The sequence below is a fragment of the Oncorhynchus keta genome, chromosome 1 (assembly GCF_023373465.1).
Source record: "Oncorhynchus keta strain PuntledgeMale-10-30-2019 chromosome 1, Oket_V2, whole genome shotgun sequence".
Lineage (NCBI taxonomy): Eukaryota > Metazoa > Chordata > Actinopteri > Salmoniformes > Salmonidae > Oncorhynchus > Oncorhynchus keta.
In genome coordinates, this window is record NC_068421.1 from 19392415 (window position 1) to 19464503 (window position 72089).

Sequence of the window (72089 nt, forward strand, 5' to 3'; positions counted from 1 at the left end):
GCCGGCAATTATAAGCTTTCATCTTTAAAAGCTATGCTTGTAAAGTTTTAATCAGGCCTTGCATATTTAACTAGACCCTACCCACAGGAGGTGAGTTAGATCAGTTGAACAAATTGTAATAAGTTATCTCAGTGGGCTTTCATCGGCCCTCACTACAATCGCATCTGCTGAGAAATGCAACTTTGAATTGAGAACATAAATCCCGAACTATTTATTTCTCCACTTCTACACCCTCCCCTTTCTGAAATGCGCTGGTCCTTCCACGGTGACATCCTCCAATCAGATCTCTTTCTGCGTCCAGTAGAGCGAAAAGGGAGGTGGAAACTCGGCCTTGTGTATAAAGTCAGTTTTCGGATTTTTATACTAATGCAACCTGCAACGATTCTGCTAGCCAAGGCCAAGTGAGTAGGCTAGAGCTACACGAAGAACGCGGGGCGACCCCTTGCTGGTGTATGGATTTCACTGGCGTGTGACAACGAGGGGGGAACCTCCACCAGCGGAGCGTAAAAGCCAATGCTGCTGCCGCCACCTCGTAGCCCAAGCAGACGTGCGCTGTCCAGCCGCGGTGGTGCTGAAACACCAGCATCGATCCTTCCCTCAGTGACGTAGGGAGAGAGGGGTTCGGTTAGGCTACAAACAGGTAGAAAAATGTTGTAATAGTAAAACTGCACAAAGACTACACAGAAGCCATGATGAAAATGCAGAACTTGCAAGCAAGCAAAGCAGTAACAAGAAGCAAGTGAAAACGGGGACGAACGTGCTGGACTTTTCCCCGCCCTCGGCGTCACTCGAGGGGTCTGAGCAACACGCGGTATCCTTGCGGAACCCAGAGAAGACTCCCGGGAGAGAGAGACTTCAGATCTATAAGGTACGCTCAGGTCGTTTTTGCAGAAAGAAAACGGGTGTGGGTTAGGCTACTCGTCTAAGAAGCGAAAATGGGCTGTGTTGGTTCCAAAACGCCAGTTGGTAAGAGTTATTCAATTTTGTTGTGATCCTAAAAGCACGTCCCAGACAGCCTGATTTGTGCATACATCGAATTGTGTAAATTGGGCTGCTTGTGAAGTGTTGTGCACGGAAAATATAAGAGGTGCAATGAGTCGTTTGTGTATTGAACTAGACTGTAACCCTTGCTTTCATCTTTGAGATTAGAGATTTCTAGATTGACCAGAAATATGTTGACAATATTCAATCAGTTGAGAATAGGGAGGGACGGGAGCTTTCTTTTGGAGAAGCTGCAGCAGATGAGGATGGAGTGCTAGCATCAAGATGCCGCGAGAGCTGATCTCATATATTTTTGTTGGGCGCGCGAGGCAGGAGAGAGTGAAGTGCTTTTTCTGCTGTTAAAGGATGCGGAGCTGAAGGTTTTATGTTTGAATGACAAGACTCTTCCGGCCGGCACCATGGTTTTGACCGCATTGACCCAGTTTAGCTGGAAGGTAAGACAGCATATTGCTCTTATCTACGCTTTCTGTCGTGATGTTATCTGGGCTATTACAAGAGCTATTCTTACAGACATGGATTTATAGCCGCCATTCAGCATAACATCGTTGAATTGACTAAAGCTGTAATTAGTCATTTTTAAGAAATAGGGGGCTACCCTCGTTCGGAAACGCATAATTTGAATAAAATATATCACTGTGTTGGGACATAGGCTACATAGCCCACAGACTGATTTGCTATTTCCGATTGACGAGCTTCCTCGGTTGACACCGCAGTTGTCATGTTCTCCCGCTGGTTGTTTACAATATTCTGCCAGTCTGTCGGTCTCAGTCCGCCTAGTCGATGAAGCTCTACGTGCCTTCCCGTCTCCTCTTCAATGGTGTTTCCCACCGAACGATCCCTCGCTCCGTCCTGGGAATTAATTTGATGCGGCCTTGTAGAAGCGATAAATCACACGCTCTCCCCACATCCATCCATCAGTGCAAACAACCATGTAATCGCACACACAGCAAACGAAATACAATCTTTTTTAGCAATATAAACAAACCTGTGATGATCTATTTGATATGCATATAAATCTGGAAGACAGGCCCCCTAATTGCTTATCAATTATTTGCTCCTTCAGACCCTTGATAATGACTTGTAGGCTAATGTGCTTCCATCGCCAGAACGCCTATCAGCACTTGTCAGGACTGTGACATGTCAATGTAATCATATTGCTGTCCATACTACTGACTTAGATGGGCTGCTTCAAGCGTTCTGTCTTTGTAGCGTTCTGTGTCGTGCATGGCTGTCAGTGTCACCCCAGTAATAGCCTACAGAGTCCTGTCGTTGTTGTAGGCTACAAGACAAGACCCAGTTGTTTGCCCATTATAACTCTATGTAGATGACATCACCACGCAGCTCGCCTTGACATAATTATGTTGATTTCCTCTTAAGTCTTTCAGTGAGCCCGGAAGACAGGACGCGCACAGCCATGATCTATGTATTGTTTCCACGACAACGACAGAAAGCAAGACACCTAAAGCGTTATAGACACTTGCTCTTCAAGCAGATACATGTACATTTAAAATACACTGATATCTAAGGTTAGGTGGATAAAAAAGCATACATGAACTATAAAGGATATAGCATAGAGCAAATAAAAAAATGATGCAAATATGACGGATGTCCGCGAGCCTTTCATTTCCTGGTGATCCGCTCTCTTTTGATACACGCGGCCGCATAGACACGGTTGCACAACCTGAAGTCGTTAGCCCTTCAATTTGCCGATTGTAAGAAGACAATCGACAAAAATCCTACGCTATGCCTATAGGATTACAACGCCCCCCCGTAGTTTTCTCTAGGCTACATAGGCTTTTGAATCTGTTTTTATTTTATTTCGTCCTATTTTTTTTACAGATTGGTCCTCATTGCATTTCTCTGTGGACCAGGGACTTTATGGAATCATCGAGGTTGCCATGAGACACGATCACATATGGGATGCGGTATTGCCTTTGATTCATTTGTTTATTTAAGGTCTTATCATTAGGCTACATTAGGCCTACATGTTGTTTGTGTTGTGGGGCTACTACTGTGATTTAAAAAAAGGTCATAACCTGATCCATTTGTCATTCCAGAGGCAAGTGAAAATCATTGTTTACATGGCAGATATTAGACATCTAAATATTGCCATTTAGCTCGGCGGTAGTGCGGGTTGTAGGCTTTTTGTGTTTATGGGTTTGCTAATTCTCACCTACACGATCTCAGCATCAAGTCGATTCCGTCGTCATAGAAACGGTTAATGAGGTGTGTGTCTCTCTGTGTGTGATCCAGGGGGGTAACAGAGTGGGCATTACATGTCTCGTCTACCCCAAAGCAATCTGTATGTGTGAGTGTTGGAAATCAACACACATCAAAAGGGAGCCACCGGGTCAAATGACAAACCAACACCTTCCAAGCCCCTTCCATGAATCTAATTTACCAAACAGCGCGTGGATCCATCACCTCTCCGAACAATACTTTAATTAGCGAGCGAGCCATGGATTCCAAGATACAAAACACCCCGAGGCATTTGATCCCAACACATCCAATTAAATGGCAGATATTGAATCCTCCTGGCGCGAGCAACTTGAGCTCGTAAGTGATGAGGCCAGATATATTGGGCGTAATATCAGAGATGGGTGCGGCGACTAATCGAGCGAAGAAGAGTTCTTTTCACATGCTGTAACTAGAAACGGTTCTCTTGAGAGGAGAGCAAAGGAGAAGTTATCCTTTGACATTATAGACCCACTCTGATTACTGAAAGGAAATATCCAGTACAGACTGAGGTTTTTGTAATCAACTGATACTAAATGGCACTTGTCATTCATTATTGGCACTTGCATGGTTGATTATCTAGTCATGTTGCACTCATCCCCACAAGCCTATCCATTGAAAACAGCGATCACACTGCACTGGAGACTAGAAGCTGTCCAAGTGCTGAAACACCTATAGGGCATTTCCATGCTTAAGTTTTGCAATCTTGGTCCATCCTTCAGAGATAAGTTTAACAAATAGAATTAAATACAATATTTATCATTTATGTATTGAACGACTGGTGGAAACGATTACCGAAGGAGTACCGCCATTGTGCCAAGTGATGACGTAAGCGTCTAAGAAACAACAAGGCCAATTCGATCTATTTAGTTTTTGAAAGTTTTCCCACGTGCAAAAAAAAAACAAAAGCACGCGCACTGTATATTTCTAAGGATAATTGAAGTAAATACTATTTTTCGAAATTATTATTTTTAAAGAAATATAGTAGGTCTATTTCTCTGAATTGTTATTCAATTAAGTTTTTCGCGGTGCCAATTCCAGCCCGAGGGAGCTGGTTGAAGGGATGGTGGCATTTGAGCTCGCTCGAGCACGACGTGCCCATAGTCTTTTTTTTATCTTCCATTTGGGCCTATTGGTTAGTGCCTTGGCACTCATTCATAATGGAGGGCGGTTGAAATGCATGCAGCCAGGTATAGGGGTGTTTGGGTTGAACATAAAATGTGTATTTTGTCATAAAGAGATGGCAATTATATCTGCTTTATTTGCTTAGCAGGGATTGGCACTGGCCCCCTCTAACCTACACTGACCTCCTTGTAGCTTAGTCTGTGTTGCTTGCATGATGTGGCATGATGTGGCATGACTGCAAAGTGGATGTGCACGAGGACAGTCCCCTCCCATAGCCTCCCGTGGTATCTCACTTCAAGTGGACCCTGTCGTTTTCATTACTATTTTAAATCGGTTTTAACTGGGGTTAATAGTTGGCCTATTCTAAGGAACACTGCATTGAGATACCACATAGGGCCCGCAGATCATTCTAAACGCTACGGCTGGGTTAGCCCCCGCAGTGGATGCTTAGTCCCTCTCGAGGCAGGGTTGGCATGGTGATTTGCCGTTTACCTACGTTCTCTCCTTTCGACAGTGGCGGTCGACAGTCCTATGTTGCGCGTGGACTGGAGCGAAGCAAACTCTGTGTCTGACCTGGCGCTCTTGGGGAACACGCGGACCTGCTTGGCTCGCAGACACATTCGCCACGCGCCCCTAGAGACACTGGACCACTACGAGGTGCTGATTCTCAGTTTCACCCTTTTTTTTGTCTCGGTCCGCAGTTACTTGACACTTCAGCGTCCCCTGGCCCTGCCGCCCAGCTACAGCTATCATACACTGTGTATTCATGCGCGACCCTCTATCACAGGAGATGTTTTCACTGGAGGAATGCTTATTGATTAGGCATATACTGTTTACTCGATAATGCGCTGCATGAGGTGGAACATCATTTTCATCTCTGTTATAATGGGTGCGTTTACATCATATTCCATCAGACTAAAGCAGCACTTCTGAACGGAACATTTGTATCACCAATATGCTTATATGTTTTAACTACAGTAGCCTATTCGGAATAGAACTACAATTAGATAAACCCTAGTGTTGCTCGTTTATGTGTATATTTTGTCTAATGCAATGGGATCGCCGATAATAGACCGAAAGGGCACCCAAATAATCACAGCTGCCTAGCTCTGAATTGAGTTATCTTCGAAGTCAGTAGTAATTCGCGATGTGAAGCAGAAAATTATTTTCTCAACCTTTTCTGGTTTAATAATTACCTAATTAACTAAGCCGTCCAAGTCGTTAACGAGTGATTCCGCTTTGGGTTTCTTCATTTTGGTTTTCATTAAATGTTCACCAGTTAGTTTTCTAATTATTATATGAAGTCATTCAAAGTAATTAGCAATTAATTTTTAATTCAGCTTTCAAATGGGAATCTCAGTGGCACTGAAAGTAATGCCTTTTTGCCTTGGCCTAAATGCAATTAAACAGCTCTACTAAGGAGATTTGGACGGTTGGGTCGGCAGCGGCTCCGCGGCCAACGCTGCAGTCTCATTTACTGTGTAGGCTCAGCACTTCTGACTGACTGCCTGGCTTTTCTGACTGACTGCCTGGCTTTGTACCCGGAGGTTGGTCGCAGTGCCACGTTGACATTGGGTTGACTTGATTGTTCCTTTCGGAGTAGCTCTCTGTCACGATTTATAAATATTATTACTGAATGGCACAATTGTATAATGATTAGGCTATATCTAAAAAAATTCAGCTATAGGCCTATCCAGAGGTGGAAACAATTCTGCAATGAACCGGCTCACAGATTGTATATGCCTATTTAATTGTGTCCATATTATCTCTCGCTATTGACAGTCTTCTGCAGGCTATGGAGAAGTAAATAGAAGTTAGAAGGTTGCTGGAATAATTCACTCAAAGCTAATAATGAATCCGTCTAATCTCATCGATCAGTGCACACCATTTAGACGTCGCAATGAGCCAGCGCGTGGCTGCAGGAACGAGGAGATGATTAGCACCGCCAAAACATTCCCCTCTCGTCTCTCCTATTTTCATGGCTCTATTGAATATCTCGGAGCTGGGATAGAACGGCAAGGGCCATTATGCGTGTTTTCCGCTTGGTGACCCTTCAGGCACTGTCGCAGATCGGTGCATGCATACCGGTTGCCAGACTGATGCTCCGCGAGTGCACGTGTGTCGGCTCGTCCTCTCTCCACGTTCAACAAGCTATATAGACGACGCATCTGTTTGTAGACCAGACAGTGTCGCCTCTGAAACCTATAGAAAGCATTTGAGGCTTTGGGCTTCCAGAGGAACATATGAACGTATAGCTAGATTAAGACAATGAGTAAAATACAAAGGGTTGCAGCAGAAATTAAACGGTATTGTGGCTATCCGTGGTGCATGTGACGTAATCTATAGCAATTGTCCTTTGGTAGAAAGTTGATTAACGGAAAACCGTTTTCGAAGCACATGCATAGGGTCACGAGGAGGCGAGGACACCACATAAGCATTGGTGTGGCATGTTAGATAAGAAGGAATCGATGTTCATCCTATGTTCCATGGAGAAGCTGCTCTTCTGCGAGAAAATAAGGGGCGTTGTCACGGATGAAGGAACACTGGTATGACATTTCACTGATGTCAATGATTTTGTAGCTAAGGATGCTTTCTTGCATGCAATATTTGCGTGTGTGTATGTGGGTGTATTTGTGCGTGCAGCCAGTCTGCGCGCGTGCGTTTGTTTTTGTTATATCATGTTACAGCATAGCCTACTTGCGGAAATGCCTCATATTCAGCGTATTCAATTCAAAGGAACTGGAGCAGAGCTGCCCAGTGCTGGAAAGCCTGTGGTAGGGCATTGCTGTGTCTCCCTGTCGCTATATTCACGTCACTCTGGCACCTGGTGTTTTGCAACCTATTCCTCTTCACCCGTCTGTGTTGGGATGAATGCCGCCGAGTAGGGGAGAGTGGGTGAAGAGGTAGAGTGGGTGACGGTGGTGTAAACTGTAGTGGCTCCCGGGGTCTTGTGAAACGCGATGGCATGCCATACATATCTCTCAGATTGTCTTCAGTGATCTGGGAGCTCGTCTTTCTCGTTCTCTCTCCTTTGCGGCGCTCAATAGTGGTTGATATAATCGCCAGCGCGTGAACATCTGAGCTCGCGGGGCCGCTGCCTCAGGTCTGTTTCTAAAATTGTCAGTATTTAGAGCGCTCCAAGAACTGTCATTGTGTTCTGCTTCTGTTGCTAATGATTCTACCGTCATGAATTAGCAATGCACAAGCTTGCCATGGGATCAGCTAGCTGTCGACATAAACACGCGGACCAAGCGTGGCTATAAAAAGCGATGGCGAACAAAAGCGCGTGTCAACACCAGATGCAAAGTCTGTGGTGTGACTTTACAGGACGAGCAGACCATCAGTAGCGGTGCGTGGGTAAAATCACTTGGGAAGCCAAGCCAGTAAAAAAAGCCATATTGCAATCTATGTGTTGTGATAATAGCATTGCTTTTTCTATAACCTTTAAGTTTATATGCCTTGAGACCGTGATATATAGGCCTAAAGCTGAGACAGGATGACACAGTGGCAGAATAAATTCAACCACACCTTTGTTCCATTACAAAACGGGAGAGCAACCTCTGTCTGGTGAAGCCCACAAAGCATATTGCATGTAATGGTTACATGACCTACAGCGTAGTCAAGCAAGTTAATGTTTCCGACATTTTCGGACTACTAAACAACTATTGATTTAGAACCACTGAGAGTTATCGCAAGTCACAAAGAAAACAGGAGCTGCCTCCACTTCAACTTTTTCAACAGCACCATTTCGTCTTCAACATTTCAATCAAATCACCTATGCTTAGTCTAATACAGTGACAACTAAAATATACCAAAAAGTATTTAGTCCAATCAATGTAAGCTAAGTATGACTAACTTCCTTTCATATGCAACGTTAGCTAGTTAATATTAGTCATCTACATCTAGCTACACACCCATGGCTAATATAGGAAAGGGACAATTATTTATAGCCAGCCAGCCACCGGAGGAGAACACAATAACATGTAACAATTTAAGTTGTTTCTGTTAATGACATATTTCTCTTGATGTGCTGTGATAGGAGTGACACCAAATCCATACTGGCTTCCCTTTATATATTTTTTTGGTGCGCCAGGACCATTCACAGTTGAGTTCACTCAGTTTAGCTCCATGTGGATTGGCTATTATTTTATTATTATTTTCATCAAGGGAGGCCAAATGCTCTCTGGATTGCATCCCATGCATTCAGTGCTACAGGCGGCAACCATGTTAATGGCCAGACAGCATCAGATACTGTAGATGGCCTAGTCATGGAGACAGAGGGGTGCTGTTTCGCTCACCCGGATGATTTCTCTGGTGAAATACATTCAGCGTCTTGCGAATTGAAGGGAAATTATGAAAACACATGGAGACAAAATATACATTATTTAATCTTTGTACCTTTTTATCTTGGTTCATTTTTTGGGGAAGCCTGACTTCCCTTGGCATCCCTGAATATATGCCACTGCAGACCATACCACGGGAGTAGCATAATATCTACATTTCATAGTTATTATACCCATTCCTAAAGCATTTAATCCCTCTGTGCTGAGTGACTACTGCCCCGTCGCCTTGACATCCTTAGTAATGAAATGCAGTGAGAAAATGATGAAAAGTCATATTCTCAGCGTCACCATTTCAATATCAGCCCAGCAGAGGAGTTGATGATGCCATTCTTACTCTCCTCAACATGGTCTACAGACATCTAGAGGGTGCCAAATCCCATGTCAGGCTTTTGTGGCTGCTGGATTTCCTGAGCCAACGGTCACAGCGTGCCAAAATAGGTCCCCACGTGTCGGACATACGCAACACCAACACAGGCTCTCCTCAGGGATGTGTTTTGTCCCCACTCCTGTACATCTTGTACACTAATAGTTGTACTAGTTCCCATCCTGACAGACACCTCGTTAAGTTCTCTGCTGACACTGCCTTGATCAGCCTGTTGCATGATGAAGAGGAACACCATGGCCCGGTCCTAGATGACTTTGTAGAGTGGTGTGACGAATCACACTTGGTCCTCAATGCCAATAAGACCAAAGAGATGTGCATAGACTTCAGGAAGTGTACAACACCTACCTCTGCAACATCTATCAGAGGTCAGGACATAGAGATTGTAGAGGAATACAAATATCTTGGTGTCCTCTTGGACAATACGTTTCAGTGGAGTAAATGTACAGACCTGATCGACAAAAAGAGTCAAGAGACTGTACTTTCTCAAAATCATGGGATCTTTTCATGTTAATTGTACTATACGGACTCTGTTTTACAAATGTTTCATTGAGAGTATTTTAACTTTTTGTATTGTTTGTTAGTTTGGCAATGCCACTGTCAGCCAGAGAAATATGCTGAGAATAATTATCACCACAGCAAGCAAGGTACTGGGAGTCAAACAGACAAGCCTGGATGAGATCTTTAAGCCACCCCCTGTATCCAGACTTTGAACTACTCCCCTCTGGGCGCAGGTATAGGGCATCCCTCGGCAGGAAAAACACAACTAGACAGTCACTTGTGCCAGGTGTGATATCCCTCCTAAATAGCTTGGGCTCATGTTCCTATCCACCCAGTAAGATCAGCAGGCTAATGTTCCTATCCACCCAGTAAGGCCAGCAGGCTAATGTTCCTATCCACCCAGTAAGATCAGCAGGCTAATGTACCTATCCACCCAGTAAGGCCAGCAGGCTAATGTTCCTATCCACCCAGTAAGGCCAGCAGGCTAATGTTCCTATCCACCCAGTAAGGCCAGCAGGCTAATGTTCCTATCCACCCAGTAAGGCCAGCAGGCTAATGTTCCTATCCACCCAGTAAGGCCAGCAGGCTAATGTTGCTATCCACCCAGTAAGGCCAGCAGGCTAATGTTCCTATCCACCCAGTAAGGTCAAAGGATGGACAGACCAGACCAAGGGAGTAGAGTAGAGAAGATGGACAGACCAGATCAAGGGAGTAGAGTAGAGAGGATGGACAGACCAGACCAGACCAAGGGGGTAGAGTAGAGAGGATGGACAGACCAGATCAGACCAAGGGGGTAGAGTAGAGTGGATGGACCGACCAGTTCAAGGGGGTAGAGTAGAGAGGATGGACAGACCAGTTCAAGGGGGTAGAGTAGAGAGGATGGACAGACCAGACCAAGGGGGTAGAGTAGAGTGGATGGACAGACCAGTTCAAGCGGGTAGAGTAGAGAGGATGGACAGACCAGTTCAAGGGGGTAGAGTAGAGAGGATGGACAGACCAGACCAGACCAAGGGGGTAGAGTAGAGTGGATGGACAGACCAGTTCAAGGGGGTAGAGTAGAGAGTATGGACAGACCAGTTCAAGGGGGTAGAGTAGAGAGGATGGACAGACCAGACCAGACCAAGGGGGTAGAGTGGATGGACAGACCAGTTCAAGGGGGTAGAGTAGAGTGGAAGGACAGACCAGACCAGACCAAGGGGGTAGAGTGGATGGACAGACCAGTTCAAGGGGGTAGAGTAGAGTGGAAGGACAGACCAGACCAAGGGGGTAGAGTAGAGTGGATGGACAGACCAGTTCAAGGGGGTAGAGTAGAGTGGAAGGACAGACCAGACCAAGGGGGTAGAGTAGAGAGGATGGACAGACCAGACCAGGGGGTAGAGTAGAGTGGATGGACAGACCAGTTCAAGGGGGTAGAGTAGAGTGGAAGGACAGACCAGACCAAGGGGGTAGAGTAGAGTGGACGGACAGACCAGTTCAAGGGGGTAGAGTAGAGAGGATGGACAGACCAGACCAGACCAAGGGGGTAGAGTAGAGTGGATGGACCGACCAGTTCAAGGGGGTAGAGTAGAGTGGATGGACAGACCAGTTCAAGGGGGTAGAGTAGAGAGAATGGACAGACCAGACCAGTTCAAGGGGGTAGAGTAGAGAGGATGGACAGACCAGTTCAAGGGGGTAGAGTAGAGAGGATGGACAGACCAGTTCAAGGGGGTAGAGTAGAGAGGATGGACAGACCAGACCAGACCAAGGGGGTAGAGTGGATGGACAGACCAGTTCAAGGGGGTAGAGTAGAGTGGAAGGACAGACCAGACCAAGGGGGTAGAGTAGAGTGGATGGACAGACCAGTTCAAGGGGGTAGAGTAGAGTGGATGGACAGACCAGTTCAAGGGGGTAGAGTGGAAGGACAGACCAGACCAAGGGGGTAGAGTAGAGTGGAAGGACAGACCAGACCAAGGGGGTAGAGTAGAGTGGATGGACAGACCAGACCAAGGGGGTAGAGTATAGAGTGGATGGACAAACCAGACCAAGGGGGTAGAGTAGAGTGGATGGACAGACCAGTTCAAGGGGGTAGAGTAGAGTGGAAGGACAGACCAGACCAAGGGGGTATAGTAGAGTGGATGGACAGACCAGACCAAGGGGGTAGAGTAGAGTAGAGTAGAGTGGATGGACAGACCAGACCAAGGGGGTAGAGTAGAGAGGATGGACAGACCAGACCAAGGGGGTAGAGTAGAGAGGATGGACAGACCAGACCAGACCAAGCAGGTAGAGTAGAGAGGATGGACAGACCAGACCAGACCAAGCGGGTAGAGTAGAGAGGATGGACAGACCAGACCAAGGGGGTAGAGTAGAGAGGATGGACAGACCAGACCAGACCAAGGGGGTAGAGTAGAGAGGATGGACAGACCAGACCAGACAAAGGGGGTAGAGTAGAGAGGATGGACAGACCAGACCAAGGGGGTAGAGTAGAGAGGATGGACAGACCAGACCAAGGGGGTAGAGTAGAGAGGATGGACAGACCAGACCAAGGGGGTAGAGTAGAGAGGATGGACAGACCAGACCAAGGGGGTAGAGTAGAGAGGATGGACAGACCAGAACAAGGGGTAGAGTAGAGAGGATGGACAGACCAGACCAAGGGGGTAGAGTAGAGAGGATGGACAGACCAGACCAAGGGGGTAGAGTAGAGAGGATGGACAGACCAGACCAAGGGGGTAGAGTAGAGAGGATGGACAGACCAGACCAAGGGGGTAGAGTAGAGAGGATGGACAGACCAGACCAAGGGGGTAGAGTAGAGAGGATGGACAGACCAGACCAAGGGGGTAGAGTAGAGAGGATGGACAGACCAGACCAAGGGGGTAGAGTAGAGAGGATGGACAGACCAGACCAAGGGGGTAGAGTAGAGAGGATGGACAGACCAGACCAAGGGGGTAGAGTAGAGCGTAGGGGGGTTGTTCTATATTGTCGTCATAATAATCTTGTAATGGCCCTTCATATCTTTCATGCAGTGTGCATGTGAGTGTAAAAGCAATGCAAACAGAGGTATTTTCTCTGCCTTGAAAACATGAGTGCTCTTTTAGATCAGTTTGAAAGGATTTCTTGGTAGTCATAGCATGTACAGTATATCTGTATAATAGCCTCCACTGCTTGTCATCATTAATGTAGTGTATGAGTCATCCTTTACTGATGGTTGTTTTTTCCTTCACAGGTAAATGTTGAAGACACCGTTGAAATGTTACCAAAATCGAGAAGAGCACTTACCATTCAAGAGATTGCGGCGTTAGCCAGATCTTCATTACATGGTAAATACGAGATTGTGTGTGTGTGTGCGCACACACACACAAAACAAATCCTGCATGCTATACTCTTTACACTTTACATGTATGTGACCTTTGCCCTCTATTCTTTGAAATCTAGGCATCTCCCAGGCGATGAAGGACCATGTGACACGGCCCACAGGCATGGCCCAGGGCAGGGTGGCCCACCTGATAGAGTGGAAGGGCTGGTGTAAGCCCACTGACACCCCCGCAGCTCTTGAGTCTGACTTCAACAACTACTCTGACCTCACCGAGGGAGAACAGGAGGCCCGCTTCGCTGCAGGTCAGTAGGCCTACTCAGTTTATCATTACAATCATTTAGTTTTACTTTAACAGGTAAGTTGACTTAGAATGTTTCTCTTTCCCTCCTTTTTTTGTCACCTTCTTTCTATGCCACTCTTTTGTCCTCTGTCCCTGTCTGCCTCCCTCTTTGTCTCTTTCACTCTCTTCCTCTCTCTTTTGCATTGTGTCAACCTGTCTCTCTATCCATTGTCTAGGTCCCCCGTTCTCTCTCTCTCTCTCTCTCTCTCTCTCTCTCTCTCTCTCTCTCTCTCTCTCTCTCTCTCTCTCTCTCTCTCTCTCTCCCCTCCCCCCCTGCAGTGCAACCTCTCAAGGTTAATTTGCACAGTAAGGTTCTGCTCCTGGCTAGTGACGGTGTGACTGAGCACTTTTCTCTGTGCCTCTCATCTCCTTTCATTTTTTTAAACTTTACTCTTTTTTTCCCTCTCCTCTGACCATCACCCAATATGCCCCATTTACACACATACTGTACAGGCATGCAAACACTTCTACCCCCTTCTGATCCTACCATCACATCCAGCTGACCCCAGGGTTATTTCACTTGTCCTTCACTTCCTCTTACATCTTCACTCTACCCCTGTCCACTTTATCAGGACTCTGGTCAAAGTGCTGACATGCTTCCTCATCTACGTCACTGGCTCTCTTTGAATATTATCTGGGCATGGGGGACTTTGCAGGTTGTGTGAAAAACAGTGAATGTAATGTAGCTGTGTATGTATATGGGAGAGTGTAATTGTGACTGTTTGGTCGAAGTGATTCAGTTTAAATTATGGGAGAGGGTACAATGGTAAATGTGTTGGAATGTTTTTGACTATGTCTGCACTGTATATTGTGTGTGTGTGTTTCAGGATAGACTAAGGGGGTTGTGTCCAGGTGGGGTTGTGCTATTGATGGACCAGCTCGTGCCAACACACACATATCTCCATCTACATTTACGCACACACACAATCCTGGATAGTGGTTATCCCCTGCAGGAGTCTGGCTCTCAGTCCTGACCGATACTAAGAGGAGCTTATTTCAGTGTGTATAGAAGAATGTACTGTGTGTGTGTGTGTGTACAGGGCTACAGTTTCATGGGGTAGAGGCCATCAAAGTGTTCTGGGAGTGTGCTGGTCTAAACAGGTCTGGGAGAGGAGCCAATCTCTGCAGGACCATAGCATACACATGCTTGCGCGTGCGCACACACACACACGCAGAATGGATGTAAGCCTTGTGCATAAGATGGCGAAAGAGAATGAGAAACAAATCAAATCATATGTTATTTGTCACGTGCTGACTGAGAAATGCTTAGTCATAAGCCCTTAACCAACAATGCAGTTCAAGAAATTGATTTAAGAAAATATTTACTAAATAAACTAAAGTAAAAAATGCAATAAAAAGTAACACAATAAGATTACATAACAATAACGAATCTATATACAGTGGGTACCTGTACCGAGACCAATGTGCGGGGCACAGGTTTGTCGAGGTCATTTGTACATGTAGGTAGGGGTAAAATGACTATGCGTATATAAAAAAAACAGCGAGTAGCAGCAGTGTAAAAATGGGGGAATCAGGTTAGTCGAGGTCATTTGTACATGTAGGAAGGGTTAAAGTGACTATGCGTAGATAAACCATAGCAAGTAGCAGCAGTGTGAAAACGGGGGGGTGTCAGTGTAAATCGTCCTGGTGGCCATTTGATTAATTGTTCAGCAGTCTTATGGCTTGGTGGTAGAAGCTGTTAAGGAGCTTTTTGGACCTAGACTTGGCTCTCCTGTACTGATTGCCGTGCAGTAGCAGAGAGAACAGTCTATGACTTGGGTGACTGGAGTCTTTTACAATTTTTTGGGCCTTCCTCTGACACTGTCTAGTGTATAGGTCCTGGATGTTAGGAAGCTTGGCTCCAGTGATATACAGGCAGATGCCAAGCAGGTGCCATACCAGGCGGTGAAACAACCGGTAAGGATGCTCTCGATGATGCAGCTGTAGAGCTTTTTGAGGATTTGGTGTTGTCTTGCCCTCTTCATTACTGTCTTGGTGTGTTTGAACCATTTTATAGTTTGTTGGTGATGTGGACACCAAGGAACTTGAAACTCTCAACCGCTCCACTTCAGCCTTGTCAATGTTAATTGGGACCTGTTTGGCCCTCCTTTTCCTGTAGTCCACGATCATCTGCATTGTCTTGCTCACGTCGAGGGAGAGGTTGTTGTCCTGGCACCACACTGCCAGGTCTCTGACCTCCTCCCTATAGGCTGTCTAGTCATTGTTGGTGATCAGGCCTACCACTGTTGTATCGTCAGCAAACTTAATGATGGTGTTTTCGTGGTGAGGTTTGTGAGCACTACGGTGTTGAATGCTGAGCTGTAGTCAATGAACAGCATCCTCAGATAGGTGTTCCTTTTGTCCAGGTGGGAAAAGGTAGTGTGGAGTGTGATTGAGATTGCGTCATTTGTAAATCTGTTGGGGCGGTATGCGAATTGGAGTGGGTCTAGGGTTTCCGGGATGATGGTGGTGATGTGAGTAATGACCATCCTTTCAAAGCACTTCATGGCTACCGATGTGAGTGCTACAGGACGGTAGTCATTTAGGCAGGTTACCTTCGCATTCTTGAGCACAGGAACTATGGTGGTCTGCTTGAAACATGTAGGTATTACAGACTCGGGAGAGGTTGAAAATGTCATTGAAGACACTTGCAAGGTGGTCCTCGCATGCTCTGAGTACCTGTCCTGGTAGTCTGTCTGGCCCTGCAGCCCTGTGAATGTGACCTGTTTAAAGGTCTTACTCACATCGGCTACGGAAAGCTTGATCACACAGTCGTCCAGGAACAGCTGGTGCTCTCATGCATGCTTCAGTGTTGCTTGCCTTGAATAGAGCATAAAAGGCATTTAGTTCGTCTGGTAGGCTCGCGTCACTGGGCAGCTCGCGGCTGGATTTCTCTTTGTAGTACATAATAGTTTGCAAGCCCTGCCAGATCCGACGAGCGTCGTAGTCGGTGTAGTAGGATTCATTCTTAGTCCTGTATTGCTGCTTTGCCTGTTTGATGGTTCATCCGAGGGCATAACGGGATTTCTTATAAGTGTCCGGATTAGTGTCCTGCTCCTTGAAAGCGGCAGCTCCAGCCTGTAACTCAGTGCGGATGTTCCCTGTAATCCACAGCTTCTGGTTTTGATATGTACGTATGGTCACTGTGGGGGCGATATTGTCGATGCACTTATTGATGAAGCTGGGGACTGGGGTGGTAACCTCCTCAATGCCATTGGATGAGTCACGGAACATATTCCAGTCTGTGCTATCAAAACAGTCCTGTAGCGTAGCATCTGCTTCATCTGACCATTTCTATATTGAGCGTGTCACTGCTACCTCCTGCTTTAGTTTTTGCTTGTAAACAGGAATCAGGAGGATATAATTATGGTCAGATTTGCCAAATGGATGTTGAGGGAGAGTTTTGTATGCATCTCTTTGTGTGAAGTAAAGGTGGTCTAGAGTTTTTTTTCCCCCTCTGGTTTCACATGTGACATGCTGGTAGAAACGAGTTAAAACAGATTTAAGTTTGCCTGCATTAAAATCCCCATCCACTAGGAGCGCTGCTTCTGAATGAGCATTTTCTTGTTTGCTTATGGCCTTATACAGCTCGTTGAGTGAGGTCTTAGTGCCAGCATCGGTTTGTGGTGGTAAATAGATGACTACGAATAATATAGATGAGAACTCTCTTGGTAGATAGTGTGGTCCACAGCTTATCATGAGGCACTCTACCTCAGGCTAGAAATACCTAGAGAATTATTTTATGTTAGACATCGCACCCCAGCTGTTATTGACAAATAGACAGACACCCCCGCCCCTCGTCTTACCAGACGCAGCTACTCTGCCCTGCCGATGCACAGAAAAGCCAGCCAGCTCTATATTATCTGTGTCGTCGTTCAGCCGGTGAAACACAAGATATTACAGTTTTTCAGTTTTTCCTTCACGTTGGACTCATTAAAACATTTGTCCAGTTCGAGGTGAGTAGTTTCTGTTCTGATATCCATAAGCTCTTCTCGGTCATAAGAGATAGTAGCAGCAACTTTATGTACAAAATAAGTTACAAACAATGCAAAAAAAAAATAAAAAAAATAGCACAGTTGGTTAGGAGCCCGTAAAACGGTAGCCATCCCCTCCGACACCATTATGACTTAGACTTAAAGAAAAAGAAAAACCCTAGCACTATGGGTCATAGGACTTCCTGTGTGTGAAGGCTGAGTTTAGGACTGAGCCACAGTGAAATGGGCTCCCGAGTGGTGAAGTGGTCTAAGACACTGCATCTTAGTGCAAGAGGCGTCACTGCAGTACTTGGTTCAAATCCAGGCTGCATCACATCTGGCAGTGCCATAGGGTGGTTGGGAGTGCCATAGGGTGGTGCACAATTGGCCCAACGTTGTCTGGGTTTGGCCATCATTGTAAATAAGAAATTGATCTTAATTGACATGCCTAGTTAAATAAAGGTTTGTTGTGTCTTTGGCGTCATTAAACTGAAGACTTATTTTTATCAAATAAATTCTCTGTAATTATTAGTATGTGATTAAACTAACTTAATCATGTGAATGTAATTACAGTGCCTTGCGAAAGTATTCGGCCCCCTTGAACTTTGCGACCTTTTGCCACATTTCAGGCTTCAAACATAAAGATATAAAACTGTATTTTTTTGTGAAGAATCAACAACAAGTGGGACACAATCATGAAGTGGAACGACATTTATTGGATATTTCAAACTTTTTTAACAAATCAAAAACTGAAAAATTGGGCGTGCAAAATTATTCAGCCCCTTTACTTTCAGTGCAGCAAACTCTCTCCAGAAGTTCAGTGAGGATCTCTGAATGATCCAATGTTGACCAAAATGACTAATGATGATAAATACAATCCACCTGTGTGTAATCAAGTCTCCGTATAAATGCACCTGCACTGTGATAGTCTCAGAGGTCCGTTAAAAGCGCAGAGAGCATCATGAAGAACAAGGAACACACCAGGCAGGTCCGAGATACTGTTGTGAATAAGTTTAAAGCCGGATTTGGATACAAAAAGATTTCCCAAGCTTTAAACATCCCAAGGAGCACTGTGCAAGCGATAATATTGAAATGGAAAGAAAATCAGACCACTGCAAATCTATCAAGACCTGGCCGTCCCTCTAAACTTTCAGCTCATACAAGGAGAAGACTGATCAGAGATGCAGCCAAGAGGCCCATGATCACTCTGGATGAACTGCAGAGATCTACAGCTGAGGTGGGAGACTCTGTCCATAGGACAACAATCAGTCGTATATTGCACAAATCTGGCCTTTATGGAAGAGTGGCAAGAAGAAAGCCATTTCTTAAAGATATCCATAAAAAGTGTTGTTTAAAGTTTGCCACAAGCAACCTGGGAGACACACCAAACATGTGGAAGAAGGTGCTCTGGTCAGATGAAACCAAAATTGAACTTTTTGGCAACAATGCAAAACGTTATGTTTGGCGTAAAAGCAACACAGCTCATCACCCTGAACACACCATCCCCACTGTCAAACATGGTGGTGGCAGCATCATGGTTTGGGCCTGCTTTTCTTCAGCAGGGACAGGGAAGATGGTTAAAATTGATGGGAAGATGGATGGAGCGAAATACAGGACCATTCTGGAAGAAAACCTGATGGAGTCTGCAAAAGACCTGAGACTGGGACGGAGATTTATCTTCCAACAAGACAATGATCCAAAACATAAAGCAAAATCTACAATGTAATGGTTCAAAAATAAACATATCCAGGTGTTAGAATGGCCAAGTCAAAGTCCAGACCTAAATCCAATCGAGAATCTGTGGAAAGAACTGAAAACTGCTGTTCACAAATGCTCTCCATCCAACCTCACTGAGCTCGAGCTGTTTTGCAAGGAGGAATGGGAAAAATTTTCAGTCTCTCGATGTGCAAAACCGATAGAGACATACCCCAAGCGACTTACAGCTGTAATCGCAGCAAAAGGTGGCGCTACAAAGTATTAACTTAAGGGGGCTGAATAATTTTGCACACCCAATTTTTCAGTTTTTGATTTGTTAAAATAGTTTGAAATATCCAATAAATGTCGTTCCACTTCATGATTGTGTCCCACTTGTTGTTGATTCTTCACAAAAAAATACAGTTTTATATCTTTATGTTTGAAGCCTGAAATGTGGCAAAAGGTCGCAAAGTTCAAGGGGGCCGAATACTTTCGCAAGGCACTGTAACTAGGAAGTCGGGGCACCAAGAAAGATATTCAGATTACAAAGTTATAATTTTTCTAATATAACTTACAGATATTTTAATATCTGATCAATTAGTCTAATAATTAATTAATTATTATTTACCTCATTCCAAACGTCGTAAATTGTTGGTTTTCTGCACGAACCCAATCTTCACTATGAGTCATCCATACATCAATTGTCTCAATAATATATTTATTAACTAACTAAATAATCACAGAAATGCACACACTAACAAACAAGTAGATATGGTCACAAGGAAATGATAGGGGAATGTGGGCTAAACCGGCTTGGTAGACAAAGGGACTGAGAAGGGCGCGAAAGATAAAACACACCCAACAAAGTTGATAATTATGACAATTGAAATGCTAATCCTTTGCACATGAACGCTCACTCATTCGGGAATAATTGCAATCTATATATATATATTTACTCTCAGTGTGTCATTGTGATCTCTGTTGGAAAGTTTGTTTCTGTTGGAGAGTTTGTCCGCCCTCTCTCTCTCTCTCCCGTGGTTAGAATACATAGTTCAGAGTAACATTCAGCAATGTTGTTATAGAATAGATGTTTTAACGGTTGTAGGTCCTCGCATTCACGGGTACATAAATTCTAGCTGCAGACTAGTAATTAGCATCGAAGAGTAGCTCTTATTCTGTCGGTATCGATAGTCTCAGAGTTTAACCACGTGGTATGGTTAAGAATTCTGCAATCTACTCAAACCTTATCCCTCTCGGTTATCGAGGTAAGCTGGTCTGAAGATAAATTCCCAAGGTGGGGGCTGTATTCAGAAGAGCAGAAAAAGACTGTCCCATGACGCCAGATCAATGTTTGTGCTCATGGGGCGGGCCAATGAGTTAGTTAACTTTAAAGGGAATTGGGTTCCCTTTCATTAAACAGTTTAACATCACATTACATAAATTCACAAATAGTAATCTTTAACTTATTCATTTTATACAACAATTAGATGCAAGCCTCATAACTGAGACTCTTGTATAAACAGTGTTATGATAATGTGGCTGTATTGTCTCTCATGAGTTTCACAAACATTAGACAAAATAGAACGGTCGTAGCTGGATTCTTCCCCGACCGTGTACACCTTCTCCAAAACATGTACTGTAATTGCTGGACTATTAAGCGCACCTGAATATAAACCCCACCCACTGAATTACTGAAAAATATGTATTTTGTACATAAATAAGCCGCACATGTCTATAAGCCGCAGGTGCCTAACGGTACATTGAAACAAATGAACTTTACACAGCCTTTAAACGAAACACGGTTTGTAACAAAAATTAAACCGTGGCCTACCAAGAAAGTCATTGGTCACTATCTTCCTCCTCCTGTGCACTGAAGCCATCTCCTTCGGTGTCAGAGTTGAATAGCCTCAGAGTTGCTTCATCCGATGTTGGATCGTTTTCATTGTCGCTCTCGTCACTTTGATCCGGAGGCAAATACCCCGCTGAGCTCATGCTGCCTCTTCAACACGCAGCAGTCCAGCCTTTCGAAACCCGTTGATGATAGTGTATATTTTGACAATGCTCCACGCTGTCAGGACCCACTGGCAGACTTGACCATAAGTTGCTCTTCACATGCGGCCCGTTTTAGTGAAGGATTTCTCCCCACTTGTCATCCAAGCCTCCCACTGAACAAGGAGCACCACCTTAAATGCACGATTTACACTGATGTCGAGTGGCTGCAAATACTTTGGGCCATCTGCTTTTCTTCCTTCTGAAAGCTGTTGTTGTCTTTTTGCACTGAGTCAGTTCCTCACGTTGCTTTCCAACGTCTTATCATCGACTCATTAAGGCCAAGCTCCCGTGCAGCAGCTCTATTTCCTTTTCCAACAGCCAGATCGATCGCCTTCAACTTGAAAGCTGCATCGTATGCATTTCTCCGTGTCTTTGCCATGATGAGGGTGACACAATTACTACCGTAATCAGAATGATGGGAAGTTTGAGCGCGCTCGATTTACGTCACATTATGTGACGGTGCTCAGTTTTTTGGCGGCATGAATCTTGTGAAAGCGGGAAAAATGCATAAATTAGCCGCGTCATTGTATAAACTGCGAGGTTCAAAGCGTGGGAATAAAGTAGCGGTTTATAGTCCAGAAATGACGGTACATTGTTCAATTCTCAGGTTCTATGCTGGAGAAGAGGTTCCTTTGTTCTTCTGTGAAAACTCACTCTCTTATACTCTGGCCACGAGGAGATAACTCCTCAAGGAATTTATGACCTGCCTAACATAGCCTGTTGGTAGGGGGTGATAGAGAGAGGGGGATGGTGCAGAAAGAGGGGGATGGTACTCGCTATCCCCAAAGAGGGCAATGTCATGACATTCCCCCCCTGGTGGTTTGGATCTTGTTTATCCTGCATGTTACAAATCAACATAAAAAATAATGACCACGTAGTGTCCTGTTTGTAGATCATCGTTGTCGTCCCTTCTGGTGATTAAACTTGGTTGGCTCTCTGAAAGCGGAGCAGTCCACTACAAGGATGGGCAGTTGATGTCCGGTTGGTGATCGCCGTTGCGGTCCCCCCCCTCTGGTGGTTTACCTTGGTAGGCTCTCTGACAGCAGGGCATGCTGCCACAAGGATGGGCAGTTGATGTCCGGTTGGTGATCGCCGTTGCGGTCCCCCCCCTCTGGTGGTTTACCTTGGTAGGCTCTCTGACAGCAGGGCATGCTGCCACAAGGATGGGCAGTGGGTGTCCGGATTTGGGATCGCCGTTCCAGACCCGTCGTCTGATTGTCATCCAGACTGGAAGATCTGGGCAGTAACTGAGGCAGATGTTAACAACGCACACACACTCATGAAATATATATACTTACATTCGAAGATATAGAAAATATAGTTCTCACACAAAAATCATCTAATTGGACTGTATTCTATATATGTCCAATGTTCTGGCAAAATGACTATCATGGCATTGTCTCTAATGCCATATCTAGGGTTATCCTACTTGGTGTGTTGCTTAGGCACTATCCTAAGTTGATAACTATATGATAAGTTTACAGCTGTAAGACACTAGTTTTGGGCAGTCTACAGGGATGACCTATGCACTTCTGGGAAGAAAACTGGAGTGCTGGAGAGTCAAAGGCCAAGAAGTAAATGTTCAACTTTACTAAGCCTGGTATTTTCTTGGACCCTTAAGTGATCCTAGCATAAATCCTAATTGGATGTTCCGTTGTGCATGTGCGTTTATGCTTACACAAGCGCGTATGTCAAGGGAAGAAAACCAAGGATCCTGGAAGATTACAACTTGTTCAGAATGAGTCAGACGTAGTCAGGTAATTTTCAGGTCAATGCCTGGAGGTCAGTCAGAATTGGTGTCGAGGGAGTCTGTAGTGGTTTATTCACAGAGACAGCTGGCTCGAAATCATGAAAAGAATGGTCTATCAGGTTGGCTGATGGAATGTGTCATGGTATCGTAACATCTCCTTGGATCGGATTCTTCGCCAAGAGGTTTCTAAACGTCTTTTTCCCAAGGGGTGCATTCGACAGATATCCCTCATGAATGACTGCATTGCAGCTAGCGTTAGGGGAAGACAGTGTGGTCAGTGGAGAAGGCACTGTGGCCTGTGACCATACCTGGTTGGTTTTCCAATCCATCAATGGGAGTAACTGATCCATCAAGTCTGCTCCAAGTAGCAGGGGTACAGTTTTGAGGCTGGTAACATACACATGGTAACATACACAGGGTGAACGAGCGATACGTCCTGGAAGTGTAGTTTCAGCATGACTCTCAATGTGAAAGGCGAGGTAGTCTGAGTGACCCCTCGAAGTGTAGTGTCGCATTGTTCCACTTTTAACCAACGTTTGGTTGGCTTCACAAGCCTTTTGAAATCATCAAACAATGTTTGAGAGATGAGTGATATTGTCGTCCCAAAATGACAAGTTAAGCAATCCTCCAGGACTGTTTCCAGGTATGGGCGTTTAGATTCGTGTTTAGTGGACATATTCCCCACAAAGTGGAGTGGTCATTCGCAAGGACGTGATGTGCCATTTCTGTTCAAGGTGGAAACAGATGGACTTTTCAGGTTTTGAGTGTGCTTGGCTTTACCGAAGTGTTTGACCTTTTTCTTCGCAACCTTTGTATCAGAGTCTATAGACAAAGCTCGGGGGCTTGTTTCTTGATCAAGCGGGTCCTGGATAGGGTCTCGAATGAGAACAGGTAAAATTTGAACTTTAACGTCCTTGCTATGGGTGTTAATTCCTGCGGACTTGGTGTCCGGTAATTCCCCGTCTAGTCCTTATGACCTATCTTTTACCCTTTTCACAAATTGTTCTCGCCTTAGTTCATTACGTAGTGGAACTTCTGGAGAACATTGGTGTACGTTTTGATTGTCCTTCAACCCTTTGTTACCCTTGTGTTCTGACGCTTTTTGTGGGTTGGGTGCAGGAACGTAGCGAACAGGTCGATTGTAGCGGTAGTCATGTTAATGGTGACGTACTTTACAGTTATTTAGACTGCGGAGGTTATTGGAATCATGGTTTCGTGGTAGAAACAGTTGTTGTGCGTCATCTCTCAATGCTCCAATACCTGATAATGCACCCTCTAATCGTCAAAACCGAGTGGTCAGGGCTTTTAGTGTTGTGAACTTTTCATGCCTCAAAAGCTGTACTTGCAAGCTCTCTGTTTTGTAAGATCGGCAAGCCAACGTGGGTTGCAGGGCCCAAGTAGGTAATGAAGGTGGGATACATGTTCGAACAGAAACATTTGTTTGAATGGTAACAGCTCTTTCATTCCTGTTTCAGTGGGTAGGGGCAGGCCAATGACTTAGTTAACTTTAAAGAGAATTGGGTTCCCTTTCATTCAATAGTTTAAAATCGGTTTAAAATCTGTTTTACTGTTGTGTTATTTCTTTACCTGCCTATTGTTCACCTAATACCTTTTTTGCACTATTGGTTAGAGCATTTCACTGTTAGGTCTACACCTGTTGTATTCGGCACACGTGACAAATACACTTTGATTTGATTTTATATTGGTCCTATTTTATGTACAAGTGTGTATTAATACACGTGTGCATTGGAAATGTTTTTTTTTTGCATATCTCAACTCTCCCTGAGACACCCTCGGAGAGTGGTCATTATCAACTATTATGGTTAAGTGCCTTGTTCAAGTGCACATCAGCAGATTTCTCACCTTGTCTGTGCGAGGATTCAAACTAGTGACCATTCAGATACTGGCCCAAGGCTCTAACCGCTATGCAACCTGCCACCCCGCTATGCTACCTGCCACCCCCGCTGAGCTACCTGCCACCCCCCGCTGAGCTACCTGCCACCCCCCGCTGGGCTACCTGCCACCCCCCGCTATGCTACCTGCCACCCCCCGCTGAGCTACCTGCCACCCCCCGCTGGGCTACCTGCCACCCCCCGCTGGGCCACCTGCCACCCCCCGCTGGGCTACCTGCCACCCCCCGCTGGGCTACCTGCCACCCCCCGCTGGGCTACCTGCCGTTTGTGTGACATACAGATCTGAGATGGATCTCTCATTTCTGATTGTATATTTGTGTGACAGACTACATACAGTGCCTTGAAAAAGTATTCATCCCCCTTGGTGTTTTTCCTAGTTTTTTGCATTACAACCTGTCATTTAAATATATTTTTATTTGGATCTTATGGAATGGACATACACAAAATAATCCAACTTGGTGAAGTGAAATGCACAAAATATCTTGTTTTCAAAAAAATTGAAAAATAAAAACCTGAAAAGTGGTGCGTGCATATACATTCACCGCCTTTGGTATGAAGCTCCTAAATAAGATCTGGTGCAACCAATTACCTTCAGAAGTCACATAATTAGTTAAATAAAGTCCACCTGTGTGCAATCTAAGTGTCACATGATCTTTCACCTGATCTCAGTATATATACACCTGTTCTGAAAGGCCCCAGAGTCTGCAACACCACTAAAGCAATGGCTAGCACCAAGCAAGAGGCACCACGAAGACCAAGGAGCTCTCCAAACAGGCCAGGGACAATGTTGTGGAGAAGTACAGATCAGGGTTGGGTTATAAAAAATATCAGAAACTTTAAACATCCCATGGAGTACCATTTATATCCATTATTAAAACATGTAAAAAATATGGCACCACAACAAACCTGCCAAGAGAGGGCTAACCACCAAAACTCACGGACCAGGCAAGGAGGGCATTAATCAGAGAGGCAACAAAGAGACCAAAGATAACCCTGAAGGAGCTGCAAAGCTCCACAGTGGAGATTGGAGTATCTGTCCATAGGACCACTTTAAGCCATACACTCCACAGAGCTGGGCTTTACAGAAGAGTGGCCAGAAAAAAGCCATTGCTTAAAAAAAATAAGTAAACACGTTTGGTGTTCGCCAAAAGGCATGAAGGTACTCTGGTCAGATGAGACTAAAATTGAGCTTTTTGGCCATCAAGGAAAACGCTATGTCTGGCACAAACACCTCTCATCACCCCGAGAACACAATCCCAACATCTGTGGGGATGCTTTTCATCGGCAGAGACTGGGAAACTGGTCAGAATTGAAGGATGGCGCTAAATACAGGGAAATTCTTGAGGGAAACCTGTTTGTCTTACAGAGATTTAAGACTGGGACAAAGTTCACCTTCCAGCTGGACAATGACCCTAAGTATACTGCAAAAGCAACATACAAGGGGTTTAAGGGGTAACTTTGAAATGTCTTGGAATGGCCTAGTCAAAGCTCACACCTAAATCCAATTGAGAATCTGTGGTATGACTTGAAGATTGCTGTACACCAGCGGAACCCATCCAACTTGAAGGAGCTGGAGCAGTTTTGACTTGAAGAATGGGCAAAAATCCCAGTTGCTAGATGTGCCAAGCTTATAGAGACATACCCCAAGAGACTTGCAACTGTAATTGCAGCAAAAGGTGGCTCTACAAAGTATTGACTTTCGGGGGGTGAATAGTTATGCATGGTTAAGTTTTCTCTTTTTTTGTCTTATGTTATATTGTGAAACAAACAACAAATATTTTGCATCTTCAAAGTGGTAGGCATGTTGTGTAACTCAAATGATACAAACCCCCAACAAATCCATTTTAATTCCAGCTTGTAAGGCAACAAAATAGGAAAAATGCCATTGGGGTGCAAGCCACTGTATCGGTGTTTTGTAAGTGTGAATTATTTCCAGTGTTTGCATATATATCCAGGTAACATGTCTATATGTTTGTATGACCTATGACCTCTCCGGTCTAGAATCTTGATGTGATGTCAGTCTATCGATATACTCTGTCTTCCACAGAAAAGACCTGTCAATCAAAAATCATATGCCGGCGTCATCATGGGCACTCAATGATGGGGCTCGATGTCTGACCTGTGTGTGTGTGTGTGTGTGTGTGTATTGAATGTTTGTGATATTGACGTCTAAACTATGTGTGTTTCAGGTGTGGCGGAGCAGTTTGCCATAGCGGAGGCTAAGCTGAGAGCCTGGTCGTCTGTGGATGGAGATGACTCTAATGACGACTCGTATGATGAGGACTTCATTCCTGCCAACGAGCCCACAACACAAAGCACAGGTAGTGTACACCTACACACACACACTCGTAATCAGACCTCCTCCAAAACTTCTAAAGATACCCAATTTGAGCCAATGCTACCCTATTACAACTGGAGTATCACTGAAGAGTGCAAAGTCCTCCTTTCTCATATCTTCATTTATTCCTACCTTGCTTTTTACCCTCCAGGCCCTGCACATCCTTTCCCCCATCCCCTTTTTCTGTCTCCTCTGTCTGTGTGGTGACGAGGCTGTCTGTAACTCTTATTGTCCCAGTGCCCTACTTTCGTCCTCTCACAAAAAAAGTTGGTCTCCGGTGAAATTTGATATCCCTCCTGCAAGTTTAATTTGATTATTTTGTTGCAGACAGTTTGTTGGCTGCGTGTGTGTATATGTATGGTTGTGTGTGGGGATGCCAATGCTTTTAGGCTGATTGCTTACTCCACTGCACCAAATATGACTGCTTTGTTTTGCTTCATAATGTCATTTATTTTAATTTAGTATGACGTATTTTATTCTGTAACACTACAGTATATGGCTGAAAAGTTGCCCCAAAGGCACAGATCTAAGATCAACTTGAATAACCTTCACCCTTTCCAGATTTAGCCTGATAAGTTAGTTTCATTAAATAATGAATCTGCTATAATTCCATAACAATACATTGCTCTCATCAGTAGAGATCATAGTTTTTCCTGACTACGTGACCTGACCTCATCAGGCACGGTCAGACATTAGCAGGGTCATTCAGTATACTTACTGTCTCTTTTCTCCCTCTTCTCTGTATCCAGAGGTGCCTCCTTATCTGAGGGACATTCTTCAAAGTCAGGTGTGTCAGCACCTGGGTCTGCGGGGGCCGTGCTGTGAGGGGGCCGGAGGAGGAGAGGGGGGAGAGAGGCCCTCTCCCACCTCCACAGTCACCCCCTGCTCCAGCCTCTATAGCCTGAATGAGCAACACCCCTTACTGCGAGATCTCACCCATCACTGCTGCAACAACTACGGTAACACCGCCGAGCTGGCTGCCAAGATCCTCTCGGCCCTGCAAGGGGGGGAGGAGCTGCTGTTGGCCCGCCTCCAGAGGGTGGGGCAGGGGGTTAGAGGGGGAGGGGACTTCAACAACCTGGAGGGTGGGAGGAGCCGGCCGGGGGGGGAGGAGTCACCTTGCTACTCTGTGACCTACTCCGAGACCTATCTGTCGCCCGGGGAAGACGAAGGTACGCCCTGCAAAGACTATGAGGGCACCGTGGGCCATGGAGAAGGACAGCGCGAGGTGTACCCACCTGACTATGCCACCCACAGGAAGGTCTCAGATGTAGCCTCCTCCGGGGTGGTGTCTCTGGACGAGGATGATGAAGAGGAGGAAAAGGAGGAGGAGGATAGGGGGAGAGAGCAGAGAAACCAATGACTGCCCTGTCATTGATTTTTGTTTCATCAGTTGTTCATCTCTCCGTCCCTCCCATGGCCTCTGACATGTCTAAACCTGTCTGCATGTTTTTTTCATGACTTGAACTCTTACTGCAGTGTAACCTCTCTGTCTTGGCGTCATCGCATCATGTCGATCCCCTACCCGCCTGCCCCCTTGACCATTTGATATGTATCAATATATTTTTGTCTTGAGGCGTCCAAACAATCTTTTCTATCAATGTGAAGCAGGAGAGCAGGACTGGCTGTCACAGGTAACAAGCCCAACGATTGGTCTGTGGTTTCAGGAAGGAGCTCACGGATTGGCCAGTGGGGTTCAGTGCTCCAGCCACCCACAACAAGAAAGCGAGTGATTGCTAAAAAATTAAAGGGACACAACTGACAGGAAAAAGACTGAACCTTAAAACTCTGAAATATCTCTGCATGTGTTTGCAAGTGCTGAACTGAACTTGTGTGCTGACCTGGTCTTGAGCACGTCGGTTCTGTAGTTTGGGCTGTTCTGTATAACCCCTCCCTTCCTCTGCCCCCAACCAGATACAGTATATCCCATTGGTGGACAGGTTCCACTGCATCCTGAAACCTGAAGCCCTTCCTCTCCTTTGCAAGAGATGTTGGACACGTTCCTCTGCCCAAGCGTTGCTGACGCATGCCAGATCTTACAATGCCTGGATAGGTATTTTACGTATCAGCTAACCACATATGATCCACCAATCTGGTGCCCGACAGCACAGTCGATGACGTGGCACGCAACCATTGGATGATGCATGCAATGTCTGAGAAGGGGAGCGCTACCCCCTAGCATCCTTCTGGGCATGGCTTGCTGAGTATGCCAAACTACCGTATGTAACCTGTCACCAACAGTTATGAGCAAATGCTGGAATGTCTTAAAAGTGACAGGAAATATGTATTTTAAAAACAAAAAAATATTTGTCACAAATGATGACAGAAATGATATGCTTTTATTGTACTAGTTTTCTATCATTCAACATGTTATTATAATTATTCTGAATATCATTATGACTAACCGTCATAATGACATACTATAGCTACCATATTTTGTTTTTGGTTCTATGGTTTCCTATATGGAATTCTTAAGACCAATGTTTCTCTTAAAAAACAACGAAGACAAAAACACAAATAGAATGTTCCAGAAGTGACCCTTTGATGAAAGAGATGCTGTTTGGTGGAGAAATTGTTGTACAGAAACCTAGTTTCAGTGAAGAGGTGTTGCGTTGCATTGGAGATTTTCTATATTTTTGTATGCATTGTCTTGCTTTAATCCTTGCCTATGCGGCGTGCCAGTGTATGTGGTTTTTGCACGAAGCTAACGTGGCTGTAGATTTCTCCTTTCTTTGTTATCACTGTGTGATATAGTATACCGGGAAAAAAATACAATTATGATCAAAAAAAGGTTTATTTAATTTTGAAAGAGGATACTGTGATACGGTTTGTTATTGTCATGATCCTCAATGGGAAAAGTTTCCTTTTCTTTGCAATTATATCGGACTTCTTTCTTTCCTGTTCATAGATGCTCCTAAAGCAAAATTCCAAGTTAATTCTCTTTCCATTCTTTTTCAAAGGAGGTCAGGAAAAGGGCATTTTTTGTAAATATATCGAAATCATTCCATTGGCATGGTGATCTGAGGAACCTTAAATTGGTTCGGTCAGAGGGACTGTCACTCATACAACTCAGGAAGTCCCATTGGTTCAGAGCGTCAGTATATCCCGCCCCTACACAATGAGCCACTGTTCACTCATCCTCTTTCTCAGCGAGCGTGTGTGTGTGTTGGGAAATGTATTCACGATTAAATCACAGAATTAGTGTTCAGCTCACCTCTTCAACCCTTTACTGATTGTTCATGAAAGCCCTTGTGTGTGCGTGTGCGGTAAAATATTACAGTCAACTAGCTTGCATTTGTGCGTCCGCTCCAAAAACCCCTAATGCAACGATTCCCTTTTAAACAGTGTTTTAGTATACCAATGTTCTGACTGAAGATCAAAGGCTTGGCCTACATGATGCTTTTGGAAAGGACATTAACAGACCAATCACCGTTCTCCCTTTTTGGAAACTAAAAATGTGTTTTAGACTTTCTGCCAGAGAGATGATTAAAAGTAGAGGTGGTGTCATACATTTTAGCAACATGTTTTGAAATGTAACAACTGAATTATTTGATGATGACACTAACAACTGGTGGATTGAATGAGTCTGAAACACACATTCAACTCAGGGGAAACCATTACGGCTGTGCCTTCATTTATAAACTTTGACCTCTGATTGGTCATACGGTCAGGTCAGTTCCATTCATTCTGTCCAATGACAAATGCTAACCCACCATTGAGCCATAGATCCGCTTGACATCCACAACATGCGGACATTTATATTATGGTCCTACACAGAACTATTCACAATGTAGAAAGACACTTTGACAGCTGGGTGTTTTTTCTAGAATGCATCTTGTAATGCTTTCTGATTCTAATGCAGTGTTTTCTGCATCCATTTATCATGGTTGATTAGACTGTTTGGAGTACGAGTTTCTTACTTAGTGGTCTGCTCACTGTTCTTTTAAGTTTGAGTTGCAAATGTTTATCTTTCTGCCTCTACAGCTGTACGAAGTTGCTCATATGGTATTGGACCTCCTCTTTGACAAGGTCAAGGGTTAAAAGTCAAACTGGAGTTGTGTAAGGTTAGATCCTGTTCCATCTGTTTCCAGCTTGTCCTGGTGTTTAGAGGATTGGAGGGTTTGAGTATTGTCTATTTGGAGGGATACTGCGTCATTGTCCTTTCACTGACATTACAGAGAGGGGATGTTTGCGTCCGGGGCAAGGTTGTGATTTTGTCCTGATGCAACGACGTGTGTTGCATTGTTTTCTGTCCCCCCCAGTCTGGCTGCATTGCGCACTCACTGAACGTGTCCCCCTGGTGGTGTGTGACTGGCACCTTGGTTCCGGGCATCTCATTCACACACAACTGTCACACACACTCTCCCTCTGTCTCCATCTGTCTAATTTTCTCTCCCCTTTCTCATCCCCTTCTCCTTTCTGTCTCTGTCCCTTTGTCTCCTGCATCTCCTGTCTCCCACTTTCACCCTCAGGCTGTTTCCATCTCCTTCTATCCCTCCTTCTCTCTCTTCCTCCCTCCCCCTATCCTTATTCACAGGAGCCCTCTCTTATGTAACTGGGGGACGGCAGGGCTGAGTGCTACCTTTGCCGACAGGCATTTAGCCAGCGATTATGAAAAACAACTGACGGACACGTAGAGCAATGGGAGATGTATCTCTCTTTATTTTATCCTCTCCTGCTATATGTCTCTTTATCGTTCCTGTCTCTCCTTCTGTCCTAATACTAGTCTTTTGAGGTTAACTGCCCCAAAAAGCTGATGGTGGTTGCTGTAAGAGGCGGGTGATATAACGGGGTGGCGCCACTGTCCTGTGATTGAATGAATGTCCTATGATTTATACTGCGTCAGCCAATGGGAATGAGTGTCCCTTAGTGTGGCACAGATGGATTTAAAGGGAGGTGTGTGTGTGTGTGTGTGTGTGTGTGTGTGTGTGTGTGTGTGTGTGTGTGTGTGTGTGTGTGTGTGTGTGTGTGTGTGTGTGTGTGTGTGTGTGTGTGTGTGTGTGTGTGTGTGTGTGTGTGTGTGTGTGTGTGTGTGTGTGTGTGTGTGTGTGAGAGATTGGAGAGAGTGGCAACATGTTCTGTGGGTGGCCTGTTGCTCTAGGCCAGTACTGACATTGGGCACTAATCACAGACTTTGTGTGTGATAGACATGGCCAGTGGCGAGTGGGAGGAGGCGATACACTAAGTTAACATTTTATTCTAAAATCAGGGGTATTAATATAGAGTTGGCCCCCCCTTTGATGTTATAACAGCCTCCACTCTTCTGGGAAGGCTTTCCACAAGATGTTGAACATTGCTGCGGGGACTTGCTTCCATTCAGCCACAAGCATTAGTGAGGTCGGGCACTGATGTTGGGCGATTAGGCCTGGCTCGCAGTTGGCGTTCCAATTCATCCCAAAGGTGTTCGATGTTGTTGAGGTCAGGGCTCTGTGCAGGCCAGTCAAGTTCTGCCACACCGATCTCAACAAATCATTTATGTATGGAAACAAGAAAGGGCCTTCCCCAAACTGTTGCACAAAGTTGGAAGCGCAGGATCGTCTAGAATTCCATGGCATGCTGTTGTGTTAAGATTTAACTTCACTGGAAGTAAAGGGCCTAGCCCGAAAGATGAAAAACAGCCCCAGACCATTACTGTTCCTCCACCAAACTTTATAGCTGGCACTATGCATTCGGGCAGGTAGAGTTTACAACCCATTTCATTAAGCTCCATAGGCAGTTTGGAGCTTGGTAGTTAGTGTTGCAACCAAGCTCTGTGAGCTTGTGTGGCCTACGACTTTGCGGCTGAACCGTTGTTGCTCCTAGACGTTTCCACTTCACATTACCAGCAGTTACAGTTGACCAGGGCAGCTCTAGCAGGGCAGAAATTTGACGAACTGACTTGCTGGAAAGGTGGCATCCTGTTGAACATCTAGATACTCCAGGCCCTCTGTTGAACATCTAGATACTCCAGGCCCTCTGTTGAACATCTAGACACTACTGGCCCTCTGTTGAACATCTAGACACTACTGGCCCTCTGTTGAACATCTAGATACTCCAGGCCCTCTGTTGAACATCTAGATTCTCCAGGCCCTCTGTTGAACATCTACATATTCCAGGCCCTCTGCTGAACATCTAGACACTACTGGCCCTCTGTTGAACATGTAGACACTACTGGCCCTCTGTTGAACATCTAGACACTACTGGCCCTCTGTTGAACATCTAGACACTACTGGCCCTCTGTTGAACATCTAGATACTACTGGCCCTCTGTTTAACATCTAGATACTCCTGGCCCTCTGTTGAACATCTAGATACTTAAGGCCCTCTGTTGAACATCTAGACACTACTGGCCCTCTGTTGAACATCTAGATACTCCAGGCCCTCTGAACATCTAGATACTACAGGCCCTCTGTTGAACATCTAGACACTACTGGCCCTCTGTTGAACATCTAGATACTCCAGGCCCTCTGAACATCTAGATACTACAGGCCCTTTGTTGAACTTCTAGATACTCCAGGCCCTTTGTTGAACATCTAGACACTACTGGCCCTCTGTTGAACATCTAGATATTCCAGGCCCTCTGTTGAACATCTAGATACTCCAGGCCCTCTGAACATCTAGATACTCCAGGCCCTTTGTTTAACATCTAGACACTACTGGCCCTCTGTTTAACATCTAGATACTCCTGGCCCTCTGTTGAACATCTAGATACTACTGGCCCTCTGTTGAACATCTAGACACTACTGGCCCTCTGTTGAACATCTAGACACTACTGGCCCTCTGTTGAACATCTAGACACTACTGGCCCTCTGTTGAACATCTAGACACTACTGGCCCTCTGTTGAACATCTAGACGCTACTGGCCCTCTGTTGAACATCGAGACACTACTGGCCCTCTGTTGAATATCGAGACACTACTGGCCCTCTGTTGAATATCGAGACACTACTGGCCCTCTGTTGAACATCTAGACACTACTGGCCCTCTGTTGAACATCTAGACACTACTGGCCCTCTGTTGAACATCTTGACACTACTGACCCTCTGTTGAACATCTAGATACTACTGGCCCTCTGTTTAACATCTAGATACTACTGGCCCTCTGTTTAACATCTAGATACTCCTGGTCCTCTGTTGAACATCTAGATACTACTGGCCCTCTTTTGAACATCTAGACACTACTGGCCCCCTGTTTAACATCTAGATATTCCAGGCCCTCTGTTGAACATCTAGATACTCCAGGCCCTCTGAACATCTAGATACTCCAGGCCCTTTGTTGAACATCTAGATACTTCTGGCCCTCTGTTTAACATCTAGATACTTCTGGCCCTCTGTTTAACATCTAGATACTACTGGCCCTCTGTTTAACATCTAGATACTCCTGGCTCTCTGTTGAACATCTAGATACTACTGGCCCTCTGTTGAACATCTAGATACTACTGGCCCTCTGTTGAACATCTAGATACTACTGGTCCTCTGTTGAACATCTAGATACTTAAGGCCCTCTGTTGAACATCTAGACACTACTGGCCCTCTGTTTAACATCTAGACACTACTGGCCCTCTGTTGAACATCTAGATATTCCAGGCCCTCTGAACATCTAGATACTCCAGGCCCTCTGAACATCTAGATACTTCAGGCCCTCTGTTGAAGATCTAGATACTCCAGGCCCTCTGAACATCTAGATACTCCAGGCCCTTTGTTGAACATCTAGATACTTCTGGCCCTCTGTTTAACATCTAGATACTTCTGGCCCTCTGTTTAACATCTAGATACTACTGGCCCTCTGTTTAACATCTAGATACTCCTGGCCCTCTGTTGAACATCTAGATACTACTGGCCCTCTGTTGAACATCTAGATACTACTGGCCCTCTGTTGAACATCTAGATACTACTGGTCCTCTGTTGAACATCTAGATACTTCAGGCCCTCTGTTGAACATCTAGACCCTACTGGCCCTCTGTTTAACATCTATACACTACTGGCCCTCTGTTGAACATCTAGACACTACTGGCCCTCTGTTGAACTTCTAGACACTACTGGTCCTCTGTTGAACATCTAGACACTACTGGCCCTCTGTTGAACATCTAGACACTACTGGCCCTCTGTTGAACATCTCGATACTCCTGGGCCTCTGTTGAACATCTAGATACTCCTGGCCCCCTGTTGAACATCTAGACACTACTGGCCCTCTGTTGAACATCTAGACACTACTGGCCCTCTGTTGAACATCTCGATACTCCTGGGCCTCTGTTGAACATCTAGACCCTACTGGCCCTCTGTTGAACATCTAGATACTACTGGCCCTCTTTTGAACATCTAGACACTACTGGCCCTCTTTTGAACATCTAGACACTACTGGCCCCCTGTTTAACATCTAGATATTCCAGGCCCTCTGTTGAACATCTAGATACTCCTGGCCCTCTGTTGAACATCTAGATACTCCTGGCCCTCTGTTGAACATCTAGATACTACTGGCCCTCTGTTTAACATCTAGATACTACTGGCACTCTGTTTAACATCTAGACACTACTGGCCCGCTGTTGAACATCTAGATACTACTGGCCCTCTGTTTAACATCTAGATACTACTGGCCCTCTGTTTAACATCTAGACACTACTGGCCCTCTGTTTAACATCTAGATACTACTGGCCCTCTTTTGAACATCTAGACACTACTGGCCCCCTGTTTAACATCTAGATATTCCAGGCCCTCTGTTGAACATCTAGATACTCCAGGCCCTCTGAACATCTAGATACTCCAGGCCCTTTGTTGAACATCTAGATACTTCTGGCCCTCTGTTTAACATCTAGATACTTCTGGCCCTCTGTTTAACATCTAGATACTACTGGCCCTCTGTTGAACATCTAGACACTACTGGCCCTCTGTTTAACATCTAGACACTACTGGCCCTCTGTTGAACATCTAGATACTCCAGGCCCTCTGAACATCTAGATACTCCTGGCCCTCTGTTGAACATCTAGATACTTAAGGCCCTCTGTTGAACATCTAGACACTACTGGCCCTCTGTTGAACATCTAGATACTCCAGGCCCTCTGAACATCTAGATACTACAGGCCCTTTGTTGAACTTCTAGATACTCCAGGCCCTTTGTTGAACATCTAGACACTACTGGCCCTCTGTTGAACATCTAGATATTCCAGGCCCTCTGTTGAACATCTAGATACTCCAGGCCCTCTGAACATCTAGATACTCCAGGCCCTTTGTTTAACATCTAGACACTACTGGCCCTCTGTTGAACATCTAGATACTTAAGGCCCTCTGTTGAACATCTAGATACTACTGGCCCTCTGTTGAACATCTAGACACTACTGGCCCTCTGTTGAACATCTAGACACTACTGGCCCTCTGTTGAACATCTAGACACTACTGGCCCTCTGTTGAACATCTAGACACTACTGGCCCTCTGTTGAACATCTAGACACTACTGGCCCTCTGTTGAACATCTAGACGCTACTGGCCCTCTGTTGAACATCGAGACACTACTGGCCCTCTGTTGAATATCGAGACACTACTGGCCCTCTGTTGAATATCGAGACACTACTGGCCCTCTGTTGAACATCTAGACACTACTGGCCCTCTGTTGAACATCTAGACACTACTGGCCCTCTGTTGAACATCTTGACACTACTGACCCTCTGTTGAACATCTAGATACTACTGGCCCTCTGTTTAACATCTAGATACTACTGGCCCTCTGTTTAACATCTAGATACTCCTGGTCCTCTGTTGAACATCTAGATACTACTGGCCCTCTTTTGAACATCTAGACACTACTGGCCCCCTGTTTAACATCTAGATATTCCAGGCCCTCTGTTGAACATCTAGATACTCCAGGCCCTCTGAACATCTAGATACTCCAGGCCCTTTGTTGAACATCTAGATACTTCTGGCCCTCTGTTTAACATCTAGATACTTCTGGCCCTCTGTTTAACATCTAGATACTACTGGCCCTCTGTTTAACATCTAGATACTCCTGGCTCTCTGTTGAACATCTAGATACTACTGGCCCTCTGTTGAACATCTAGATACTACTGGCCCTCTGTTGAACATCTAGATACTACTGGTCCTCTGTTGAACATCTAGATACTTAAGGCCCTCTGTTGAACATCTAGACACTACTGGCCCTCTGTTTAACATCTAGATACTACTGGCCCTCTGTTGAACATCTAGATACTACTGGTCCTCTGTTGAACATCTAGATACTTAAGGCCCTCTGTTGAACATCTAGACACTACTGGCCCTCTGTTTAACATCTAGACACTACTGGCCCTCTGTTGAACATCTAGATATTCCAGGCCCTCTGAACATCTAGATACTCCAGGCCCTCTGAACATCTAGATACTTCAGGCCCTCTGTTGAAGATCTAGATACTCCAGGCCCTCTGAACATCTAGATACTCCAGGCCCTTTGTTGAACATCTAGATACTTCTGGCCCTCTGTTTAACATCTAGATACTTCTGGCCCTCTGTTTAACATCTAGATACTACTGGCCCTCTGTTTAACATCTAGATACTCCTGGCCCTCTGTTGAACATCTAGATACTACTGGCCCTCTGTTGAACATCTAGATACTACTGGCCCTCTGTTGAACATCTAGATACTACTGGTCCTCTGTTGAACATCTAGATACTTCAGGCCCTCTGTTGAACATCTAGACCCTACTGGCCCTCTGTTTAACATCTATACACTACTGGCCCTCTGTTGAACATCTAGACACTACTGGCCCTCTGTTGAACTTCTAGACACTACTGGTCCTCTGTTGAACATCTAGACACTACTGGCCCTCTGTTGAACATCTCGATACTCCTGGGCCTCTGTTGAACATCTAGATACTACTGGCCCTCTTTTGAACATCTAGACACTACTGGCCCTCTTTTGAACATCTAGACACTACTGGCCCCCTGTTTAACATCTAGATATTCCAGGCCCTCTGTTGAACATCTAGATACTCCTGGGCCTCTGTTGAACATCTAGATACTCCTGGCCCTCTGTTGAACATCTAGATACTACTGGCCCTCTGTTTAACATCTAGATACTACTGGCCCTCTGTTGAACATCTAGATACTCCTGGTCCTCTGTTGAACATCTAGATACTTAAGGCCCTCTGTTGAACATCTAGAGACTACTGGCACTCTGTTTAACATCTAGACACTACTGGCCCGCTGTTGAACATCTAGATACTACTGGCCCTCTGTTTAACATCTAGATACTACTGGCCCTCTGTTTAACATCTAGACACTACTGGCCCCCTGTTTAACATCTAGATATTGAACCAGACACCTCTGTTGAACATCTAGATATTCCAGGCCCTCTGTTGAACATCTAGATACTCCAGGCCCTCTGAACATCTAGATACTCCAGGCCCTTTGTTGAACATCTAGATACTTCTGGCCCTCTGTTTAACATCTAGATACTTCTGGCCCTCTGTTTAACATCTAGATACTACTGGCCCTCTGTTGAACATCTAGACACTACTGGCCCTCTGTTTAACATCTAGACACTACTGGCCCTCTGTTGAACATCTAGATACTCCAGGCCCTCTGAACATCTAGATACTCCAGGCCCTTTGTTGAACATCTAGATACTTCAGGCCCTCTGTTGAACATCTAGACCCTACTGGCCCTCTGTTTAACATCTATACACTACTGGCCCTCTGTTGAACATCTAGACACTACTGGCCCTCTGTTGAACTTCTAGACACTACTGGTCCTCTGTTGAACATCTAGACACTACTGGTCCTCTGTTGAACATCTAGACACTACTGACCCTCTGTTGAACATCTAGATACTCCTGGGCCTCTGTTGAACATCTAGATACTCCTGGCCCTCTGTTGAACATCTAGATACTACTGGCCCTCTGTTTAACATCTAGATACTACTGGCCCTCTGTTGAACATCTAGATACTCCTGGTCCTCTGTTGAACATCTAGATACTTAAGGCCCTCTGTTGAACATCTAGATACTCCTGGGCTTCTGTTGAACATCTAGATACTCCTGGCCCTCTGTTGAACATCTAGATACTACTGGCCCTCTGTTGAACTTCTAGACACTACTGGTCCTCTGTTGAACATCTAGACACTACTGGTCCTCTGTTGAACATCTAGACACTACTGGCCCTCTGTTGAACATCTAGATACTCCTGGGCCTCTGTTGAACATCTAGATACTCCTGGCCCTCTGTTGAACATCTAGATACTACTGGCCCTCTGTTGAACATCTAGATACTCCTGGCCCTCTGTTTAACATCTAGATACTACTGGCCCTCTGTTGAACATCTAGATACTCCTGGTCCTCTGTTGAACATCTAGATACTTAAGGCCCTCTGTTGAACATCTAGATACTCCTGGGCCTCTGTTGAACATCTAGATACTCCTGGCCCTCTGTTGAACATCTAGATACTACTGGCCCTCTTTTTAACATCTAGATACTACTGGCCCTCTGTTGAACATCTAGATACTCCTGGTCCTCTGTTGAACATCTAGATACTTAAGGCCCTCTGTTGAACATCTAGATACTTAAGGCCCTCTGTTTAACATCTAGACACTACTGGCCCGCTGTTGAACATCTAGATACTCCAGGCCCTCTGAACATCTAGATACTCCAGGCCCTCTGAACATCTAGATACTCCAGGCCCTCTGAACATCTAGATACTCCAGGCCCTCTGAACATCTAGATACACCAGGTCCTTTGTTGAACATCTAGATACTTTTGGCCCTCTGTTGAACATCTAGACACTACTGGCCCTCTGTTTAACATCTAGACACCATTTACATTTACATTTAAGTCATTTAGCAGACGCTCTTATCCAGAGCGACTTACTACTGGCCCTCTGTTGAACATCTAGATAATCCAGGCCCTCTGTTGAACATCTAGATACTACTGGTCCTCTGTTGAACATCTAGACACTACTGGCCCTCTGTTGAACATCTAGACACTACTGGCCCTCTGTTGAACATCTAGATATTCCAGGCCCTCTGAACATCTAGATACTTCAGGCCCTCTGTTGAACATCTAGACACTACTGGCCCTCTGAACATCTAGACACTACTGGCCCTCTGTTGAACATCTAGATACTACTGGCCCTCTGTTGAACATCTAGATACTACTGGCCCTCTGAACATCTAGACACTACCGGCCCTGCATACAGAACTCGAAGGCAACAGCAGTCTGCTGTAAACGTCTCTTTGGAGAACTAGAGTGTAATCTTCACAGATTAGAGAGTAGAGCTGGGAGTGGAGAGTTGGGCTGTGTTTAACCTACATTAGCCTCTGCAGTGCTTAATTAAAACGACCCACAATTCCCTGTGCGCTGGGCGGTGAGGTGACATCAAGGTAATGTCGTGGCTCCGGTGCACATCTAAACACGCACACAGACACAGACGTACATTAAAACACACTTGCATACACACACACTTCACTCTAATTCCCTTATTGTGAATGCAACTGGTATACAGAGCCTACGAAGGAAATGCAACAGCTTTCTGTAAAAAGATGCAATATACCAAGAGCACTTAGTCTCCCACTGTTCGCCAGAAGCAAGCTAAACATGAAACAAAGGCTACAACTATAAGAGCCAGAGTGAAAGTACCATGTCACCTCTTCCTGTCGCTCTTCTTAGTGATAACTGTGAATCTTCACCTCTGTCATTACACACACACACACCTTTAATCCCTCAGAGATTTAATATTTTTTCACCATCCTCTCATTTCCTTTCCTGTCATTTACTTTCCTAATTTATTTCTCTCATTTCCTTTCCTCTCATTTATTTATTTTCTCTTGTTCTTTTGAATGAATGTACTACTTTGAATATTGCTACTTGATTTTTTAAAAATGACCTGGCCTTTGTTTGCTGCACCTGACATAATTTGAAGTTCTTAATAAAATATTCTTAATGTTCTTTGCAAAAACAAAAAAATGAAATCCTGACTTGGTATGATTGTCAGATTTCCTGGCTCGATGGAAGGGAATTATGGAAAAAATCTAAACAAATGAGGTCGTGGAGTTTGTGGAAAGCACTGAACAATCACATAGGATTCCAAGAAGCTGCTGAATGTATTTGATTTGATAATGTACTTATCCATTAACTCAGCTCATTACACATCATTCTGGAACAACCTTTACACCTCTGAAAAGGACAGAACTCACCTCACCCCTGTAACATTCACAACACACACACAGAAATAGACAATGGTATTTTGTTATCATAAAGTACCACTGACTGCCTGCCATTTTCTTGTGGGGAATGGTGTAAACAAATAATTTCTCTCCCTGAGAGAAAGGGCCATTCCCTATAGGAATAAACAGTTATCTCTCAATCATTATAAACTGGGTGGTTCGAGCCCTGAATGCTGATTGGCTGACAGCTGTGGTATATCAGACCGTATACCACGGGTATGACAAAACATGTATTTTACTGCTCTTATTACATTGGTAACCAGTTTATAAAAGCAATAAGGCACCTCCGGGGTTTGTGATATATGGCCAATATACCACAGCTAAGGGCTGTGTCCGCGTTGTGTTTTGCCTAAGAACAGCCACTAGCTGTGGTATATTGGCCATATACCCACACCCCTTCGGGCCTTAGTGCTTAAATAGAACAAACCATGATAGAAAAGATATTGGCACAATGTAAAAAGCCAACTAAGGTGTACAGTGCCTTGAAAAAGTATTCATCACACTTGGCGTTTTTCCTATTTTTTTGCATTACAACCTGTAATTTAAATTGGTTTTTATTTAGATTTCATGTAATGGACATACACAAAATAGTCCAAATTGATGAAGTGAAATTTAAAAAATAACTTGTTTCAATAAAAAAAAAATGGAAAAGTGGTGCGTGCGTATGTATTCACCCCATTTTCTATGAATCTCCTAAATAAGATATGGTGCAACCAATTACCTTCAAAAGTCACACAATTAGTTAAATAAATTACACCTGTGTGCAATCTAAGTGTCACATAATCTCAGTATATATACAGCTGTTCTGAAAGGCCCCAGAGTCTGCAACACCACTAAGCAAGGGCTACCACCATGCAGACCAAGGAGCTCTCCAAACAGGTCAGGGACAACGTTGTGGAGAAGTACAGATCCGAGTTGGGTTATAAAAAAATATCAGAAACTTTGAACATCCCACGGAGTTCCATTTAAATCCATTATTAAAAAATGAAAAAAATATGGCACCACAACAAACCTGCCAAGAGAGGGCCGCCCACCAAAACTCACAGACCAGGCAAGGAGGGCATTAATCAGAGAGGCAACAAAGAGACCAAAGATAACGCAGAAGGAGCTGCAAAGCTCCACAGTGGAGATTGGAGTATCTGTCCATAGGACCACTTTAAGCCATACACTCCACAGAGCTGGGCTTTACAGAAGAGTGGCCAGAAAAAAAGCCATTGCTAAAAAAAGAAATAAGCAAACACGTTTGGTGTTCTCCAAAAGGCATGTGGGAGACTCCCCAAACATATGGAAGAAGGTACTCTAGTCAGATGAGACTAAACTTGAGCTTTTTGGCTATCAAGAAAAACGCTATGTCTGGCGTAAACCCAACACCTCTCATCACCCCGAGAACACAATCCCCACAGTGAAGCATGGTGGTGCCAGCATCATGCTGTGGGGATGTTTTTCATCGGCAGGGACTGGGAAGCCGGTCAGAATTGATGGAGTGATGGATGGCGCTAAATACAAGGAAATTCTTTCAGTCTTACAGAGATTTGAGACTGGGACGGATGTTCACCTTCCAGCAGGACAATGACCCGAAGCTTACTGCTAAATCAACACTCGAGTGGTTTAAGGTCAAAGCCCAGAACTCAATCCAATTGAGAATTCGAAACTGGTATCAGGATAAATATGACAATGAGTCACCGATTGTATACTATGTATTTTTTATTAGCTAAGCAATAAGTGGTAAATGCAATTTTCGTATATATGGGCTCTCTGTCCCACCTCGCAGGACAAACAGAGAACTGACTTGTCCTTGACAAAGATATTATAAATATTCCCTGACAGAAATAGTTCCTGCTTCTGAGCCGGCCTGTCAGAGTAGAGACTGGGCGTGGTTTAAACTCACCCAGCCTATCGTTGATTGTTGGCGCAGAGGCTGGTCCCAGCCCGCTAAGCGCTTCAGTTGATAGATGTAACTGTTGCTGTGAAGAATATCTATGCGCTCATGCTCGATACCGTTATCTCGCACCTGGCTCCTGTTATCTAACAAAAGACCGTTTGTTCTCGCAACACTACGTTCTGAATGTGCCCCCCCAACTCATTGCACAGTTCTTATGTCTTCATCTTATTTTTTATTTTTCCATCATGAGAAAGGCCCATGGCCCTGAAACTGTTAACAATGTTTCAAGTCAGCTATGTTGCATAACACATACATACATCCACACAAGCCAACAGCAGATAATATTCAATCCCATATATGGTAACGGGCTGTAGTGCATAACTCAGAATCCTCATATGACTTGAAGATTGCTGTACACCAGTGGGATCCATCCAACTTGGAGCTGGAGCAGTTATGCCTTGAAGAATGGGCAAAAATCAGAGTGGCTAGATGTGCCAAGCTTGTAGAGACATACCTCAAGAGACTTGCAGCTGTAATGCTGCAAAAGGTGACTCTACAAAGTATTGACTTTCGGGAGGTGAATAGTTATGGACGCTCAAGTTTTCAGTTTTTTTGTCTGATTTCTTGTTTGTTTCACAATAAAAAATGTTTTGCATCTTCAAAGTGGCAGGCATGTTGTGTAAATCAAATGACACAAACCCCCTACAAATCCATTTTAAATCCAGATTGTAAGGCAACAAAATAGGAAAAATGCCAAGGGGGGTAAATACTTTCGCAAGCCACTGTATATCTCCAGGGAAATGTCTGACTTGGACATGAGAGAATATTGTCTTTGGAAAGTTTTCATTTTCTAACACAGTCAAAAATGGTAAAACATCTGGCTGCAGATGACAATAATGTAACTCTGTACTTATGGGTATTGTATTGTGAATGTTAACAGTCATACGTGCTATAATACTAACTTGTTTTTATAACCATTTCATAGAATGATAATCGACTTGATAATCGACTTGATTCACAGAACATTTCTCCAAATGTAGTCCCAGCTGGAAAGGGAGCAGATACTAATGTAACAGTTAATAAACAAACAAGTCAACAGCTTTATACTGGCATAACGTGCTGGCATAAAATACTTAAATAAAGTACTGCAATTAAGTACTGGCATAACATGCTGGCATAAAGTACTGGCATAACATGCTGGCATAAAGTACTGGCATAACATGCTGGCATAAAGTACTGGCATAACATGCTGGCATTAAGTACTGTCATAACATGCTGGCATAAAGTACTGGCATAACATGCTGGCATAAAGTACTGGCATAACATGCTGGCATAAAGTACTGTCATAACATGCTGGCATAAAGTACTGGCATAACATGCTGGCATAAAGTACTGTCATAACATGCTGGCATAAAGTACTGGCATAACATGCTGGCATAAAGTACTGTCATAACATGCTGGCATAAAGTACTGGCATAACATGCTGGCATAAAGTACTGTCATAACATGCTGGCATAAAGTACTGGCATAACATGCTGGCATAAAGTACTGGCATAACATGCTGGCATAAAGTACTGTCATAACATGCTGGCATAAAGTACTGGCATAACATGCTGGCATAAAGTACTGTCATAACATGCTGGCATAAAGTACTGGCATAACATGATGGCATAAAGTACTGGCATAACATGCTGGCATAAAGTACTGGCATAACATGCTGGCATAAAGTACTGGCATAACATGCTGGCATAAAGTACTGTCATAACATGCTGGCATAAAGTACTGGCATAACATGCTGGCATAAAGTACTGTCATAACATGCTGGCATAAAGTACTGGCATAACATGCTGGCATAAAGTACTGGCATAACATGCTGGCATAAAGTACTGTCATAACATGCTGGCATAAAGTACTAGCATAACATGCTGGCATAAAGTACTGTCATAACATGCTGGCATAAAGTACTGGCATAACATGCTGGCATAAAGTACTGTCATAACATGCTGGCATAAAGTACTGTCATAACATGCTGGCATAAAGTACTGGCATAACATGCTGGCATAAAGTACTGTCATAACATGCTGGCATAAAGTACTGGCATAACATGCTGGCATAAAGTACTGTCATAACATGCTGGCATAAAGTACTGGCATAACATGCTGGCATAAAGTACTGTCATAACATGCTGGCATAAAGTACTGGCATAACATGCTGGCATAAAGTACTGGCATAACATGCTGGCATAAAGTACTGTCATAACATGCTGGCATAAAGTACTGGCATAACATGCTGGCATAAAGTACTGTCATAACATGCTGGCATAAAGTACTGTCATAACATGCTGGCATAAAGTACTGTCATAACATGCTGGCATAAAGTACTGGCATAACATGCTGGCATAAAGTACTGTCATAACATGCTGGCATAAAGTACTGTCATAACATGCTGGCATAAAGTACTGTCATAACATGCTGGCATAAAGTACTGTCATAACATGCTGGCATAAAGTACTGGCATAACATGCTGGCATAAAGTACTGTCATAACATGCTGGCATAAAGTACTGGCATAACATGCTGGCATAAAGTACTGTCATAACATGCTGGCATAACATGCTGGCATAAAGTACTGGCATAACATGCTGGCATAAAGTACTGTCATAACATGCTGGCATAAAGTACTGGCATAACATGCTGGCATAAAGTACTGTCATAACATGCTGGCATAAAGTACTGGCATAACATGCTGGCATAAAGTACTGTCATAACATGCTGGCATAACTTACTGGCATGCCGTACTGGCGTAAAGTGCTGGCATAAAGTACTTGCATAAAGTACTGGCATAACATACTGGCATAAAGTACTTGCATAAAGTACTGGCATAAAGTACTGGCGTAAAGTCTTGGCATAACATACTGGCATAACATGATGGCATAAAGTACTGTCATAACATGCTGGCATAAAGTACTGTCATAACATGCTGGCATAAAGTACTGGCATAACATGCTGGCATAAAGTACTGTCATAACATGCTGGCATAAAGTACTGGCATAACATGCTGGCATAAAGTACTGTCATAACATGCTGGCATAACTTACTGGCATGCCGTACTGGCGTAAAGTGCTGGCATAAAGTACTTGCATAAAGTACTGGCATAACATACTGGCATAAAGTACTTGCATAAAGTACTGGCATAAAGTACTGGCGTAAAGTCTTGGCATAACATACTGGCATAACATGCTGGCATAAAGTACTTGCATAATGTGCTGGCATGAAGTACAAACAAAGTACTGGCATAACATGCTTGCATAAAGTACTGGCATAAAGTACTGGCATTACATGCTGGCGTAAAGTACTGGCATAAAGTACTGGCTTAAAGTACTTGTATGAAGTAACGTGCTGCCATAAAGTACAGACATAATGTTCTGTCCTAAAATGCATACAAAAATCCTAAAGGAATCCTGCAGCAGGACGTACAGAGCGACAGACAAATGATGGTTTAGAAAGCAACGTTAGCACAACGTTCCCACAACCTTCTCAACCTGTTGTTCTCATTCTGTTATCTCTGACCACATACCTAAAACATCTCTGAGTGCACCCCTTGGCTCAGTAATCTCTATGTTACTTTAGAGTTGTGTGCGAGTGTGTGTGTGTGAGAGTGTGAGCGTGTGCGTGCGTGTGCATGTGTGTGTGTGTGCGAGTGTGCGTGCGTGTGTGCGTGTGTGAGTGTAAACTTGCATGCGTGAGGAACACACATCTTATCTCTTTTACCGTTATTCCTGGCTACCATCGCTGGACACACCACCTTGTAAGGAGAAAAGAGGACTACACGTTGGGGCCATAGCATGCCACTTTCCCAGAATGCTTTGGGACTTTGTTAAATTACACCCAAAGACACAGCAGAGTGCTCAGTGTCAATGTCAGTGTGTGTGCAGTGGAAAAAGGGGTTACTGACTTCTGAAGAGTATCTGGGCTGATTCTAAAGAACAACAGAGCCACCAGCTTTGTCTTGGTGTGTTGACAACAATTTAGTAGTAAAATAATCTCACTGAGTTAGTTGTAGTTTCAGTGTGTGTGTGTGTGTTTTAGACACCAATTCTCACCATGGCTCTGACCAGCTCTTCATCCAGTCGTTCCTCCTCTTCTTCGTTCCGCTCGTCAGCCTGCTACAGCAGTTCCAGCACCTACCGGTCAGAGGAGTCTGGCGGTGGGGCGGCGGACCCCCTGTTTGAGCCTTTCCTGGAGGCAGCAGGGGTGGGACCCCAAAGCCTGTTTGGAGAGGAGGGGGATGTGGCCCCCCTGTGTCTGGCCCCCTTCAGCCGACACTGCAAAGACTCTTACGGGCACCCAGGTGAGTGGGGGGTTGTTGGGGTGTGGGGGGAGTTGGGGGTTTGGGTGAATAACATCAATGGTAGGTAGGGGGCAGCAGGTAGGCTAGTGGTTAGAGTGTTGGGCCAGTAACCAAAAGATTGTTAGATTGAATCCCCGAGCTGACAAGGTAAAAATCTGTTATTCTGCCCCTGAACAAGGAAGTTAACCCCTTGTTCCTAGGCCATCATTGTAAATAAGAATTTGTTCTTAACTGACTTGCCTAGTTAAATAAAGGCAACATTTAAAACAGTAAACAGCAGTTAAATTGAGCAGAAGCTATCCAGGGCCAGGCTCCTGCACCTTGGATGAAAGGTAGCCTAGTGGTTATGAGCAGATAAGAGCGCTGGGCCAATAACCAATAGGTTGCTGGTTCAAATCTCCAAGCTGACGAGGTAAAAAAAAATCTGTCGACGTGCCCTTGAGGGACAACAGGGAGGAGCAATTGAATAGTTTAACAATTTTTTAAAACTTGTTAAATAATTTTTTGCCCATCCAAATATGGGTTGACTAGTTATTTTTAACACGCTCAGTTTTCTACCACAAAATGGCGAAAGAGAGATGACTCTTACATGTCCAATATTTCTTTAAAATATATTTTTAACATATTAAAACAAAAGTTCAGTTCAAGTAACAGGGTTCGCCGTTAAAAGGTCAAGATCACTTTTTGTTTTGTTTTACCAATTCTCAATTTCCGATGTAAATGGCATGTTATAGGAGTGTCATGCAATTTCACTTGCTTTTAAGAAACTTAACACAACAGCGATAGACTTCCTCAGGCTTGTTCTGCAGTATGGGGGCCAAGGATAAAACATAGACAAAGGCTCCAAAAACACTTCAATGTGCCTTTTAGGAATGGCAGAGCTCTCATTATGGTGATGAACTGTTGAAGTCAGAAGTTTGCATACACCTTAGCCAAATACATTTAAACTCAGTTTTCAAAACTACTGACATTTAATCCTTGTAAAATTCGCTGTCTTAGGTCAGTTAAGATCGAACAACACTTTATTTTAAGAATGTGAAATGTCAGAGTAATAGTAGAGAGAATGATTTATTTCAGCTTTTATTTCTTTCATCACATTCCCAGTGGGTCAGAAGTTTACATACACTCAATTAGTATTTGGTAGCATTGCCTTGAATTGTTTAACTTGGGTCAAACGTTTCGGGTAGCCTTCCACAAGCTTCACACAATAAATTGGGTAAATTTTGGCCTATTTCTCCTGACAGAGCTGGTGTAACTGAGTCAGGTTTGTAGGCCTCCTTGCTCACACACGCTTTTTCAGTTCCGCCCATACATTTTCTATGGGATTGAGGTCAGGGCTTTGTGATGGCCACTCCAATACCTTGACTTTGTTGTCCTTAAGCCATTTTGCCACAACTTTGGAAGTATGCTTGGGGTCATTGTCCATTTGGAAGACCCATTTGCGACCAAGCCTTAACTTCCTGACTGATGTCTTGAGATGTTGCTTCAATATATCCACATGTCCTTCCTCATGATGTCATCTATTTTGTGAAGTGCACCAGTCCCTCCTGCAGCAAAGCACCCCCACAACATGATGCTGCCACCCCCATGCTTTACGGTTAGGATGGTGTTCTTTGGCTTGCAAGCCTCCCCTTTTCCTCCAAACATAACAATGGTTATTATGGCCAAACAGTTCTATTTTTGTTTCATCAGACCAGAGGACATTTCTCCATGTGCAGTTGCAAACCGTAGTCTGGGTTTTTTATGGCAGTTTTGGAGCAGTGGCTTCTTCCTTGCTGAGCAGCCTTTCAGGTTCTGTTGATATAGGACTTGTTTTACTGTGTATATAGATACTTTTGTACCGGTTTCCTCTAGCATTTTCACAAGGTCCTTTGCTGTTGTTCTGGGATTGATTTGCACTTTTCGCACCAAAGTACGAACATCTCTAGGAGACAGAATGCGTCTCCTTCCTGAGCGGTATGACGGCTGCGTGGTCCCACTGTGTTTATACTTGCGTACTATTGTTTGTACAGATGAATGTGGCACCTTCAGGCGTTTGGAAATTGCTCCCAAGGATGAACCAGACTTGTGGTCGTCTACTTTTTTTTTTCTGAGGTCTTGGCTTATTTCTTTTGATTTCCCCATGATGTCAAGCAAAGAGGCACTGAGTTTGAAGGTAGACCTTGAAAGACATCCCCAGGTAGACCACCAATTGACTCAAATTATGTCAATTAGCCTCTAAAGCCATGACATCATTTTCTGGAATTGTGAATTATATGTGAAATAATCTGTCTATAAATAATAGTTGGAAAATGTACTTGTGTCATGCACAAAGTAGATGTCCTAACCGACTTGTCAAAAGTATAGTTTGTTGACAATACATTTGTGGAGTGGTTGAAAAATGAGTGTTCATGACTTCAACCTAAGTGTATGTAAACTTCTGACTTCAACATGGGCATGCTCACACACAGGCCCCCTATTGCAGAACGAGTCTGAGGAAGTCTATTGTTTGTGGGGTAAGTTTCTAAAAACCATGTGAAATCTCAAAACAAAGTGTTTCTATAACATGTCATTTCGTAAAAATGACGTGGGATATGTCAAAATGCAGATTTCTGGCACTTTTGCAAATCTTTGTTAATATAAAATATCTGATTTATAAAATGTTCCATTTGGTTTATATTACATGGCATTTAATTTAATATAACATACTTTTAAAACACAGTATTGGTGCACAATTTGTACTTGAAATATCAAAAGGCACTGTATTTGTGGAATGACCAAGAAGCTGCTAGAGACTGTGGAAGTTACATGTATTCTGGTAGAAAAGCAGCATCTCAAAGAAGATAATGAATCAGAACAGTGGGAGATGTCTGCCATTGGGCTCCAACCAGTCTCCAGTGTCTTAGCTCAAATGCTTTAATAGGCTATAAGAGGCCTGCCTGAGTGTTGGACAGTGTTGAGGCAGTGAAACTCTATTAGGTGCTAAAATGCCAAAGAGGGAAATTAAAACTAAGGAGCTTCCTCAGAGCCAAACACATACAAAATTATAACGATGGCTTTAAAGACTGTTTATGGACTGTGTGTAGCTACTGGATGTCTAATAACCCAAATCAAAATTATTATTACAAATTATATTGTGAAATATATCATGCTTTTACATTTTTCTCTGTATTACATTGAACATATGTTGTAAATAATAACGTGAATATGTAAAAAGTAAAACATAAAAAAAGAAGAAGTTGACAGCATTTATGAGTAAGTCTTTGGTACCTCTCTGAATGATAACTATTTGACAGATAATATTTATTTTAATACATGTTGACGTCATAGATTAATGGTGCCACCTGTCAATGATTTTAGTCGGAATAATTAGGATTGAAATGGTTTCATTGTCCAGATCCGTTTACACTTGTGAGATATCCAGACACAATGCGTGCCTGACTACCTCCGCAGTTGGGCAGTAAGATCAGATCATAATGTGTCTTTTGATCATCTACACCTGTCTGAAAATATGAGCACAATCAGCATGTTCGCACAACCGGTACAAAGGACGCAGGTTAGCACCGGAGATAAACGGGGCTTGAGTTTGGCTCTATTTTGTGCTGAGGGGTATACTACATACCAGGTCTCAGCGAGGTAACTTTAGTCAACTCTGAGTTAACCTAGTCATATGAAAGTGGCTCACCTTTTGTTCAGGTACATTTCTATGGCAATGAATCCTTCAGAACTAACTTGCTCCAGGGCAGAGCTCTAGAAAGATGCCAGAATTTCTGACTTGGAATTCCGAGTTGGCTGAGACAGTTACTGAGTTCTCAGTTGTCTTGAACGCACTGAAGTCAGAATTCAGAGATTTCCAAGTTCCCAGTTGTTTTGAACGCAGCATAACTCAGGGCTAACTCCATTTATCCTGAATGAAGTGTCTGTGTCTTCATTTGAGGAAGAGGACTGATTACATATTTTGTAGTTGTTTTTTTGTGTGTTTTAAACAAGTTTTCTGTAGTTCTACACATTTTGCCAAGGGGTAGAGAGAACATTTTTGAAGTTTAAAGCTAATTTCCTGCAATTCTACCCATTTTGCCATGATTTATGCCACGTTAATAATATCTGAGTGAGGGTGATCATCAAAATCAATGGGGGCCCACTGGAGGCCAGGCCCCTGGCTACATGTCCCGAGTGCCCGGTCGGTATTCGGCCGTGATTACTACAAGTTTAGATAACTGGCTAGACTAATTTACCAATCGAAAAATGGTTACCTGACATGGTTAATTGAGTGACTGTCAGTGACTGACTAAACAAGAGAAAAACTGCTGATGTACAATCAAATGTTTAACTTACAGTTTGCGTATTCTACTATTCTAACTCTCAACAGTAAATTGAGACCCCAATTTATTTATTTGTATTTTTTTTTTTTATTCGGGGCCCCCTAGTGGCTGGGGGCCCTAAGCGACCGCTTCTGTCGCTTATGACTGGAGCCGGTCCTTCTGACCTAGAATGTGAAGCTAACTGAAGCTGGCTAGCTTTATAAAAGCCTGATTAGATCTAGCTTGCTTCGTAGTATACCACTCAGGTTCTTTCTGGGAATTAAATTAGCTTTATGTTCCAAACAGAATCATTGCTCACTCATGAGCTCGAATGGCCTGTATTCTCCAGTTGTCTCCAAATAAAACTGAAATATATCCTCCCCCAAGAACTGGATAATAAACTTTAAATCAGTCACATTTTCCCTTGATTCCTTTATATATTTTCTCTTGCTATGGTTTATTCTTCACCAAGTTGGTGATGGTAATGAGAACAAGAAAATAAGAATTGAATAAATCAACATATTCAAGTCTCCTCCACTAACTGTTTTGTCTGCACTTCCCTCCAGGCCCAACAAGTGGCACTGTGACAGGTCGTCCTGCCAGTATGGGCATGGTCAGATCGTTGGGGGAAAGTTATTACATGTCAGCTGACGTCAGTCAGTTTGAACCTCATGACATAGTGTTGATGGCCTACAACCACAACATAGTCATCCACGCTGAAAAGGTGAGTGTCTGAAGGTTATCGTGTGTATGTGTGGGTACCCATTAGTGAAAGAGGATGTGTCTGTGTGCACACTGTAGGTACAAATTATAAGTGCAATGATGTGTGTGTGTGCATTGTGTGTCCTGTTTAATGATGTGCTTGATTATTGTGTACTGGGGGATGATGAGGGAGAAGTGTGAATCTCAATGAAGGGTGAGGCTATTGGAGAGCTATATACAGATGCCATACCTTAACTTGAGCCAGTTTGCTACAGCAGAAAAATAAATCAGGCAGGAAATGTGATTTGTTTTGAATATTATAATTAATTTACATTATTTGTAAGGGTTGACACATTTTTGTTAGGGCAAATCAAGGCTGACATTTTAAAATGGAAATTGCAAACTTTAGAAGCCTTCTTAAACCTTGAATGGACTACGAGTTTGTGTTACATGTTGTCCAGGAACATTCCTGCAACAACGGGATGATCAAATTGAGATACAACATCTGTATTTTACGGCTATAGCTGACCATTACTTGTTCTCTATAATCTCACTAGGCCTCCTGCTCTCCCAGCCTTAGCCAGGTGTAAGAAGTTTGTAATCAGTAGTAAATGGCAAAGTGGAGAGAGAGGAAACTGCTGCTGATGGTGTAAGGCAACCATGTCACAGCTCCTCTTTATCAGGCCAGAGAACCACTTAATAAAGCCAACATCCAGTCCTCTCATCCATTCACCATGTAGCCCCAAGGCCCTGCTTAGACAAATACTGCTCTTTGGTCAACCGTTTGTTGTGATTCTCTGCCTGATCTCAGCTCCCCACCATCTTAATATGACCCTGATTCTCACATCAGGAAAAAAAAAAAGACTTCAGCAACAGGACTTTTAAATTATGTGGATTATAATTCATGGACATTTTCCTAGGGGTTGATACATTTTTTTGTTAGGGCAAATCAAGTCTGACATTTTTAAGTGGAAGTTACAAACTTTAGAAGCGTTTTTAAACCTTGAATACACTACAATTTGCATTTCCTGGTACGACAACAGTGATCAAAAGATAGATCTGTATGTACTGACCTCACTGTTTCTCACCTTCATCTCCCTCTTCTCACCATCCCTTCTTCCCTTGATTTATCCTCTCTATTCTATTCTCCCTCTCTTCACCATCTCTCATTTACTCCTCTGCTGGCCCACTTCTATTTCTCTTCCTTCTTCCTCCCTCATTCTCTCACCATACCTTCTCTCCCTCAGGTCTTGGAGGATGGGAGTGTCAGTGATACTTTTACCCATAAGACCCTGCTACCGGAGGACATGGACCCCCTGTCGGTCAGTGGCACACTGACCCCTGAGGGCATGCTGGTGGTCAGTGTCATGAGGATCCCCACTATGGGGGTTATGGAGCCTCCTACACCCCCTGCATACCGCTCTGAGGCACACCTCTGACTTCAGATGGGTTTTTATTTTCACCCTCCAGTTTTATACATAGCATTTGACTACATCACATCTCTTCTATCGTTAAAAAAAATGATTTGATTTCAGTTGATTTTTTATTTGTTTATGGGTTAATGTTGATTTAATAAATGAATCAAAGAGAATGCATTAAAAAAAGGTATCATTAACATTGCACCATATTAAAGTAAGTAACCTGGGGTTTGGTTTGTAACATACACCGCACATCCTGGTCAAAGAAACATTCAGGCCAGGTTACAGATAGACCCCCCACCAAAAAAAAAACTCCATACTGAACACACTGGGTAGACCTGACATAGAGCTCTGTTCATGAATAAGTGACTAGCTATTTCTTGCATATTTCCTGACAATGAATACTTGCCCAGAGCCATAGAGCCAGTAGTATCTTGGATGATAATTGGTCTGACAAGTTTTAAGAGAAGCAAAAAGAAATCTCATGCTTGTCATCCCCTCTCAGCATTCTCCTAGCCTCTCGCTCACACAGTATCAGTCGTAAGTCAGACGGAGTTTAGTTTGCTCAGGGAAACTTTCTTCATAGAGCCCTCTGCACTTTTTTTTGTTGCAGCAATTACATCATTCTGCCTGCTTGACTATGAGTCACAGTTAAAATAGCCCCCCCTTGTATCCTCCTCACTCTCTGCCAATCTGAGGAGACAGACTTTTACTGTGACACCTTCATTTATTATTAATCAATATGAAGTCCACATCGCCTGGGACAGGAGATGAAACTGAAAGTGGTTGTGTTGAGCATGTGTAAAACTGTTCCAAGGACTAGCACCACCACTGTCAAAGAACTAGCACCGGCACCACCACAATACAAATGGCTTGTATGCCAATAAACTACAGAAGATAGGTAAAAAAAAAAAAACGTTTTGTTTTGTACCATTTTCTCTCCATCATACACATACTCTGTCTCTCACACACAGACAGACAGACATGAATAATTGAAATCTCTAACAGGATTGGGCAGTGTTAGGTCTCATCTCAGATTGCAGTGTTGAGTGTTGGTCAGATTTCAGGGATTACAGATTACACGGTGACATAATCCAGAACAAAAAGGCATCAGAGACGGGACTGTTATCTCATCTGGAACAGCAGGGACGGGGCAGTTTAAAACACACCCTACTCTACAGCACAGCTGTCTGGAACACAGACGCTAGGCTCCACAGGGAGAGAGGTATACTTTTCACACCGTAACAAATTAACCCATTTAGCTACAATTAAGCATTTATCTGCCCATTTCAGTACAGATGGCATTTCACTCAGAAAAACAGATTTTTTTAAACAACAAACACAGTCCAGAGGGAAAGAATGAGAGAGCGATAGAAAAACAGAAAGAGAAAAAAACAGTTGCTGTTCTACAGCTTCTGGGAGGAGAGGGGGGATGAGAGAAAAAGAGGGGTGAGGTAAAAGAAGATTCCAGACTCCCATTTGTTAAAAATGTCTTTATTCATCCCTGATATAAAAACTAATTGTGAAAAATAGCACTGGACTTGTTAAACTCTGGCTGGTTTGACCCCAGTGAGTTTCCATAGTGGGCCAATAACACATCATACAGTCCAGAGTCAGACAGAGACAGTACAAGCAGCAGAATCCAGAAATGGCCTGGGACCAAACAGACAGTGTGTGTCATAACATACATATTGTTTAACATTTTTCAATTTCTTTACAAAAATAAGGTTCTTGCATTCATGTCAAGTCATATATTAAAATCTGGTTAGAAAGTGAGATGAACAATCATTATTGCACAAGTTGATTACCTAATCATTCAAATGGAAATAATTAAAAAACTAACAAATTAGATTATTCTATTTTGATTAATACCTATTAATAAATATGCGCCTGCCCTAAAATATCTATCTTGTAGTAAATGATGCCATAGAGAACAGAATGGAAATAAGGATAGAATGACTTCAGAGAAACGCAAAATAATGAAAAACCCATCTGAAAAATACAAACACCAAAGCAAATGAAACGTGCATTTTCTCTGGTCCCTTTGGCAAGCTTGGGGACTTGGGGACTGACAACGGAGAGTTGTCATGGTTGCACACTGTAATTGCACACTGTATATATATATATATATGCAGGGACATGGGTAGTCATCTCTATCCCTTAAAAACTAATTTGCAGAGAAAACCTATCCTACCCCTGTTACCATGCAGGGGCCAAGATGATGTAGGCACTTGTGAAATGACGATGTCATACAGACCACCGAGAACACCCATGGGTCCTTTAAACATTCTATAAACGTTGGTTAAATGTTCCTGTTACCTCAGGTAGTGGGTCTCATTCTGCTAGCGTTATAGTGTTACTTCCATTATACAAATGACATACATAAACATTGTAGAAATGTTGGGTACATGCTGCAAGGCTGGAAAAACATTGAACAGTGGACCTTTTTATAACGATCAGACAGGGAAGAGCAATACGCAACAAAAACTAAAAAGGAGTTGCAGGAAGTTGCAGTTGCATAGATAGCAATGTAGATCAGTTCGATTTTAAATTAACAATCATGTAGTACAGCAATGATGTTAAATCTGTAAACATATAGCAACGTCTTAAATCCACACATTCCCCAAAAAGCCCATCTCCTTTTCCAAAATAAGCCATGATTAAAGCTCATTGTATGAATGAATGCCAATCAAACCTAGATCAAAACTAATGCAATGAGAAAAGATGCAAAATAAGTGAGAATAAAAACATTCAACAAAATAGCCATCAGCATATTGACATTGTCCATTAAAATGATATACACCCAGGGTTACACTTAGAAAGTAACCTATCCAACCCTGTATACACAACAGTGTATTTATCATATATTCTGTTGGTCATAGTTCTAACAATATGAAAACACAGCCTTCAACATGCACTCTTTCATGCAAAGCCATGCTGTCACTCAAGGTGTGTGAGTGTGTCTCTCTGCGTGTGAGGATGGGCATGTCAGTCTGAAAATGTTAGTGTGCGTGTGTGTGTGTCCTCTATTCAATGTGGCAATGAGTAATGAGTCTGAATGTGTATAACCACAGTTAGATACTCTGATCTTGCGTATGTGAGCAGAAATTATGATATTGCTGGGTGAAAACAGTAAATCCAAATAACAACCATTGCAGGTGGAAAGAGTGTTTGACACAGGAAGTGACTCTGCTCAGTCCTTTTCAGAGGCATCAGGCCTTTCAGTGCAAACATCACAAAGGAGGGAGGAAGAAAGAAGCCTCAAAATGACCCCTGCCTGTTAATCAATCAGTGAGAGAGAGAGAGGGAATGAGCGAGTGAGAGACTGAAAGAAAACGAGTAGTGGCCATACTTACTTTTTTTTTTTTACCGACAATTCAATAAGGGAGTGTATGTGATCTGATTGGAAGCTGCACACTGGGCTTGTGCAGTATGGAGCTTATATCACCAATGGTGGGGATGTGAAGTTGGCCAACCAGAAAGCTACCCTGGATTCTATTGAAGAAAACTCCCTAACACAGCAGATTAGATAACAGAAAATGCTTCCATTCTTCCATTCACTCTCCATCTTCCCCCTCTCCTTCTTCCTCTCCTCCTCTCTCCATAGCCCAACATATTCAGTCAGGCTTATTAAGAGCCACATCTAGAGAAAGCCCTCTTCTCTTGGACTGGCTCGTATTAAAACCTGTGTGTGTTTGAGGCCGTGTTTTCTTAAAGGAGTGCACAGCATGTGTGTTGAAGCATGCTGAGAGGTAAATGTTAACACATGCTTTCACCATTCTACAGAATACCTACATACATACTGTACATCTGTTTGCATAGAGTAGACTATTCTCTCACCCAGACTAAAGCACTAATGTAACACAGAAAATAATAGGGGTAGAGGGAGAGGACTGAAAGAAAGAGTGGTGAAGACATCTCCCAATGTGAGACCAGAACAGTATGTGGTTCTCTCTACAGAGGCAAGGTGAAAAAAACCAAGACATTTTATTGTCACATACATACACACCAGATAGTTGCAGGGAAATGTGTTGTTTTACCGGGTCAGCCATAGTAGTACGGCACGCCTGGAGCAAATTAGGGTTAAGTGTTGCTCAAAGATACAGACTTTTCACCTTGTTGCCTCGGGTATTCGAACCAGCGACCTTTCGGTTACTGGCCCAATGCTCTAACCACTAGGTTACTTATTTCCAGGTCACTAAAACAGATGGGAACAAACTAGAACACTGCTGAAATGATAAGACTGAAATGTGTCTGATAAGAAGATTCAAATCACAAAGGAATTAAAGCAGGTGGTTGGTTTCGCTACTTTCTTAGTGTAAATACATACCAACCAATGCGTCCATGCACTCAATACATACACTCACATCCATACCGGTACACAAGACTATCTTCTTGTCACTGTTGAACCGTCTGCATATGGAAGACTGGTCAGACAGAAACGTTTACAGGTCTACAAAATGCAAACAAACTGAACATTTCCTCACCAATACCAAAGTTGGCAAAAAAAAGAAAATGCAATCCCTTTTACAGTCAAAACACATTCTATACATTTTGTTCTGACAAACTTTGTTAAACAGTGACACCTTAACTCCTCTCCCCTCCCTAACACACAGATCTATTCTGTTGTGCCCCCCCCCCCAAGCCTAGTGGAGAGCAGGGTCCAGTCTGTGGTGAGTCAATCCCTCCTCCATAAGAGCTGATTGTAGGGCCCAAAGGCCAACCAGGAGGAGGGCTAAAGGAGAAAGGGATGGAGAGGAAGGTTAGGAGAGGAGTAAGAGGAGAGAACTCTATATTCCAGAATTAAATATTGATCCAAGCTATGAGGTTGCAGCATCGATAGTGGTTTTTAAGTGGGTGGGGGGGGATCAACGCTCATCCTACTCCTCGGTAATATACCTGTCTACATTAACCTGTCCCAATCCCCATCCAATATACCTCTCCCAAAAATCTGTCCCCATCCCCCTCACTGGGACTTCTCGTCAGAGTCGGAGGCCAGGTGCTCCCGGGGGAGGGACATGGATTTGTGACGGTCCCACAGCTTGTGGAGCTCTGTGGCTTCGTTCTCGCTATTGCTGCTGCTGCTGCCGCTGGTGCCACTGTCCCGGAAACTGGACAGAGGGGGGCGCACTTTCACCCCCTTCACTGCCACAGACCCCTCGATGGCCTTCCGCAGCTACAGAGATTATACAGGAAGAATCAGTCAACAAAGGCCAAGAGACTTTCCCAATCCAAAACAGACCACTACCCTGAACACTACGGGTCACAGTTATGGAGTAGCAGTCAATTTGGGATTGAAAATAATTAAGGCTTTGTATCAGAGAGGACAGTTGGGTTAAATGCGGAAGACACATTTCAGTCGAAGGCATTCAGTTGAACAACTGACTAGGTTTCCCCCTTTTGTGTAGACCAAAGCAGAATGGTGAGGTTTAACCATGGCAATATTACAGGTGATAATATAGGGCGTGTGGATCTGCTACCATGGTAATATAGTAGTCTTGGGCCATATACCGGGGTATTTGGAAATGGCTATGGGATGCTTTTTCATTACAGTCAATACCGTTGAAACTATTTATTTGAAGTAATACTTTTTTTCCTTCATATTTCTAGTTACTTGTTAAGCAAATACCTGCAGTCAACTTATGCAATATGTTAAGAGATAACGATTGCGTTTCTCATTTCACCGGTCACAGTTTTTCATTATGAAGCTTACCGGTTGTTCCGTTTACTTTACGAGTACACAACGACAAGAGTCACTCTCTGCTGTGCAACATGCACCAGATGATCTAGTTACAGTAGGGAATTCACAACTAAATGTTTGCCAGCTAGATATCTTATAAATATGAAGTGTCTAAAATGTGTTAAATGCTCTGCAGTTGTGCACTTGGTTTGCTAATTTAGTAGCTAGTTAGCTTTTTCCAAAATCAAGCTTCCCAAATCAAATTGTATTTGTCACATGCGCCGAATACAACAGGTGTAGAACTTACTGTGAAATGCTTACTTACAAACCCTTAACCAACAAATCAGTTAAGAAAATATAAAAGTAACACAATAGAATAATAATAAGACTATATACAGAGGGTACCGGTACCGAGTCAATGTGCGGGGATACAGGTTAGTTGAAGTAATTTGTACATGAGGGCAGGGGTAAAGGGACTATGCATACATAATAAACAGCGAGTAGCAGCAGTGTAAAAACAAAGAAGGGGGGTGTCAATGGAAATAGTCTGGTTGGCCATTTGATTAATTGTTCAGCAGTCTTGCCCTGCGGAAGCAGAGAGAACAGTCTATGACTTGAGTGACCAGAGTCTTTGATAATTTTTCCTTCCTCTGACACAGCCTAGTATATATAGTACCAGTCAAACGTTTGGACACAACTTCTCATTCAAAGGTTTTTCTTAATTTGGACTATTTTCTACATTGTAGAATAATAGTGAAGACAGCAAAACAATGAAATAACACATATAGTAACCAAAAAAGGGCTCTGTTCTAGGCCCTCTCCTATTCTCTCTATACACCAAGTCACTTGGCTCTGTCATAACCTCACATGGTCTCTCCTATCATTGCTATGCAGACGACACACAATTAATCTTCTCCTTTCCCCCTTCTGATGACCAGGTGGCGAATCGCATCTCTGCATGTCTGGCAGACATATCAGTGTGGATGACGGATCACCACCTCAAGCTGAACCTCGGCAAGACGGAGCTGCTCTTCCTCCCGGGGAAGGACTGCCCGTTCCATGATCTCGCCATCACGGTTGACAACTCCATTGTGTCCTCCTCCCAGAGCGCTAAGAACCTTGGCGTGATCCTGGACAACACCCTGTCGTTCTCAACTAACATCAAGGCGGTGGCCCGTTCCTGTAGGTTCATGCTCTACAACATCCGCAGAGTACGACCCTGCCTCACACAGGAAGCGGCGCAGGTCCTAATCCAGGCACTTGTCATCTCCCGTCTGGATTACTGCAACTCGCTGTTGGCTGGGCTCCCTGCCTGTGCCATTAAACCCCTACAACTCATCCAGAACGCTGCAGCCCGTCTGGTGTTCAACCTTCCCAAGTTCTCTCACGTCACCCCGCTCCTCCGCTCTCTCCACTGGCTTCCAGTTGAAGCTCGCATCCGCTACAAGACCATGGTGCTTGCCTACGGAGCTGTGAGGGGAACGGCACCTCAGTACCTCCAGGCTCTGATCAGGCCCTACACCCAAACAAGGGCACTGCGTTCATCCACCTCTGGCCTGCTCGCCTCCCTACCACTGAGGAAGTAAAGTTCCCGCTCAGCCCAGTCAAAACTGTTCGCTGCTCTGGCCCCCCAATGGTGGAACAAACTCCCTCACGACGCCAGGACAGCGGAGTCAATCACCACCTCCCGGAGACACCTGAAACCCCACCTCTTTAAGGAATACCTAGGATAGGATAAGTAATCCTTCTCACCCCCCCCCCTAAAAGATTTAGATGCACTATTGTAAAGTGGCTGTTCCACTGGATGTCATAAGGTGAATGCACCAATTTGTAAGTCGCTCTGGATAAGAGCGTCTGCTAAATGACTTAAATGTAACTATACATTCATGTACATACTATCTCAATTGGCCCGACCAACGAGTGCTCCTGCACATTGGCTAACCGGTCTATCTGCATTGTGTCCCGCCACCCACCACCAGCCAACCCCTCTTTTACGTTACTGCTACTCTCTGTTCATCATATATGCAGTCACTTTAACCATATCTACATGTACATACTACCTCAATCAGCCTGACTAACCAGTGTCTGTATGTAGCCTTGCTACTTTTATAGCCTCGCTACTGTCTTTTTACTGTTGTTTTTATTTCTTTACTTACCTATTGTTCACCTAATACCTTTTTTGCACTATTGGTTAGAGCCTGTAAGTAAGCATTTCACTGTAAACTTTGATTTGATTTGTGTGGTTCCCACCGTGAAGCATGGAGGAGGTGGTGTGATGGTGATTTGCTGGTGACACTTGTTAGTGATTTATTTAGAATTCAAGGCACACTTAACCAGCATGGCTACCACAGCATTCTGCAGCGATACGCCATCCCATCTGGTTTGTGGTTAGTGGGACTATAATTTGTTTTACAACAGGACAACCCTGTGTAAGGGTTATTTGACTAAGAAGGAGTAGGTGTGTCCAACATTTTGACTGGTACTGTAGGTCCTACATGGCAGGAAGCTTGGTCCCAGTGATGTACACACTACCCTCTGTAGCACCTTACGGTCAGATGCCGAGCAGTTGCCATACCAGGCGATGATGCAACCAGTCAGGATGCTATCGTAGTGCAGCTGTAGAACTTTGAGGATCTGGGTACCCATGCCATGTCTCCTGAGGGGGAAAAAAGTTTGCCGTACCCTCTTCACAACTTTCCTGATGTGTTTGAACCATGTTAGGTTGTTGGTGATGTGGACACCAAGGAACTCTCGACCCGCTCCACTACAGTCCTGTCGATGTGAATGGGGGCCCTCATTTTCCTGTAGTCCACAATCTTCTCCTTTGATGCTCTTTGTTCTTTGCAGTCTAATATTTGTCTGGTCTGTGCAGCAAAATCTGAATAGCATATTTTTGTTACTAGAATAACCTTATGGGCTGGGTTGTCTGTCCTGCAAATACGTTAGGTCAGAGACTAAAGTATTTGTTAGCATTTAGTTAGCATTCTCTATGGGATTTGACATGTACTTGTTAGCATTTCTAACCTTCGGATTACAAAAGCTCAGTGTGGTTTGAAAATTGCTCCCCTTGTGTTCAGTGCAGGTATTACTGAATATCCTGGTATTGCACAATGTCAGTATGAAGATATGACAATATGCATACTGCCCAAGCCTATAATAAAGTAAAAATGACCACATTTTATGGTTATGGAAGTCAACATTTATCACCCCTAACAATAGCCCTGATCAGATGTCATGCCACACACTCCATCCCTATCCTTCCCCAACCATGACAGACATCTTACCAACAGCTGTTTCTAAACACACACAAACACAGCCTCCCCTGTATATCTAGTTATTAGGAGGTATAAGGAGAGCTGAGCTACAGCAGTACTGTGTGACAGAGAAAGTACTGCTGCATTTGACCCTGCTGGTCATCGATGAACATTTGAACATCTTGAAGAACAATCTGGCCTTAAATGGCCATGTACTCTTATAATCTCCACCCGGCACAGCCAGAAGAGGACTGGCCACCCCTCAGAGCCTGGTTCCTCCTCCTTTCTAGGTTCCTGTCTTTCTAGGGAGTTTTTCCTGGCCACTGTGCTTCTACATCTGCATTGCTTGCTGTTTGGGGTTTTAGGCTGGGTTTCTGTACAGCACTTTGTGACAACTGCTGATGTACAAAGAGCTTTATAAATATATTTGATTGATTGATTGAAGAAGCAAGGCGAGGAGACGAGGCAAGGAGAAGCTCGTCTCACTGCTGTTTTTGTCTGCTTGTCTAACACCAAACAAAAGGCCTAAATGTCAGCCAGTGGAACAACACTGTGCTTAGCAACAATCTCCTGTTTCCTAGCCAATTTACAAAGACTGTGTGCTTCTGCCTGTTTTGTTTGTGAAGAGAGAGCAAGAGAGAAATAACAAGAGACAGTGAGAGGAGAGACTGCAAGGAACATTAACCAGTAATTCGTCTTGCTGTCTGTCACCAATTGAAGGGCCGGAAAGAGCAGAGCTCATTAATGCTGACTGTGTGTGATGGTGGTGACCGTTCCCTTTGAGTCAGTCAACTTCGGTACAACACAAAGTCACAAGGACAATGAAATCTGTCGGGGTCAGGATTCCATTTTCTCACAGTATTTTGTACCGACGTTGAATGAAAGGAGAACGTAACGTTATGACTATAACTACTGTTCCCTGAAGGAGGGAAACGAGGTACAGCACCTGTTTGTCCCCACAACACATGTTCCTGGGCGTTGAATGAAAAGAGAACGTAACGTTATGACTATAACTACTATTCCCTGAAGGAGGGAAACGAGGTACAGCACCTGTTTGTCCCCACACCACATGTTCCTGGGCGTTGAATGAAAAGAGAACGTAACGTTATGACTATAACTACTGTTCCCTGAAGGAGGGAAACGAGGTACAGCACCTGTTTGTCCCCACAACACATGTTCCTGGGCGTTGAATGAAAAGAGAACGTAACATTATGACTATAACTACTGTTCCCTGAAGGAGGGAAACGAGGTACAGCACCTGTTTGTCCCCACAACACATGTTCCTGGGCGTTGAATGAAAAGAGAACGTAACGTTATGACTATAACTACTGTTCCCTGAAGGAGGGAAACGAGGTACAGCACCTGTTTGTCCCCACACCACATGTTCCTGGGCGTTGAATGAAAAGAGAACGTAACGTTATGACTATAACTACTATTCCCTGAAGGAGGGAAACGAGGTACAGCACCTGTTTGTCCCCACACCACATGTTCCTGGGCGTTGAATGAAAAGAGAACGTAACGTTATGACTATAACTACTGTTCCCTGAAGGAGGGAAACGAGGTACAGCACCTGTTTGTCCCCACAACACATGTTCCTGGGCGTTGAATGAAAAGAGAACGTAACGTTATGACTATAACTACTATTCCCTGAAGGAGGGAAACGAGGTACAGCACCTGTTTGTCCCCACACCACATGTTCCTGGGTGTTGAATGAAAAGAGAACATAACGTTATGACTATAACTACTATTCCCTGAAGGAGGGAAACGAGGTACAGCACCTGTTTGTCCCCACACCACATGTTCCTGGGCTCGGTGAAAAGCAGTATTAAATTGAAGGAATAAATCCGAGCCTCACGCTTATCACCTGTGGAAGGCGGGGCTTTCATTGGCCTTCTCAGGCCTGATTTTAGTTCATTCAACCAAAGTTGCAAGAGAGTGAATCCCCCATAGTATGTTGTACTGATATTTCCCTCCTTCAGTGAACAGTAGTTACAGTCATAACGTCATGATATGCTGATGATTGTGACAGTGAGAAAGATGACGATGATGGAGAGGTCTATGACAATGGTGGCTGTTGTGATGTTGTAATCGATGATGATGATGGGACAGTGACATGTTGATTGATGTGCACAACCCCAGGTGATCTGTGTCACTCACCTCTTTGAGGGACACCACTCCGATGAGTCGTCCAATGCTGGTGACGTAGGCATGGTCCAACCCCAGCAGAGAAAAGATGGTGTGGGTCTGGGGACAAGAGAACAATACACTTAGAACCCACATCCAGAACAGAACCAACTGCTAGAACACTTAGAACCAATATATAGAACAGCTAGAACTGTTAGAATCAATATCTAGAACTCTTAGAAAGAACATTTAGAATACTTGGAACAAACAACTTAAACTGGTAGAACCAACATCTAGAACACAACCAACCATATATTTCCTTTTGACACTCCTTTATAGACATGGCGTCCTGTGAAAATCTTAGAGAAGCTATTAAACTACAGCACTTAGTGCATTAGAACAGTCAGCTCAGTGGTCACTGGAGACCTGAATGGTGTACAAGCTCCTTCCTCATTCAACTAATGAAGTAAATAAGCAAGTCATCAAAAGTAATCACCTTGATTAGCCTAATCGGGTGTTTGAGCACCACTGAGCTAGATTGTTGTGAAAGGTACAACATCCCTATTGATACTGTAAGCTGCTATAACCTCAAGTGAACCACACAGACAGCAGCTTGAGCCTAAACCCAAATCACAGGAAATAGAATAACCTTATTGTTATTTAAATATTTAATGCAATAGGAGTTAACCATTACAATGTTCCAGGAAACAAACACATAAAACAGCATGGAATACACATCACCCAGACTGATAGACGCAAGAGAACAAACACCAATGTTTATAAGTCTCTCTCACACAAACACACACACAGACAATCTGGGACAAAAATGAATATGACAATAAATTGTCTGAATTGATGCAATAACGATAAATATGACATGGTGCTCACAGTGAAAAGAAAATATCATTTAAAAAAGGTCCAATGCATCAGTTTTTTTTCTGGGTAACAATTAGGTATCTTACTGTGATTGTTTTCAATTTTTAAAAAATGTTTAAAAAAAAGAAACAAAAATTGCTTCTGAGCAAAGAGCAATTTATCAAGTTTTGCTAGGAATGTTTGGGAATTGGGAGGGGAAAACTGACCACTTCCTGTTATTGGCAGAGGTTTTGAAAAGTTTTCACTAGGCAGGACGAAACTCCATCCCAAATTTCAAGGGCTTTTCGGAAAATATTACTCCTACCTCATAGTATGTACAGTATATGTATACATACAGTACCGGTCAAATGTGTGGACACATCTACTCATTCAAGGGTTGGTCATTATAATTACTATTTTCTACATGGTAGAATAATAGTAAAGACATCAAAACTATGAAATAACACATATCATGTAGTATCATGTAGTAACTAAAAAATATTTGATATATTTGAGATTCTTCAAAGTAGCAACCCTTTGCCTTGATGACAGCTTTGCACACTCTTGGCATTCTCTCAACCAGCTTCATGAGGAATGCTTTTCCAAAGGTCTTGAAGGAGTTCCCACATATGCTGAGCACTTACGGTGGGAACCAAACATGCAGAGATCATCCGTTCACCTACTCTGTGTCTCACAAAGACACGGCGGTTGTAACCAAAAATCTCTCATTTGGACTCATCAGACAAAGGAAAGATTTCCACCGGCCTAATGTCCATTGCTCGTGTTTCTTGGCCCAAGCAAGTCTCTTCTTCTTATTGGTGTTCTTGAGTAGTGGTTTCTTTGCAGCTATTCGACCATGAAGGCCTGAGTCACACAGTCTCTGCTGAACAGTTGAGATGTGTCTGTTACTTTTATTTGCATTTATTTGGGCTGCAATCTGAGGTGCAGTTAACTCTAATAAATGTATCCTCTGCAGCAGAGGTAACTCTGGGTCTTCCTTTCCTGTGGTGGTCCTCATGAGAGCCAGGTTCATCATAGCGCTTGATAGTTTTTGCGACTGCACTTAAAGAAACGTTCAAAGTTCTTGAAATGTTACACATTGACTGACCTTCATGTCTTAAAGTAATGATGGACTGTCAATTAGCTTTGCTTAATTGAGCTCTTCTTGCCATGATATGGAATTGGTCTTTTATCTTCTGTATACGGCCCCTTCCTTGTCACAACACAACTGATTGGCTGAAACGCATTGAGGAGGAAAGAAATTCCACAAATGAACTTTTAACAAGGCACACCTGTTAATTGAAATGCATTCCAAGTGACTACCTCATGAAGCTGGTTGAGAGAATGCCAAGAGTGTGCAAAGATGTCATCAAGGCAAAGGGTGGCTACTTTGAAGAATCCCAAATATAAAATATATTTTGATCTGTTTAACACTTATTTTTGGTTGCTACATGATTCCATGGGTTATTTCATAGTTTTGATGTCTTCACTATTATTCTACAATATAGAAAATAGTAAAAATGAAGAAAAACCCTGGAATGAATAAGTGTGTCCACACTTTTGACTGGTACTGTATATATAAATCACAGTCAAATCACGTTTTTGACTACTCTGGGACTTTAAACTACTACTACTAGTTTGGTCGTGGTACCACCATCAATTATCCTATTAACAAGCCCCCATATTAGCAAACTTATTTCATTACAAACTTCACATTTCTCTAGTATAGGCTACTTCTCACAATGAACGACATCAGCAAAATGCCTGCGATAAGTGATTGGTATGGTCAGTGTTGATTGTCCCAGCTCTAATACACACACTTATTTGATTTGTTCTTCTATCCTCGTGGTGACCTATTCAAAATCCTATTTTCCATAACCCGTAACACTGTCCCTAATTCGAAAAGTACTGTATCCCTAAATCTTAAAATAGCCATTGTCCTCATGGGGACGTGGACAATGTCCCCACAAGAGATCATTTTTCTTGTTTAACTATCCTTGTAGGGACCTTTGAGGATAGAAGTACCAACCACACACACACACACACACAGAGATGAATATGTGGAGGGAGATTGTGTGTGGTAATGGGTGTTGGCAGTGTGCGGCGAGGGAGGTTGAGGGGAGGAGAGCTTGATGGATTGGTGCAGAATCCCACTCTTAAATGTTTAAACAGCAGGCACACCGAGCAGGGAAGAAAGGAGGGGATGGGCATTATGAATGGAGGATATTAGCTTGCCAGGCAAGTGAGAACAAGTGTGTGTGTGTAAAAAATGTTCTGTAGTGTATGTGAGTGTGTGTGTGTAAAAAATGTTCTGTAGTGTATGTGAGTGTGTGTCACAGTAGGACAACTAAATCAACACTGTTCAAAAGCCCCCCTTCATGCAGCCTGTTCTTTACTCCTGCACTCAGAGGGAGACTTATTGTGGCAGTACAGACATGCTTGTATGTGTGTGCGCTTGCAATGCAGTGACTATAATAGCATTGACACTGGACTATCCATCTACTATACTAATTTTACAATATCAATCCTGGAGCGATTTAGTCGAAGGGGCGTTGTACGTACAGACAGACGTACAGACAGAGAGACGTACAGACAGAGAGACGTACAGACGTACAGACAGAGAGACGTACAGACGTACAGACGTACAGACAGAGAGACGTACAGACAGACGTACAGACAGACAGACGTACAGACAGACAGACGTACAGACAGAGAGACGTACAGACAGAGAGACGTACAGACAGACAGACGTACAGACAGACAGACGTACAGACAGACAGACGTACAGACAGACAGACGTACAGACAGACAGACGTACAGACAGACGTACAGACGTACAGACAGAGAGACGTACAGACAGACGTACAGACAGACGTACAGACAGAGAGACGTACAGACAGAGAGACGTACAGACAGAGAGACGTACAGACAGACAGACGTACAGACAGACAGACGTACAGACAGACAGACGTACAGACAGACAGACGTACAGACAGACAGACGTACAGACAGACAGACGTACAGACAGACAGACGTACAGACAGACGTACAGACATACAGACAGAGAGACGTACAGACAGACGTACACACGTACAGACAGATGTACAGACGTACAGACAGAGAGACGTACAGACAGAGAGACGTACAGACAGAGAGACGTACAGACAGACAGACGTACAGACGTACAGACGTACAGACGTACAGACAGAGAGACGTACAGACAGACAGACGTACAGACAGACGTACAGACAGAGAGACGTACAGACAGACGTACAGACAGACAGACAGACGTACAGACAGACGTACAGACAGACAGACAGACGTACAGACAGACAGACAGACAGACGTACAGACAGACAGACAGACAGACAGACGTACAGACGTAAAGATGGACAGACAGACGTCCGGACAGACAGACGTCCGGACAGACAGACGTCCGGACAGACAGACGTCCGGACAGACAGACGTCCGGACAGACGTCCGGACAGACAGACGTCCGGACAGACAGACGTCCGGACAGACAGACGTACAGACAGACAGATGTACAGACAGACGTGCAGACAGACGTGCAGACAGACAGACAGACAGACGTACAGACAGACAGATGTACAGACAGACGTGCAGACAGACGTGCAGACAGACAGACAGACAGACGTGCAGACAGACAGACAGACAGACAGACAGACAGACAGACAGACAGACAGACAGACAGACGTACAGACGTAAAGATGGACAGACAGACGTCCGGACAGACAGACGTACAGACAGACAGACAGACAGACGTACAGACAGACAGACGTGCAGACAGACAGACATGCAGACAGACAGACGTGCAGACAGACGTGCAGACAGACGTGCAGACAGACGTGCAGACAGACGTACAGACAGACGTACAGACAGACGTACAGACAGACGTACAGACAGACAGACGTACAGACAGACAGACGTACAGACAGACGTGCAGACGTACAGACAGATGTGCAGACGTACAGACAGATGTGCAGACAGACACACAGATGTGCAGACAGACGTGCAGACAGACAGACGTGCAGACAGACAGACAGACAGACAGACAGACGTGCAGACAGACAGACGTGCAGACAGACAGACAGACGTGCAGACAGACAGACAGACAGACAGACAGACGTATAGACAGACAGACGTACAGACAGAGAGACGTAGAGACAGACGTACAGACAGACAGACGTACAGACAGACAGACGTACAGACAGACGTACAGACAGACAGACAGACGTACAGACAGACGTACAGACAGACAGACAGACAGACGTACAGACAGACAGACAGACAGACAGACAGACAGACAGACGTACAGACGTAAAGATGGACAGACAGACGTCCGGACAGACAGACGTCCGGACAGACAGACGTACAGACAGACGTACAGACAGACAGATGTACAGACAGACGTGCAGACAGACAGACGTACAGACAGGCGTGCAGACAGACGTGCAAACAGACAGACGTACAGACAGACGTGCAGACAGACAGACGTACAGACAGACGTACAGACAGACGTACAGACAGACAGACGTACAGACAGACAGACGTACAGACAGACATGCAGACGTACAGACGGATGTGCAGACAGACAGACAGATGTGCAGACAGACAGACAGACGTGCAGACAGACAGACAGACGTGCAGACAGACAGACGTGCAGACAGACAGACAGACAGACGTGCAGACAGACAGATGTGCAGACAGACAGACAGACAGACGTACAGACGTACAGACGTACAGACAGACAGACAGACATACAGACAGACGTACAGACAGACGTACAGACGTACAGACAGACGTACAGACGTACAGACAGACGTACAGACAGACGTACAGACAGATGTACAGACAGATGTACAGACAGACGTACAGACAGACGTACAGACAGACGTACAGACAGACAGACAGACAGACAGACAGACAGACGTACAGATGGACAGACAGACGTCCGGACAGACAGACGTAAAGATGGACAGACAGACGTCCGGACAGACAGACGTCCGGACAGACAGACGTCCGGACAGACAGACGTCCGGACAGACAGACGTACAGACAGACAGACAGACGTACAGACAGACAGATGTACAGACAGACGTGCAGACAGACAGACGTACAGACAGACGTGCAGACAGACGTGCAGACAGACAGACAGACGTAGAGACAGACAGACAGACGTAGAGACAGACAGACGTACAGACGTACAGACAGATGTGCAGACAGACAGACAGATGTGCAGACAGACAGACAGACGTGCAGACAGACAGACAGACAGACGTGCAGACAGACAGACAGACGTGCAGACAGACAGACAGACGTGCAGACAGACAGACAGACGTGCAGACAGACAGACAGACGTACAGACAGACGTACAGACAGACGTACAGACAGACGTACAGACAGACAGACAGACAGACAGACAGACAGACAGACAGACAGACAGACGTACAGACAGACAGACAGACAGACAGACGTACAGACAGACAGACAGACAGACGTAAAGATGGACAGACAGACGTCCGGACAGACAGACGTCCGGACAGACAGACGTCCGGACAGACAGACGTCCGGACAGACGTGCAGACAGACAGACAGGCGTGCAGACAGACAGACAGGCGTGCAGACAAACAGACAGGCGTGCAGACAGACAGACGTGCAGACAGACAGACGTGCAGACAGACAGACGTGCAGACAGACAGACAGACGTGCAGACAGACAGACAGACGTGCAGACAGACAGACAGACAGACGTGCAGACAGACAGACAGACAGACGTGCAGACAGACAGACAGGCGTGCAGACAGAGAGACAGGCGGGCAGACAAACAGACAGGCGTGCAGACAGACAGACGTGCAGACAGACAGACGTGCAGACAGACAGACGTACAGACAGACGTACAGACAGACGTGCAGACAGACAGACAGGCGTGCAGACAGACAGGCGTGCAGACAGACAGACGTGCAGACAGACAGACAGGCGTGCAGACAGACAGACGTACAGACAGACGTACAGACAGACGTACAGACAGACTTTACAGACAGCCGTACAGACAGCCGTACAGACGTACAGACAGACAGACAGACGTACAGACAGACAGACGTGCAGACAGACAGACAGACAGACAGACATACAGACAGACAGACAGACAGAGACAGACAGACGTACAGACAGGCAGACATACAGACAGACAGACAGACAGACAGACAGACGTGCAGACAGACAGACAGACAGACGTGCAGACAGACAGACGTGCAGACAGACAGACGTGCAGACAGACAGACAGACGTGCAGACAGACAGACAGACGTGCAGACAGACAGACAGGCGTGCAGACATGCAGACAGACAGACAGACGTGTAGACAGACAGACAGACGTGCAGACAGACAGACGTGCAGACAGACAGACAGACATGCAGAC

At 44.2% G+C, this 72089-nt stretch overlaps 3 protein-coding genes across 12 annotated transcripts in view; 2 read left to right on the plus strand and 1 right to left on the minus strand.

Moving 5' to 3' along the window:
- Positions 1-604: 604 nt before the first annotated feature.
- On the plus strand, positions 605-33198 carry LOC118374574 (protein FAM131A-like). Of its 8 annotated transcripts, none has more exons than XM_052516999.1 (7): positions 756-868; positions 2842-2927; positions 4877-5019; positions 12788-12881; positions 12997-13179; positions 26791-26922; positions 27689-33198. In XM_052516999.1, the coding sequence occupies exons 2-7, from the start codon at positions 2918-2920 to the stop codon at positions 28300-28302; spliced, it is 1176 nt and encodes a 391-aa protein (XP_052372959.1). In that variant the 5' UTR covers positions 756-868; positions 2842-2917; the 3' UTR covers positions 28303-33198. The 8 variants fall into 8 exon arrangements, with proteins under 8 accessions (XP_052373178.1, XP_052372992.1, XP_052372959.1 ...); XM_052516913.1 differs by lacking the exon at positions 756-868 and adding an exon at positions 1224-1436; XM_052517032.1 differs by lacking the exon at positions 2842-2927 and having other exon boundaries at positions 730-868.
- Positions 33199-46884: 13686 nt separating this feature from the next.
- Positions 46885-53912, plus strand: LOC118374567 (heat shock protein beta-7-like). The gene is made up of 3 exons (XM_035761005.2): positions 46885-47339; positions 52186-52343; positions 53569-53912. Exons 1-3 carry the CDS (start codon positions 47093-47095, stop codon positions 53758-53760), a joined length of 597 nt encoding a protein of 198 aa, XP_035616898.1. The 5' UTR covers positions 46885-47092; the 3' UTR covers positions 53761-53912.
- A 1300-nt stretch (positions 53913-55212) lies between these two features.
- LOC118394565 (chloride channel protein 2-like) overlaps positions 55213-72089 on the minus strand; it is a 240282-nt gene continuing 223405 nt past the window's right edge. For 2 of the 3 annotated variants that reach the window (XM_052517280.1, XM_052517300.1), the window contains 3 exons: positions 64831-64917; positions 58678-58915; positions 55213-58474 (listed from right to left, as the gene is read on the minus strand). In XM_052517280.1, the coding sequence (XP_052373240.1) occupies positions 58706-58915; positions 64831-64917 (297 nt within the window). In that variant the 3' untranslated portion in view covers positions 55213-58474; positions 58678-58705. The remainder of the gene's footprint in view (positions 58475-58677; positions 58916-64830; positions 64918-72089) is intronic. The other variant, XM_052517322.1, reaches the window with a different exon arrangement.

Coding starts and splice junctions, on each gene's coding strand:
- LOC118374567 (XM_035761005.2), top strand. CDS start 47,093: ATGGCTCTGACCAGCTCTTCATCCAGTCGTTCCTCCTCTTCTTCGTTC. Junction 47,340..52,185: donor AGACTCTTACGGGCACCCAG/GTGAGTGGGGGG, acceptor ACTTCCCTCCAG/GCCCAACAAGTGGCACTGTG. Junction 52,344..53,568: donor TAGTCATCCACGCTGAAAAG/GTGAGTGTCTGA, acceptor TCTCTCCCTCAG/GTCTTGGAGGATGGGAGTGT.
- LOC118374574 (XM_052516999.1), top strand. Junction 12,882..12,996: donor AGCCAGATCTTCATTACATG/GTAAATACGAGA, acceptor TTTGAAATCTAG/GCATCTCCCAGGCGATGAAG. Junction 26,923..27,688: donor GCCCACAACACAAAGCACAG/GTAGTGTACACC, acceptor CTCTGTATCCAG/AGGTGCCTCCTTATCTGAGG.